Source organism: Bubalus bubalis, chromosome 14, assembly GCF_019923935.1.
Source record: "Bubalus bubalis isolate 160015118507 breed Murrah chromosome 14, NDDB_SH_1, whole genome shotgun sequence".
Classification (NCBI taxonomy): Eukaryota; Metazoa; Chordata; class Mammalia; order Artiodactyla; family Bovidae; genus Bubalus; species Bubalus bubalis.
In genome coordinates, this window is record NC_059170.1 from 16,520,550 (window position 1) to 16,591,832 (window position 71,283).

The window sequence follows — 71,283 nt, forward strand, 5'->3', positions numbered from 1 at the left end:
GTCGGGAAGATCCCATGGGGAAGGAAATGACAACCCACTCCAGTACTTTGCCTGGAGAATTCCATGGACAGAGGAGCGGGACAGACTGCAGTCCATGGACTTGCAAAGAGTTGGACATGACTGTGTGAATAGCTTTCACTTTCACTTACTTGCTGGCACTGCAACACGATCCGGGCTTATCTTGTGTATTCCTATCCCAGTCCTGGAAGAATCCATTTCTCCAAAGAGCCCTGGTTCTTTTATTGGAGAATGGCATTAGAAACCAAGATGTGGATATGAGGTGTGCTCATTGCTACTGGGGTGTTTTTGCTTCAAACCCTCTCAGCTGATGGAGCAAGGAAATACATGTATATAGGCTAACTTCTATGTATACACATATCCATAAAGATTTCTATCTATATCTATCAATCTACCAACTACCTATATCTATATCTATATTAAGGTTAAGTATGAGTTCATCCTGTCTCCAGCTCTAAACTATTACCACCTGGATCATTCTAGTCCCTTGCTGGTCTGTAACTTCTCATTCCAATAGTGAGAAACCTGCACCATTCTTCTTTTGATGATCAAATTGTCTGAACTCTGACTAGTTGAATTCCCTTTAAGTTGGCTCCTTTCACTTGACTTCACCATTCTTTGAGGGCTTTCTTGCTTCCTGACACGAGACATTTCAGGTTCACCTCGCACTTTCTCTGAACAACCCAGGAATCAGCCATTTCTCTAGGGATGTGAGTCTCTTTTACTGGGGAATGGTATTTAGGAACAAAGATCTGGGTACTAGTTGTGCTAATTCTATGGGGTTGTTATGGTTCCTTAGTCTACTCAATGGGCAGAGCTAGAGAATATATGCATGTGTATGTGTGTGAAGCATGAGCTCACACTGATGTCTCCAGCTGAACTCATAGCTGCAGATCCTTCTTCTGTGCTATGTTTTTAATTTTCATTTCCCGTAGTGAGAACCCAGGTTCCCAAGTCATTAATGTATTTATTTATTTCTTCAATCAGACAACAGAAATAGTAGTTTCAGAATTATAGCACCAATACTTTTGCCAAGTATGGTTAATTTAAGTTCAAGACTTCTTTGTGGTTCTCTTTATTCTTAGAATATATCCTATTAAGAGGCTAGGAGTCAGAGTCCTGTGGCCAAACTTACTTAAATTAATTGTTTTCTTTGTGTGGTTATATTATAAACTTGACATGCAATTAAGCTCATTTTCCCCCCTTTGTTTTCGAGTTTAGGATTTAAGTTTTCATCTTTTAATTTATGTTATTTTTGAAAATGTAAAATGTTTACATGGTTAAAAAGTCAAAACTGTATAAAAATATACTCAGAGAAATCTTGCTGCTGCTGCTAAGTCGCTTCAGTCATGTCCGACTCTGTGTGACCCCATAGGCGGCAGCCCATCAGGCTCCCCCGTCCCTGGGATTCTCCAGGCAAGAACACTGGAGTGGGTTGCCATTTCCTTCTCCAATGCATGAAAGCGAAAAGTGAAAGTGAAGTCGCTCAGTCGTGTCCGAACTCTTAGCGACCCCATGGACTGCAGCCTACCAGGCTCCTCTGTCCATGGGATTTTCCAGGCAAGAGTACTGGAGTGGGGTGCCATTGCCTTCTCCGAGAGAAATCTTACTCCCATCTTTTTCTTCTCTACTGCATTACTGCCAGTTCCTTATGAGAAACTGTTTTTAATAAGTTTCTGATTTATCCTTCTTCGGTTTCTTTTGCATAATCAAATAAATAAGTGTATGTAGAATAAATAATTAAAAATTTTTCTTACATGAAAGGTAGCATACTATGCACAATCCTCTACATTTTGTTTAACAATGTATGTTTTAAATCACTCCATGCAGGTTCATCGAGTTCTTCCTCCTAGCTTTTATGGCAGCATAACAATCATTGCGTGTCTGTGCATGTGTGCCCAGCTGTGTCTGACTTTTTGCAACCCCGTGGACTGTAGCCTGTCAGGATCCTCTGTCCATGGAATTTTCTAGGCAAGAATACTGAAACAGGTTGCCATTTCCTACTCTAGGGCATCTTCCTGAACCCAGATTGACCCCTGGGTTCTTATGCATTGGCAGGTGGATTCATTACCACTGCACCACCTGGGAGGCCCCAAACATTCATTAAATAGAAACAAAGTTCATTTTGTTATTACAAATAACAATGAATGATCTTTTATGGAGATTTTAAAATATTTGTGTAATTATGTCTTTACGATAAACCCTAGAAGAATCCTGAGTCAGAGGGTACAGCCTATGTCATTCTTCTAGATATTCTAGATATTAATAAATTCCCACCAATGATGTGTGTGGGCTCCAAAGCTATCAGCATGTGTCGTCAAGCTTTTGAACTTTCGCCTAATTGATGGATGAGAAATGGCACTTCAGGGCAGTCTGATCCGCGTTAAAACTTAGTTCCATCTGTATATACATTTCCCCGGAAGTGCTGGGTTATTTCAAACAACCTCGGTAGACTGGACTTCAGGGTTGTCCCAACCACAAGTTTGGTTGGTGCCTGTGGCTCCCATCACGCCTGGGGGCCAGTGGGATCTCCACAGAGAATCGCAGCTCCTCACCCCCCATCTCTGGTTCCCCGAGGCCACTGACCCTCCTCCCCTCAGCCCCACACTGGGCAAGGCAGCAACTGCTTCCTCCACACAAAGAAGACTCTGAGTGAGGAGGATGACTTGGCCGCTGAGAAATGTTGAAGTCTTGACCTCCTCTACAGCTCAGAGGGCCAGCTGGGGCTGAGAAACGATGAAGGCAGGACCTCAGGGTGCGAAGGACTGGGCTGGGACTGCTCTTTGAGGACGCTGGATTGGAGACACAGGCACCTAATCTCCCTAGAATGCTTGACACAGCCTCTTACTTACCTCTTAGACCTAAGGCTCTTCCACTCCATCCTCTCCTACCTGACTGCCTGTGGACACGCCTAAAACTTAGAGGTGACCATGTGTGTGCTAAGTTGCTTCAGTCGTGTCCGACTCTCTGCAACTCTATGGACTGTAGCCCGCCAGGCTCCTCTGTCCATGGAATTCTCCAGGCAAAATACAGGAGTGGATTGCCACGCCCTCCTCCAGGGGATCTTCCCGAGCCAGGGATCAAACCCAGGTCCCCTGTGTTGGCAGGTGGGTTCTGGTTCTTTACCACTGGTATCACCTGGGAAGCCCATGGGGTGTACCATGAGGTGACCATGGTACTCCTGTATTACAAACTTTTTTGGTTTTCTAGTTCAGATCTGATCTCTACTCGCCTTCTGAATGAAATCTCCCTCTCTACCTATGGATGTCAAGGTGGAAGCTACAATGTCTTTTATGAGCTAGTCTCAGAAGTCACACATATAACTTCCTCTACATTTGATTCTTTCCAGGTGAGTCTAGATCCAGCACACACTAAAAGGGGCTCCACTTTGGGAAGGGAGGAGTGTCAAGAAATTTGTGAGTATGTTTTAGAATCACCATGCTATCCATCCACCTAGCCACTGAGCACCTGTTACACACCTGGCCTTGTGAGCAACTCACGGTCTAGAACCTTGAAAAGAGTGTCATCTGGATCATGAGTGCAAACTCAGTCGTCCCCAGGGTCCAGGAAATAGCGTGAACAAGTGAACCAAATGGGGACTTGGGAGAGCTGGCTACCCTTGATGAAGGGAGAGATTGCTGGCCAGCTTCAGAAGCTTATGTAAAGCCTCCTTCTTTTTAGACATTGACAACAAATTCAGTTGTTGTTGTTTAAGAAACTTTCTGTCTGTCTGGTTTGGTCCGTATGCTGCTAGTTTGCAGCCACACTGAATTTCTCAGTGTTCTTCTCAAACATTCATTTATTCATTCACAAACTCCTGTATGCACGGGGCCCCTCTCACACATTAAAGAAATGACCTGCAATCAGCCCCTGCACACCCCTTTTTCTTGGCCTGGAGTACCTTCTCAACTTTCTCCCTACATTGAACTCCTATTCCTCCTTCACAACCCAGGTGCCAGTGCCCCTCCTCTGGGAAACCTCCTGGACTCCACCTCTAGTGGGTGTTACTGGTTCTCTCCTGTAGGCTTCTAGTATATTTTCATCCACAGCTCCATTATAGAACTTTTTTGCTTCTTTCGCCAGAGAGTGAGCTCCTGAGGGTTGAGTGAAAAGACAGGTGCTGCTGAGCAGAAGGGGGAAGATCACCTGGGGCTACTGGGCAGGGCTCCCCAGAGGAGGTGGTCCTGGGAGGATGAACAGGACTTGCAGAAAGGGGATCCCCTGGTGAGGGCAAGAAGATGAGCAAAACCACAGAGGCAGGAAGGTGTGGGTCTTGCCTGAGGCTGGCAGAGGCCCAGCTCCTTCCTCCTTGGACCTCCCTGCAGCTGGCGGGCTCTTGGCTGCCTCCCCAGATGGTGAGAGGTGAGGTCTGCAGGCCCCAAGAAGCTCCAAGTAGCCGGCGAAGGGGAGACGGCTGGAACAAGAAACCCAACTCCTAGATGAGTCATCTGTGGAGTCAGTCCTACAATAACACGAGAGGGAGGGCTGGACTAGGAGGGAAAGGGAGGAGGCAGGGGGCTAAGGGATGGACTGAGGGAAGCAGGAAGGTCCTTAGTGTCCCCGCCTTAGGGTCTCCAGCCCCAGGTTCCCCTGGGAACTTGGCTGCTGGTTTCCACTGCCCATGGAGCTAGACTCTTCTCTAGCTCTCTGCAGCCTCCTTGCTGGTGGGTCTTCCTGCAACCCCTGCCTTCTTTTTGCTGTATCCTCCATCCTGTAGCTAGGAAAATCTTGGGAAAAAATCTGATCACATTACTCCCTCTATAATTCCCTCCATGGCTTTTCATGGCTCTATGGAGACAATTCCCATTCTCTGTGACCAGCAGACCTTGCCCACCTCTCCCACTTCTGGTCACGTCCCTGCCCCTTCACTCTGTCTCTAATGTGTCTCCAATCCACTCTCCTGCCGCAGGACTTTTGCATGTGCTGTTCCCGCTGACTGTAATGCTCCTCCCTGACTTCTTTCACTACTTCATCCTTCCTCTCTTGTCAGATCTCAGCTTAAGCCTTCAGGGCAGCCCTCCCAGACTTAGAATCCACTGGGTTCTTTTGATATGGATTCCTGTTTCCTTTGAACAACTGTACCTGCACATGTACGGTGCATTCATTACTAAGATGTGATCTCTTACCATACTATGAGCTACACAAGGGCAGGGACTGCCTGTTGTGTTCATCCCGCCACCCCAGCACACACATTGTCCCTGGAATAGAGCGGGTGATCAATCAGTGCATCTCAGAACCGCTATCCCCTGCAGGACATGACAAATGCACATGGGTGTTGCCTCACAGCAGTCAGAGAAGGAAGCCAAAGCAGAAGTTATTGGTTCCACTGTACAGTTGAGAAAAACTGAGGATCATAGAATTTAGACAAACCCTCATGACCCTTCAGGGAGGTAGTGGAAAGGCAGGAACTTGAACCCAGGGCCCTTACTCATATATCACGGGCTCCCCTACCATGAAGCAGTTTTTTTTTTTTTTTTTTAATATTGATTAACTGACTGATTGATTTGGCTGCTTCAGGTCTTAGTTGCGGCATGCAGGATCTTTTGTTGCGGTGCACGGGTTCTCTAGTTGTGGCTTGCAGACTTAGTTGCTCTGTGGCATGTGGATTTTAGCTCCCTGACCAGGGATTGAACCTGCATCCCCAGCATTGCAGGCAGATTCTTAACCCCTGGACCACCAGGAAAGTCTCCATGAAGAAGTTTTAAGAGCAGACCTGGTAGTTGTCCTGGCTGGGCAGTGTGACGCTGCGTGAGTCAACCCCTCTCAGAGTGGATCTCCCTGCTGTAAATTAGGACAATTAAACAAGTGAAGTTTTAAGTCTCAGGGCCACTGAGACATTTTGTTCTCATAGATTTCTTTCCCTGTCCTTGCCACCAGATTGTGGGCATCCTGGGAGAAGGTGGGACAGGGTCTGGGGTACATGTGTGTCCACAGGAGTCCTCCGCTCTGATCCCAAGAACTGGTATCAGAGAGTTCAGTTAAACATCATATCTCCCCCCTGTAAGAAGAGAAGGTCATTGAGGGAGAAAACAATGTCTTTTTTCTTCCTAGTGTTTATGAAGTGGGCAATGATCATCAAAGCTTTTGTTGACTTAACCTGTGTTTCCATCTCCCTCCTTCTGGTTTCTTTGAGAAGTTCTCCCCACTCCATGCAGTCCTGGTAGACCTGTCCTCAAGTGTTCCCACTGAGGGGTGAGCATAGAATCTGTTCTGGCCAATCAGAATAGCCTTATTACTCTGGCCATAGTGATTGGTTCAGGAATAGACATGTGACCTAAGCAAAGCCAATCAGGGTCTTCCTTAGAGATAGTAGCATATAGAGGCAGGGGGAAAATGTTGTCATTGTACTAGGACTGCTGAGCTGAGACCATGTAACCCTGAAGTTCCAGGTCCAGGGAAACCTTCTTCCCTGGCCATGGGAGAGAAACCACCTGGAGAATGATGACAGAGCTCTGGCACCAGTTCTCGCTTTTAAGACTCTAAAGTCCCTTTTCTCACTTAAGCCAGGTTGAGCTGAACTTCTGTCATTTACAATCACGAGTCTTTTATGGGTCAGGTCAATTTCATCCAGGCGAGGCCGGGGGTGATGTTCTGTGTGCCCTTCAGCCTCCCTGTCCCGAGTCACTCTTGGCCCCCAGCCCTCACAAGCATTTCTGTGCCACCCGCTACAGACACCACCAGAGGAGAGGAGCAAACCACTCCTTTTCAACCCAGGCTTTTCCAGTTCAGTGCTGTGTTAGTTGCAGCCTCTGAGAAACAGAAACCAAAGACAGAGTTAGAAGTGCAAGAGATTCACTGGGGGTGATGCCTGTAAGGATAAAGGGAAGAGGGAGCCGGGAGAGATGAGGACTGTGCCGCAGGTCCAACAACTACAAAGGAAACGAGGAGGAAAGGAGGGCTGGGCAGAAAGAATTTCAGTCTGTGGCACAGCACTGAGGAAGTCTCACCCAGCCCAGTGGGGAGCTCTGGCATGGGAACTGTTTAGAGAAGAGTCCCACATCAGGCAGAAGGGGTGAGCCCTTGTGCAGTATGCTTGGCCAGGGGCTGCCCAGGAAGCACGTGGCCTTGACAACAAGCGGTATCCTGAGTCATCCAGGGCTCATGGAACTTCCTCCAACAGGCTCTTGCTTGAAGGGAGATGTAAGGGGCACACTCCATGGCTGGTACAATGCCTCAATACATACTCATTTTATTTTTTAAATAATTTTTAAACAATTCTAATTAATTGATTATTAAAACATTTTCTGGCTGTGCTGGATCTTCATTGCTGCCCTTAGGCTTTCTCTAGTTGTGGCGAGTGCGGGCTCCTCTTGGTTGTGGTGCACGGGCTTCTCATTGTGGTGGCTTCTCTTGCTGTGGAGCAGGGGCTCTAGGGTGCATGGGATTCAGGAGCTGCGGCTTGCAGTCTCTAGAGCATGGGCTCAGTAGTTGTAGCACACAAGCTTAGTTGCTCTGTGGCATGTGGAATCTTCCTGGACCAGGGATCAAACCCATGTCCTCTGCATTGGCAGGTGGATTCTTATCCACTGTACAGGTAAATCCCCTACTTGTTTTAATAAAGATGTATAGGGGGCAAGATTCAAACCCAGGCCTTCTGCATCCAGAGTCTGTGTCTTTTCCAGTGTCAGTCTTCCTTATACATGAGGGACCACAGGTGGTAAATAAGCTTCATCTCTAATGCCAGCTTATATTGATTGGAAGCAGTTACCAGGTTGTTGGAAGCAACAACCTGGATCTGTGTTGAAGAGAATTCTGAGGCTGCTTCTAGGTTCAGCAGGAAGTTCCATGATAGATTCATGATGTCTGTGGTGGGTAGGAAGGGGGTGAATATATGCACGTGTGCCAAGTACTTCTGCTGATAGTAGGAACAAATAAATATTTACTGAATAAATAAATTCTGAATCCCATGACTTTTTAAAAAAAAATTAGGCAAGTGAGACTGCTCCCTGATGAGATGTCCTGGCACCTGGCCCTGGGAATCTCAGAAACATAGATAGAGCTGCCGTTTGCTGGAGACCTATTACATGCCAGGCACTGTGTGAAGTCCTCTCGATGCATCAGCTCATTGGATTCTCACAAAAGTCTCATGAGGAAAAGATTATAGCCTGTGCTTTATGCTGTGGATACTGTGGCCTCAATCTGTGCAAGGCTGCACAGCACATCAGAGCAGATCCCATTTGCACATCCCTCCCCGGTTCACTCTACTCCACTGTGTGTAAGATGGTGATGGATTTTGTTATTTCTCCAAATTTAGTGGAGCAATTGGAGCAAGATTCAGTTATTCATTTACCAAAAAGAGAGGAAATGAATACTTGAACAGTTCTTGGAAAATCCTCTGGAAAGTTCCTGGGAGATGAACCAAATCCAATGGAGCATTTAAGCCCGTGTATTTAGAGGTTGATTTCACAACCATTGGTCCCTAACATAAACAACACCATTTTAGTGTTGAAATATATTAATTCTGCCATGTACCAGAGACAGTGCAAAGCACCTTACACTCATTAACTTATTTAATCCCCACCACAGCTCTGTGCGGAAGTAAATATTATTCTCTCTGGCTTACAGAGGATAAAGCTGAGGCACAGGAAGGTGAACTTGCTTGAGGTCACACACAACATGAGACCAAGGTGGTACGGGTATGTGTGTGTACATTTATGGTTGCATGTGGAATTTAACCATAAAATAGAAAGTATTTTTGGAAGAATATGGGATGGGAATAAAGTTGCCAAGGATGTCAGTGGAGCCAAGCAATGGACTTTATAAAGAGCATACTGTGGTTTATATGCCATTTCAGATCCCTTCCCACCCTTTGTATGCAACTTAATTTTCTTTTGGGTGACCAATTGATCTGAGATGTTTGAGGTTGGTGGGACCTTGGGCACGTGGCCCAATGAGAATCTCTCTTTTAAGTCAAGGAGAGATACACAAAACTGTCAAGGAGAGATACACAGCTTGGGATTCATTGTGGTAGCAAAAAGGAGCTAGTTTATACCATTATTTCTAGAAATGGACAGCCTTGTCCAATTTTGGCTTCCCATGTAGGGCAGTGGTAAAGAATCCACCTACCAAAGCAGGAGATGCAAGAGACACAGGTTTGATCTCTGGGTCGAGAAGATCCCCTGCAGTAGGTAATGGCTATTTATTCCAGTATTCTTGCCTGGAAAATCCCATGGACAGAGGAGCCTGGTGGTCTACAGTCCATGGGGTCACAAAGAATTGGACACAATTGAGCATGTCCAATTTTGGTTTCCTCAGTTAACTCCTATCCAACTTTGAACAAACTGCATAACCTCTCATTATCTCAGGTTTTTTTCACCTGTAAAATGAGGACAATAATAGAATTTACATCGTAATTCTTACACACTTTCCACCTGACACACGGAAAGCTCTACTTTGGTGTTTGTCTGTTTTGATGTAATTCCATCGGTCATCAAGAGTTTACAACTCATTCCTGCCAGGACCATCCCAGTTACCTTGTATGTTTCAGAGGATGGACCCTAGCCTTCTCACTGATTCTGTGAGCACCCCATACTCCACTAATCCTTCATTTTTTTTGCCTAACTCATAATCAGTCTCCGTTGCCTGCAAATCCTGAACACTAGATGTCATGTCAATTCTGTTTCCCTGCAAAGCTGGAACTCTAGAACCTCCAACCTACGATCCCCTCAACTTCCAGCAGGATCCTGCCACCTGACATCAACAAGTCTGTTCTCTCCAAAGCTCGAGTCTGGAGTAATGATACCAAAACCATCCAGACCGGCTCCTTCGGGTTGGAGAGGATTTGATTGCTGAATACATACCATCAAGAGATCCCCTGGGCTGGAGCTATTAGAAATAGGGGATTCTTAGTCCTGAATTAACAACGAACAAACAGAAGTCCAGGGATGTAAAGAGACTTGTAAAAGTTATACAAACAAGATGAGATGGCTCCTAGCTTGGGTACTTTCTGCAAAAAGACTGGTTGACTTATGTGGGTTGGGAGATGGGCTGTGAATGCTGCTTGGACTTTGAACTTAAACCCTTACTACTATACTTGTCCGTTTTCATTTCTTTGCTTAGTCCCAACTTCTTTAAGCTTAATATTACCTCAGGGCCTTTATACATGCTGTTCCTTTTGCCTGGAACTCTGATTCTCCCACTCCATCCCCACTCTTCACCTAATTTCTTCCCCTCTTTCAGATCTAGGCTTCTCTCCCCCTTCCTAAACCACCAGCTCTAGGCTGATCCCCCTACTGTGCCCAGCATTAACATTTGTCTGTTTCCTTCTTAGGAGTTCACACACTCAGGTATTACTTTTTTGTGTTTTATGCCTGTCTTTCGCACTAGATTGTACATTACCCAAGGACAGGGGCTCTGTCTTGTTATGGCTCAGTGCATGGTACAATGTTTGATAAAGGAGTGGATGAATCCCAGAGTCACCCAACAAGAATAACTAGCTATCATCTAGTTTCCCAGTCTCCCTCCAAAACTGAAGCGTAGCTGGGAACAGTGGTTTGACCACAGTCACAAAACCGGTCACTATTTGAGAGAAGTAAGACTAGTACTCACAGCCGCTGTCTCCTCTAAGCCTTGAGTTGGGTGGTCCTGGTGAAGCATGGGTGGGCTTCACAGGGGAAAGGCGTTGGGACATATGCTTAATTCTTGCCACCAAATCTAAGAGGCAGGTACTATCGTCACCACTGTCAGATCATCACTACCACCAGCATCATCCCCATCTTACAGATGAGGAAACTGATTTACCAGAGTTCCTGACTTGCTGGAATCCCCCAGCTGGCAAGTAGACGAGGCTCACTTCACCGAGCATAAGGACTGCGCCAGCGCCTCGTTCTGTCAGTCTGTACAATGGGCGCTTCCTGGGGTGGGCGGGGTGCAAGATGACTGAGGCAGGAGCTCGGAGGCGGGAGGAGTGAGGAACAGGGCCAGATCAAATTCCCCTTGGCAGCCCGCGGCCCTGGGCCGGGAGGGGGGCGTCTGGTTCTCATCACAGGCGGCGGCGGGCGGGGCGGGGGCAAGGCGCCGGCTCCGAGGGGCCGCCGTCGGCCGCCGGGTCCCACGCGGGGAGCAGCCCCCGCCCCGCCCGTCCCGCCCCTGCGGCCGCCCTCGGTGGTGGCCCGGCCCTCCCCGCCCGCGGCTCTCCCCTTCTGTCTGTCTCCAGTCTCAATCACCGTGCGTCTCTCCTGTACGCCCTCTGTCTCTCTGCCCGAATCCCCGGCTCCCCTCGCAGATGAGGCGGCGTCGGCCCGCTCAGCCAGCTCCAGGGCTAGGCGGAGGGTCTGAGGCCGCATCCGACAGACGGAGGCACCGACTCGCGGACCGGACCCTCTGAGAGTCACCCGGGAGAGGAGCAGCCGTCGCCGCCGCTTGTACCCCGTCACCATGGTAACGCCTGCCAAGGCCTGGACCACCTTGCTCTATCCCCTGTTGATGGGCACAGCCCTAGAGGGGGTGTCCAAGGCAGACTCCTTTTACGTTGAGACCACCTTCAGTTCCTGGCCAGGGGTCTGTGCTTAACTGCCCCCACCAGCAGGGGTGGGGTGGAGGGTGCAGGAACCCATCTCTGGCGATGGCTTCCTCCCTCCTCTCTGGACCTGCTTCTGTCCTTGTGTGAAGTGGATGCATTAAGATTGGATGTTTGGTAAACTCTGATCCTGCACCATCCCACTGCACAGACCAGAGCTGAAACCTAGCTCTGAGCCTTGGACAAACTTGGGGTGGTGTTACATTTCAGACCTGAGGCTGAGGGTCAGATATGTGCTTTGTTGTCACCGTGTTTGGATGGGGAAAGGGCTCAAGTCCCCTCTTAGCCCAGTCGGGCGCCCCAGGGCAAGGTGGGTTAGGGTACCGAGGGGAGAGGAGGGACTTGTTCACCCAGGCTTGGCGTGGTGCTGCTGCTTTGGACTCAGAGAAGCAAAGTCAGGTCTGCCCATTGGTCCAAGAGGAAGTGCTCCCATGGGAACTGGGTGGGGAGGTAGGCCTAGGGCAGTGGGAGAGAGAGAAGGGAGGGTTATACCCCCATGCCATGTCTTTCGGAGCTGGCACCTTGAGGAGGCTGGGGTGCTGTGTGTGTGTGTTTGTGCCAATATCTGGAAACAGAATGAAAGAAAAGCTTGTTTTCAAGGAATCTCAGCCCAGTTTCAGCCAGGAGCCCTGGGCCGGTTCACAGAAGTGGCAGAGATTTGGAAAAGGGCTCCGGGTACAGGCCACAACTTTAATCCCTGACTGTGATGAACGAGGTTGAATCTGTGTCAGTTGAATTTGTGCACATGCAGACTTCTATACAGACAGGTTCACACATACACACATAGAGCATCCAAACATTCTCACACCGCTGAACACACATGCCCTCTCGAACCCGAGCCTTGTATGCCTGCTCTCCCAGGTTGCTAGAATACGAGCATAATCACCTGCATATACACCACAGACATACTGTAAAACCAGACTCCTAAATCCACATACCACAGGGCAGGTGTACACACACGGCGCTCTTGGAGCTGTTTGACAATAGTCATCATAAGTTAATGGCTCTTCACCTCTCACCACAGGCAGGGCTCTGAGCTGGGCAACTCAACATACAGGAGATCATGTAACTCACACCTCCTCTAACAGTAAACCTGCTGTATCTCCACCCCACAGATGGAGACCCAAAGCTCTGGGAACTTAAGTGACTGCCCAGGGTCACTCTATCAGAAAGTAGCAATTAGGAAACCCTGAATTCTGAACTTGCACTGGGTGGTCTTGGCCACCCCAGAGCCACTTCTTCTGGTTTCAGACTTAATGCAGTTATTTGTTTTAGAATCCAGATGCCCTGCTGAGCCGCACACACCTCAGATCAAGGCTCAGACACTGAGTGGCTCCTCTCAAAGGGTGAACAATTCTTTCCTGAATGGGAGTGAGGGATGGATTTTTCTCTTATCTCTGTCTTTAAATATTAAAGGTTGCCACTTGCCCATCTTTTCTGGAGTCAGAGTACTCTAGCCGCTCTGACTTTGGTTTCGAGTTTTCATATTTCATGCTCTCTTCTGCCACAGGGCCTTTGCACAACTGTTCCTGCCAGGTGGAACACCTTCCTCTAAATGAACTCCTATTCATCCTGTATGTCTCCACCCGATGTCACCTCCTCAGGAAAGTCTTTCCTGATTCCTCTGCCTTTCACTCTAGCATGCTATGTATCTCTACTTTGTGGCACCCAACACAGCTGTAATGTTTGCGGGGTGATTTGATTAATGGCTATTTAGTGTTCTGGGCAGCCCAAGGTCACAGCATCTTATGACAAGGGCTTAGGGCTTATCTAGTCCCACATTTCTGAAATTTCCATATCATTATAATAATTTTTGCATAACTACTTACTAGATAAGGTATAAAGAAATTATAAAATGTACTACTTATTATTTACTTAATATTTTCTTGAAATCAACTACTTTGTAAGTTTAAAAATATATTTAAATAGGAAATCTTATGCCCATGAAAAATCAGTATTCATTGTCATTAATAGAAAGTAACTGTACAAATAAATGCAATGAAAGTGAATATATATTAGAAACTTGTGGCTGGATCAAGTTGGATGTAAATGATTCTAAGCCCAGGACTATTTTCTTTCTCTTAAAAGAAATAGTAGCTAAGTGTCTGAGAGGTGTTCCTGGTATATTGGCACTGAGCTTTCTCTTTGGTCTCATAAAGAGGACTGGGAGAGAATTAGAATAACTTTCTTACTGTGATTTCACATCAAGTTCATGTCCTCCCCCAATCATCCCATGGGCCACCTGTGATCCCATCCCATGCTTTGAAAAATGCTGGTTGAGTCCAATTCAATTCACTCAACATTGCGAAGTACCTATCTTTGCAATGGTGGGTGGTCCTCCAAAGCACCTACTGTGTGCCAGGCCCTGTATAAGGATCAGGGCCTGGAGATGAGTCAGCCCTGGTCCCTGCCTGGGGGGCTTGCAGTCACTGGGGAAGGCAGACCACTCCCTGGGAATTCTGTGCTGAATGATGAGAAGTGGAGTCCATCACTTTGCCTGGAAGCACACATATCATGAAAAAATTAAAGTTACGGGTCAGGGGAGTTCTTTGGTGGTCCAGTGGTTAGTACTCAGGGCTTTCAGTGCCCTGGGTTCAATCATTGGTCAAGGAACTAAGATTTCCACAAGTGGACAAAAAAAAAAAAAAAGATGCAGGTGGAGCAGGGCTCTGAAGGAAGAGCTCACCCAGTCTGGGGAGGAGCTCGTGGGAGTTTAGGATGTGCTTCCCAAAGTGGGGACCCCACAAAGGGTCCTGGAAGGGGAGACTTCAATGGCACTTAGATGAACATTTCTCATTTTACAGCTTTTCATCTTAATGAGTGTTGCTGCTGCTGCTAAGTCACTTCAGTCGTGTCCGACTCTGTGCGACCCCATAGACAGCAGCCCACCAGGCTCCCTCGTCCCTGGGATTCTCCAGGCAAGAAGCAGGAACACATGATAATAAATACAAATAAATTCAAGTTGAGAATGAATTGACAGAAAGATGAATAGGAAGCACTGAACTGGCCAAAATGTTTGGGAAAACCCAAACAAACTTTTTGGCCAACCCCATAAATAATGGATATTAAAGAAACAATAAATTAGGCTAGGTGAACAGTAAGAAAAACTCATGAATGAGACACATGGGTCATTGGGAAGCCCTGAGCTAGGGTGTATTGTGTATTAGACATAGGAAGGGGATTCTGGGGAGATTAATGGGCCACTAATGCCAGGCTTGGAGAAGGAAATGGCAACCCACTCCAGTATTCTTGCCTGGAGAATCCCATGGAGGGAGGAGTCTGGTAGGCTACAGTCCACGGGGTTGCAAAGAGTCGGACACGACTGAGCTACTTCACTCACTCAATGCCAGGCTGAGCTGCTCAGGCATTGGGGAGCCTCTCAAGATAGTTGAGCAGTGGAAGGTACAGTTGGGTCTGTGTGTTAGAAAGACCATCGTGGCCAAAGGGGAGCCTAGCCAGGTGGCAGGGAGCCTGAGGAAGAGGCAGAAGAACTGGTAGTTATGTGGGCAGGTTTATATGCTGGCTCTACCATTGACTTGGGCTCAGTTTCTTAATCTGTAAAATGGGAATAAATATACCCATCCCATAGAATTGTTGAGAAGATGAGATAAAAGAATGTATGGAAATTTTTTAGCATAAGACATGCCACAGAAGACTTGCTCAGTAGGAAGAAGCCCTAGTTATAATAGTTATTAACCTTATGTGGTTTGGGTGGGAGATGAACCCCAGGGCAGAGACAAAAGGGCCAGGAGGGAAAGGAACAAACACAGAACTAAGGCCCAGAGAGGTGAACCAAATTGCTGAAGTTCACACAGATGATACACAACAAAGCTAGACTTGAACATGGGTCTGCTGACTCCCACTTGCTTTTTAGTTCACTGCATCTGAGTTGTTTTTCCAGTTTCTAAAAGTTTTTTTTTTTTTTTTTAATAAGGAGCCAATTCTCACTCATACTTCCACCCACACAAAACTAAAAAGGATTCAAAGCAGGAGAAGCTTTAGATGGATGTGAGCAATAACTTCCTGGCACCCAGAGCAACAGAACACTGGTTAGATTTTCCTGCCTGGAGGAGTTCAAGGGGTGGGTCCCAGGTAGTTGAGCTTGGTGGTCACAGCTTGATACCCACCAGGCTGCATCAGGCTCATAGATGTATTTGGTTTGGCCAAACTTTAAAATATTGGGAGGTTTTACTAAAATGTCAGTGGACCTGGCAATGCTGGGCAAAGGCAGCACTGGGCTGGAGCTGAGGAAATGGGGCATGTGCCCCAGGAGCCACAGCTCCCTACTGCTTCCCTGATTCTGAGGCCCACCATAAGGGGTCACTCGCCAAAGGGCTAGAGGGGTTATTTTCTCACACAGAGACCAATTCTGTCTTCCATGTCAACTCTCAGGCCTCTGTAGGCATTTGCATCTGTGGCTGCTGGTTTAGACCTTCCCTGGACCTGAGTAAGAAAATGGATGAGACAGACCTTTATAAACTTTCTCACTACCTGTGGGCTAACTGATCTCACTGGGGAACCACATCCCAGCTCCAATCCTTCCTGGACCTGATTATACCTTGAATTCTAGAAAGGCCCCACTTGGAATGGCCTTGGAGATAGATAAGCCCAATGCCTCCATTTTACAGATGGGGAAACTGAAGCCAAGATGACTCGGTCAGTCAACGGTGCAATCTCATCTTCCCTTGGCATTTCTGCCGCAGAGGAGAGTAGGGGTTGAAGGTCGTAGCCTGAGGATACTGCTTACCTCAACTTTCCTCCACCCTCTCTTTTCCCAAGCTTGGAGGTGTCGATACTAGGTGATGCTAAAATCTGTGCCTGTTGGAGCAAATGAGTAAAGCTGGACCTTTAAGAGTTCAGCCCACCTCTCAAAAGGCCCAGCTAACCACATCTGGTGAGACCATTTAAAAAGGGAACCAGACTTAAAAACACACACATACACAATCACACTTTTATATCCCCACCCCCCAATTATAAAATCTCTACAGGCTGGTTACAGAGTGTTCGGAAAATCCAGCGACTGAGGAGGAAAATTAAAACTGCGATTTACAAGCCCCTGCCCCTCACAGCCCTCAGGGGTAACTACAGTTAACACTTTATTTCATGGCCTCTCAGCTTACACACATTTTTACACAGTGGAGATCACACTGCATGGGAATTTTTCTTTAAAAAAATTCCAATAGTCACAAGAATACTTACCGCTGGAATAGGAGAGTGGTCTGGGTGGGGGCCTCTTTCTTGCGGGGAGGGGCATGGAAATCTTGACCTTTCGATTCGGGTAGTGGTTCCAGGGGTATGTACAGAGCTAAAAATGCGTCAACCTGTGCCTTTTATGTTGTGTTAGTCGTTCAGTCATTTCTTACTCTTTGCGCCCCAGCAGGCTCCTTTGTCCATGGAATTCTCCAGACAAGCATACTGGAGTGGGTTGCCATTCCCTTCTCCAGGGGATCTTCCCAACTGAGGAATCGAACCCAGATCTCCTTCATTGTGGGCAGATTCTTTACTGTCAGAGCCAGCAGGGAAGCCCGTGCACTTTCTATTTGCTTATTTACTTGATAAAGACAAGACTTAAGATTACAATAATAATAGAGGCTCTTTGCAAAGACATTGATCAGAAATTTACAAACACCCATACTCCCCGCTCCTCTTATGCCCAGACAAGATTGCCGGGAACAGACACTCTTCTCTGTCCTTTGGCATCATACAAGGTACCATGGGTCATTCCAGAAGGTCTGTGAGCATCGTACAGGTGCCAGCCTTGCGGGCCGATCTGGCCAGCCCCATCGGTATTTCCATTTCTGGCACTGGGTCATAGGGGAGGGGGCTGGAGGGCTACAGACGGGCTCTGGGCTGTGCCACCCTCTTCTTTCTCAGCTTCAGGCTATCTCCTGCCTCAGATTCTGTCGAGGAGCAGTTAAAGGTGCAGCCAGGCTGTGCTCACAGGGGAGGAATGGAAACATGTTGATTAAGTTTCACGGAAATCATTTTGAGGGGCCCACGTCTAGCCGACGGTGTTTGGGTTCCTGTGGTCCCAGGCTGGGCTGCTCGGTTGATTTTGAGTGGAGAGTGGCCAATTTTCCTCTCTGCAGCCGCCTGGGCCCCGTCACTGTGTGCTTCCCCCAATACTTGGACAGCTTATGAGCCCCTGGGGTTCAGGCCTGTAGCAGGTAGTGCTCTGGCCAAGAGCTCAGAGTCATGTTAACTTGGAACATTCTTCCTTTTTACTGGCTGCTCCATATATGGTTAGAGTGTGCGGCCAGCTGAGGCAATGTGTAAAAGCCAAGGCCTCCCAGGCTACAAGCCTCTGACCGTGAGAGGTAAACAGAGTCTTTAGGCCCCACTCGAAACAGGGCAGGACAGACAGCTGGGAAGGGCGCCCCCAAGTCTGGTGGCTGTTGGGGGCCCCAAGGCAGACTCCCAGTGATGAGGCAGAGGGTGGATTTGACCCTCCCAGACCTGGGTTGGATCCTGGCTTTTTCTCCCCTTCTCTGTGACCTTGGGCCAGATCAACCTCAGTTTCTTTATCTGCAAAATGGGATCTTCCTATTTTGCCCCTAGGATGGTTGTGTGTGGCCAAGCAATGTGAGTAGAGAGTGTGGTTCACAGTAGGTGCCTGGAAACTGTTGTTAGTATGGGGGTGACCCTTGTGGATTCGGGAAGGGACCAGATGTCTTCATACAGAGGCCAGGACTTGAGCTTTGTTCGACAGAATGAGTAAAAATAAATAACAATTAATAACAGTAACAACAACAGCAACAACTTTTACTTTTCTTATGACTTCCTACATCTCTTATCTCCTTCTATGTCCAGAATAGTCATCTGAGCAAGACAGGCAGGGGACTAGAATTCATGTTTACAGATGGGGAACTGAGGCTCATCATTTTTTCCCCCCAGACATTGGGATGCAGACTGTAGTTGAGTCACAGGTGGTCCCAGAGTGAAACTAAGTAACGTGGAATAGTGTGGTTAGAGTCTGTCTCTTTCAAACTCTCCTCTGATCTGAGCACCCAGGGAGTAAGCCTCCCTCTGTGAAAAGATGTCTTTAACACCTTTCTAGAGTGTGGTGATCTCCTTTGGGAAGAAAGAGATGTCCTGACCTTTAGGAAGTCACCAAATGTCCCTAGAATTTAATGGCAGTATTTCTTTTCATTGTTTACTGTTTGTTTTCAATATTTTTTAAAAATATAGTTGACTTGCAATGTTATGTTAATTTCTGCTGTGCAGCAGGGTGATTCAGTTATACATATATACACACTTCTTATTATTTTCCATTATGATTTACCAGAGGATATTTTTTAAAGCAAACACTGCTTTCTTAGAAGTTTATTTACTATTTTTATTTTTGGTTGTGCTGAGTCTTTGTTGCTGTGCACAGCCTTTCTCTAGTTGTGTAAGCAGGGAAGGGGCTCCTGTTTGGCTGTGGCTTCTCACTGTCGTGGCCTCTCTTCTCTACTTCGTGTTCTCGTGGCTACGGGCTACGGGCTTCAGTATTGCTGCATGCGGGCTCAGGAGTTGAGGTGCAGGGGCTTACTTGCCTCATGGCATGTGGGATCTTCCTGGACCAGAGATTGAACCCATGTCTTCTGGGTTGGCAGGTGGATTCTTAACCACTGGACCACCAGGAAGTCCTACCATAGGCTACTGAATATAGGTCTCTCTGCTATACAGCAGGACCTTGCTGTTTATCCACTACCTTTTGTTTTTTTTTTAATTAAATTTTACTGAAGTATAGTTGCTTTGCAAATCCATTACTCTTTCTTTTAAAAATAGTTTATTTTTATGGAAATTGAATAGTAAAAATAGATTTTATATAATAAATGTGTAATTATTTTATAGTTATATATTAAATTATTTGCATAAATATACACTTACGGAGGGGCTTCTCCAATGGTTCAGTTGTAAAGAATCTACCTGCAATGCAGGAGACATGGGTTTGAGGTCTCAATCCCTGGGTTGAGAAGATTCCCTGGAGGAGGGCATGGCAACCCACTCCGGGAGTCTTGCCTGGACAATCACATGGACAGAGGAGCATGGCAGGCTACAGTCCATAGGTCACAAAGAGCTGGACATGACCGAAGCAACTGAGCACACAGTTACATGAGATATACATATATATAGCTATTATAATAATACATGCGAATATACTTATGAATAAATATAAACGAATATATATTTCAATACATTAAAAAAATAAGTATCAGTTCAGCTGCTCAGTCGTGTCCGACTCTTTGCAACCCCATGAATCGCAGCACGCCAGGCCTCCCTGTCCATCACCAACTCCCGGAGTTTACCCAAACTTATGTCCCTCAAGTCGGTGGTGCCATCCAGCCATCTCATCCTCTGTCGTCCCCTTCTCCTCCTGCCCCCAATCCCTCACATCAATAAAATAATATAAAAACTACCCAATGCATCTTTGGTTTATTTTTGGAGTTACATTCTAGTTAGGCCAATTTATATTGATTTTTCCATTTAAAGTAGTGATATAATAATAATTGTAACCTGACTACAAAAAAAGCAGTGATGGCTGTTGTTTAAAGCACTTACTAAGTGCTAGACTTTGGCAGAGAATCTACATGTACTCTCTCACTTAACCTGTCTCAACTCTTTAACGCAGGTAGGATGATAGTCTCCAGCTTTAAAGATGAGGAAATTGAAGCAAAGAGAGTTAAGTAACTTGCCAGGTCACATGACCAATAAATGGCAGAGCCAGACAAACCAACAAAGTTCCAACACAGCTGAAAATAATAAATAAATGAATTTTTTAAAAAGATGCAATTATGTATGTATGTTTTTAAGAAGTAATAAGTGGAGGGACTTCCCTGGCGGTCCAGTGGTTAAGCCTTTACGCTTCCATGGCAGGGAGTGTGCGTTCCTTCCCTTGTCTGGGAACTAGGATCCTGAAGCGTGACCAAGAGATTAAAAAAAAAAAGTGAGTGGATTTGAAGAAAAGTAGTAAATGATGATAGTACAAAAGGCATTAAAAAGAAAAGGTATTCAGATATGCTAACATTCATGAAGGTGACAATAAATGATTAAATTTCCAAAAACAAAACAAAATATAGCTAGCCCAACTCCATGTGCCCACGAGGAACGAGGCCCAGCAAGGGAAGTGCCTACTCCAGGCAGCACAGCGGAGTAGGACCTAGGAGAGGGGAGGGATGGGTGGCGGCCTGACTTAGGGTGTCTGTGTGTTCATGGGTGTCAGACAGGGTCCCCCAACTTCCTGTCCCCACTGCTGGTCTCAGGATTAGATGGCCAGGGAGGAGAGGTGGTATTGGGATTACTGGGTGTTGGCCAGGGGAGGCATTGAGAGAGGTCACCAGGCCAGATGAGCTTTTCCTTGTTCTTCGAAATCAAACCCCATCCCCATGCTAGTGTGAAAATAGCCCCTCCTGGGCTTGTGCACTGCTGTGTGTGGGTGTGTGTCCCCTCTGAGCTTCCTGATGTCGTGCCAGGATCCTCTTTCCTTCAGAATGGGGGCTGTAGACATTCTTTCATTCGTTCTACAGAGAGCAGTAGAGGGCCTCCCTTGCGCTCAGCTCTGTGGGTGCTGGGGACCCAGCAGTGGCCCTGACACTTGTCTAAATGCCCTGGGCTAGCATCCCTTGCTTTATAGCCTCCTGGCATTGGAATCTTTCTGGGATGGAGAAATGCATTCTTCCTTCTCCTCAAAGTCTCTATTTTATTTCCCTATCTCCAGGGACCTCATTTAGAAAAATGATTTTTCTGCCCTAGATAGGCCTTCTTTATGTTGCAGTCTTATTTATTCTCATTTTCCTTTACATCCCTCAGCAACAGATGGCTCATAACAGGCACCCAATCTGGGGCAACCAGAAGGGCTTTAATCAGGCTTTTTAAGAGCTGAAAATCACAACCCATGGATCCTATTACCATACCTGGTTGGGAACCTCTGGCCTTGTCCCACTTGCCCATTTTACAGGTGGAAAAGCTGTGATTCAGAGAGGGACACTTTTTTCATCCCTCCACATTTACTAAGCGCCCGTTTTATGCCAGGAACGAAGACCCTAGATGAATAGGAGCCAGTGCTGGCTGTGTTAGTTTCTGTTGCTGCTGAAATAAAGGACCACAAGTCTAGTAGCTTACAGCAACATGAATTTGTTCTCTTGCATCTCTACAGATCAGCAGGTCCAACTCATTGGGCTCACATCAAGGTGTTGATGGGCTGCATTCTTTTCTGGAGACTCTCAGCGAGAATCTGTTCGCCTTTCCCAGACTCTTGGAGCCGCCCACATTCCTTGGCTCTGCCTCCATTTTCAAAGCCAGCAGCTGTCCTCTCTCGGATGCTTCTTCCACGGTCACATTTCCTCCTGAAATGTGCCTCTTCTGCATTCTCTTCTACTTTTGAGGATGCTTGTTACTGATTGGGTCCACTTGAATAATCCAAAATAATCTCCCTATTTTAAATCCAGCTGATTAGCAACTTTTATTCCATCTGCAATTTTAGTTCCTCTTTGCCACGTAAGGGGATTTAGTGACAGGTTCCACAGATTAGAATGTGGGCATTTGGGGGCGGGGGGCATTATTCTGAATACAACTCCTGTCCTCAGGGAGCCTGGGGTCCACCAAGGGAGACAAAATCAGTGTGGCATTCGCCATGGAAGCTGAGAAAAGGGGACACTTGACCCAGCTGGGATGGGAGCGGGAAGTCAGAGAAAGTCTGGAAGAGATGATGGACCGGCTGGGATGTTGCATATGAGAAGGAGTTAGTTTAGTGAGCATGGAGGTGGGCGGCATCCCTGGAAGAAGGAACAGCATGTGCGAAGCCTGAAAGTGAGAAAGAGAGTGCTGTGTCCTTGTGGCAGAAGCCTGGGGAGAATAGTGAGGCTGGAGGCCAGGCTAGCTGCTTTCTGAAGCCAGTGAGAAACCTGTGAGCAGGTTTTGAGCAGGAGACTTGTAAGGCCAGGTTTGCATTTTAAAAAAAAATTATTTATTTGGCTGTGCTGGGTCTTAATCGTGGCACATGGGATCTTCGATCATCATTGTGGCATGCAAGATCGTTGGTGGTGGTGCTGGTCGCTCAGACGTGTCCGGCTGTTTACAACCCCATGGACTGTAGCCCCCCAGGCTCCTCTGTCCATGGAATTCTGCAGGCAAGAATACTGCAGTAGGTTGCCATGCCCTTCTCCAGGGGATCTTCCTGATCCAGGGATCCAACCCAGGTCTCCCACATTACAGGCAGATTCTTTACTGTTTGAGCTACCTGGGAAGCGAGATTGTTAGTTGCGGCATGTAGGATCCAGTTCTCCGATCAAGAATCAAACCCATGCCCCTTGCATTGGGAGTGTGGAATCTTAGCCACTGGACCACCAGGAAAATCCCCCAGGTTTGCATTTAAAGAAGATCACCCTGGGGTTCTGTTGGAGAAATGGCTGGGAGGAGACTAGAGATGGGAAACCAGTGACGATGTGATTCAGTAGAAGAAGTGATGGGGACCTGGATCAAGGCAAGGAAGGGGAACAGAGCAAAGGGAGTGGGTTGGTGAGCTGTTGGAGATGAGAAGACTATAGGATACAGTTGACAGTTGCCTGTGGGCAGGAGAGGCAGGAGGAAGGGGCAAGATGATGAGCAGATTTCTGGTTTAGGAGTCTGACTGGATGAGGGGGCCAATCACTAAGGTAGGGTTGTGGAGAAGGAGTAGGCTTAGGAGGGTATGTGTTGATGGTCTGTTCCCAAGAAACACCTAGGGAAGGCATCCTTGATATATGAACATGGGCGCTTGTATCAATTATACCAACTTGTATCAGTTGGTTATAGCTGTGTAACCAACCACCCCAAACAAGTAGTATAAAACAGCAACCACTTATTATCACTCATGTGTCCACATATAGCTAGGGCTTGCCTGATCCAGGCTGGGCTTTGCTGGTGGCTCACCTTCAAACTGCAGGTCTGCAGGTCAGCTAAGTGGCCAGATTTGGGATTGCTGACCACCCCTTTCCTTCTGGCCCTGACCTGAATGCCTTCCCTTATTCTTCTACTCTACCTTGGAAGGGCAGATGACAACCAAGCAAAGAACTGCAGGAGGTGAGGGAATCAGGATGTCTTAAGGAGGAGCATTCTAGGCAGAGGCAACAGCCAGTGCAAAGGCCCTGAGGTGAGATTTTGCCTAGTGTTTGAAGAACAGGAAGAAAAGCAGTGTGGCTGGAGGGGGTGTGTGAGTGGGAAGGGGTAGCAGAGGAAGTCAGAGTTAGCCAGGACCTTAGTCATATGGGGCCAGGAAGGTCCTGGGAAGTGGCCACTACTCTTCTTATTATTGCTGCTATCACCTTTCATCCTCTTCTCCTGTCCCCCACAGGACCCCCCATCCCTGGATGCAGCCATCCAGCATGCCCTGGCGGGCCTCTATCCCCCTTTTGAGGCAACAGCACCTACCATCCTGGGTCAGGTGTTCCGTCTCCTGGATTCTGACTTCCAGGGCGATGGACTGAACTTCCTCCTGGATTTCCTGATCCCTGCCAAGCGCCTGTGTGAACAAGTGCGTGAAGCAGCCTGTGTAAGTTGAAAGGGATCTGGGGACAGGGTACAAGCTCTCCCAGAAGGGCTGGAGGTGAGCAGAGAAGGAAATGGGCTGGTGTGTGTCTTGTTGAAGAGCATGAACTGAGGATGTGGGATGGTTTTCGGGTGCTAAGCCCCATAGTTGGACAGGAAGGTCCCTTAGGCCTTTACCCTCTGACATCTAGGAGTCAATCACATTTGCACTTTAAATAACAAGGAGGGAGGCCTGGGTAAAGCATCCGTGTGGATTCTCTTGCCCCTGGGAATTGATACTGTGGATATCATCTGGCTATCTTGACTGAAGTGGGAAAGCTTCAGTGGAAATAGTAGAGAATGTCCAAGACCTTCCTTGGAGCCCTTGTGGCATCAGAACTCTTACTTTCCTCCCTGGATGATGAATGAACGAAAACCAACTTTGATCGATTAATAGGGACTGCCTAGAGCACCTGGTTGGAGAAGGCAGTGGGACCCCACTCCAGTACTCTTGCCTGGAAAATCCTGTGGACGGCGGAGCCTGGTAGGCTGCAGTCCATGGGGTCGCTAAGAGTCGGACACGACTGAGCGACTTCCCTTTAACTTTCCACTTTCACGCATTGGAGAAGGAAATGGAAACCCACTCCAGTACTCTTGCCTGGAGAATCCCAGGGACAGGGGAGCCTGGTGGGCTTCCATCTATGGGGTCGCACAGAGTCAGACACAACTGAAGCGACTTAGCAGCAGCAGCAGCAGAGCACCTGGTTGGCTCAGTAAGAAGGAATTCTATGAGTGGTTAATTATGTCTTCCATGTTTAAGGATGCAATAGAGATACTAGTGCTTGTCTGACTCTTTGTGACCCCATGGACTGTAGCCTGCCAGGCTCCTCTATCCATGGGATTCTCCAGTCAAGAATACTGGAGTGAGTTGTCATTTCCTCCTCCAGGAGATCTTCCTGACCTAGGAATCGAACCCATGCCTCCTGCACTGGCAGGCAGATTCTTTGCTACTAAGCCACCTGGAAAGTCAATGAGACTCCTTCAAACCCAGATCTCAGGGAGCCCTCTCCTGAGGCAAAGTGGAAAGAAAAGTGTTTTAGGCAGAACTCATTGGCTGCAAATGACAAATCCTTACTTAGGTCAGGACAAGGTGATCCCGGCATGAGTCTGAGGTGATCCACTAATCAGACCCCTTCAGGACTCTGTTTCTTGTCTCTGCTTCTCCTGCTTGTCAGGATCATTCTTACAAACTAGGTGTTTCCTCAAGGGTGGAGCCCAGGGCAGCACCAGGATCAAACCCTACTCTGAAGAAGAAAATGAACTCTGCCCCATCAGTTGCAGATAGAAAATCACAAGGGAGGATCCTGATTGGCTGGGCTTGAGTCTTGCATCCGTGCTTGGACCAGTCATTGAGACAAGGGGAATGAGGTACCAGGATTGGCCAGGTTTGGATTCTGTGTCTATCCTTGGACCAATTATTGCAGCCAGAGGAATGGATATGAGGACTTTGCAGACTTGAATCGTATACCTCCCTCTGTGCTCAGAGGGTGGAGATTGTTTTAAGAAAAGGGTGGGGAGAGGCCTTTGGAGACGAAAAGCTTCATGGAACTTACCCACATCCTTCAGAGTTGCTGATTCTGCTCTGCCCTTCTGTTATTCAATGCCTACCCCTAACTGCTCTAGCCTCAAAATTGCTAAGAGCATCTTAGGTCCTACTAGCCTTTCCTGAGTTGCTCATATCTGTCAGGGACCTGGCATATCAGGAACAGAAATAAATGAAGGAATTATGTGCATCATTTCAGTGATAGAAAAAAATCGAATGCAGCAGCTAAAAGTTCAGGCTTAGGAGGCTAGAATAAGAGATGGTTGGAACTGGAAGGAAATAGGTCATTTCATTCTAGGTGCTTAGCACGGTGCCTAGCACATAGAAATAGCTCCATACACATTCACTGTTCTTGGACGAGAAGAAAGTGTCTCGCTGAAACATTGCAGCCAATTGCCACATATCCATGTTGACATTATTTAAGCTGTATCCTTCCCATCCTTCCCTTGTGGCTCAGTAGTAAAGAATCCGCCTGCCAATGTAGGAGACACAGGTTCGATCCCTGTGTCGGGAATCTCTCTTGGAGGAAGAAAAGGCAACCCACTCCAGTATTCTTGCCTGAAAAATCCCATGGGCAGAGGAGCCTGGTGGGCTACAATCCATGGGTTGCAAAAAGTCGAATACGACTGAGCCACTGAGCACGCACACAATGGCTCCCCATCTTTATTTCTTCTCCCTAACAAGCTATACATCTACCAGCTTCTTTTATTTGGCCATTAAAAACTGAACTTGCACTGTTCCTTTCCCCATTTCTTCTAGAGGCAAAAATCACAATAGTTAGATTTTTTATATTTTAAATTATGGACACCTTTAATTGTAATTATAGGTGAATTTGTGTCACCACGGAGCAGGGAGTGGTGGCATGGAATTAATGTATGCCCCCAGGGGTCAGGTGCCCAAGGTTCAAATCCAGCCTCCATCACTGTGAAGTTGGGGGATCCGTGTCCCCCCTCTGAACTTCAGTTTCCTCATGAGGAAAGCAGGCATGTTAATAACACAGGATGTATGTACCTCGCTGAGATGATACACACAGCTTAGCACAGAACTTGGCATGAGGAAATTGCTCAGTAGCTGCTGGCTGTTACTTTACCACTGTCTCCTTTCTCCCTGTGAACTAAGAATGCTCCGGCCTCAAAGTCTTTCTTTGTAACCACCAGCACCCAGACAGACAGCCACAATCAATGAAGCCTAGGGAGACTGGAGACAAACATATGGCTGATTCTAAATGTGAACACAAGTCCTCCTTTTGCTGCTTTTCAGCTGTGTGATGACGAGGCTTTTTTTTTTTACTATCTCTCTGAGCCTCGATTTTCTCATCTGTAAAGTGGGAATGATAGTTCCTGAACTGCCTGCACTCCTGAAATACTGTGAGTCAAATAAGATGATCATAACAGTCATTTCTATGGTGATTTGCTATTTGCAAAATACCACTCGGCTGTTTCATCTCATTCACTGAGAAGTGGCGGGAGGGGGAAAGATGCTGTAAACAGCAGAGGACTATATGAAGAGGGTGAAATAACGCACAGACTTGTGGTTTATGGATAGAAAGTTTCTTGGAGACAGCCAAATCTGTCGTGTAACTGAAATGAACTGGCTTATCAACAAGGCAGGTACAGGTATGGTCAGATCTCATCATTCCCCCAATTCATAATTCCAGAAAACACCTGCTTGATTCACAGGAAGTTCAGTGTCATTCTCTAAAAGTCTCCCATACACTCATCCAAATTACATGAGATTATTGGAGCTTATTCGATCTGCGGGAATCAGACTCTTTCCCAAAAGTCAGGAAGAGAAAGACCTGTTTTCAGTTTGGCGGAGCTGTTGTTTCTGTTGATGCCACTTGGTGTCACTGTTGAACACTGGGCCCGCACAGCGCCAACTAAGTGACTGAGCATGCACGAACATCTACTCATTATATTTTATGCATTTTTTTTTTAAAAACATTCATGTATTTATGATCTCACTTAATCCTCGTACCAACCCAATAATACCAATGTGTGTATTGGTATCTGAGCTCAGTCACTCAGTTGTGTCTGATTCTTTGTGACTCCCTGGATTGCAGCTAGCCAAGCTCCTCCATCCATGAGATTTTTCCAGGCAAGAGTGCCTGAGTGGGTTGCCATTTCCTCCTCCAGGGGATCTTCCTGACCCGGGAATTGAACCTGCATCTCCTGCATTGGCAGGGGAATTCTTTACCACATGGGAAAGTCCTAATAATACCAATACGTATCATTATTCCTATTTGCAAATAGGGAAGCTGAGGCTCAAAGAAATTATGTCATTTGCACAAGTTAGCAATTCAGACCTTGGAACCCATGTCTCCCTGGCCCTAAAGTGGAGGGTTCAACTTGAACTGGGTTGAGAGGAGTTTTGATAGTTGGAAAGGAGAAGGCAGCCAGCAGGACAATCCTCATGGAAAAGGCTCTTGCTAACTGGTGCCTGGCACTCAGAGCTTTTCTCCCTTGGCCCAGTAGGTGAGCAAGTATTGGTATTTTCAAAGTCAGGGCCAGGACTAGGGGGAGCAAGAGGCATGGAGGGCCCAATGTTTAAGGAGGCACTCCTCTCGGGGCTGTGTGACTTGCAGGATGCTGAGAGCGGGGCCTCCTTGGATGCTGTGTCCTAGGCACCTTTCTTGCCTCACCTGAGTCCTCGACCTGTTCAATGTTCCTTCTGGGAGAGGGAAGGAAGAAACCCGTGGGCGGGGCTTTCAGAGCCCGATTCTCTGATGCTGTCTCCTCCTCTTTGCAGGCCCCCTACTCACACCGCCTCTTCCTGCACGAGGGCTGGCCGCTGTGCCTGCGGGATGAGGTTGTGGTCCACCTGGCACCCCTGAATCCCCTCTTACTGCGCCAAGGTGACTTCTACCTCCAAGTCGAGCCCCGGGAGGAGCAGTCCGTCTGCCTCACGATCAAGTGCCTCTCTGTGGACCTCCGCACAGTGGACACGAAGCCTGTCGCTGAGTCGTCCTATCCTTTGCTTTTCACCCAAGCCTGGCTGGAGGCCATCAACAGTGACTCTGAGGGCAGTCCCCTACACAACTGCCTGGTAGCTTCAGAAGATGGCATGGCCCCTGTGCCCTGGACCAAGATAACCAGCCCAGAGTTTGTGGATGACAGACCCCCAGCAGTGCATCTCCTCTCCCCAGCCTGGGGGTCCCTTCAGTTAGAGGCACTGGATTTGAGCAGCTCTCAAGAGCTGCACCAGGCCAACTGCCCAGACAGGCAGGTGCTGCTTGTCCGGAGTTTGGGCAAGGGCAGGACACACAGGAACAAGTACCCAGGACTCATCAAGGTGGAGCAAGCTGGACCTGGGGAGGTGGGCTTCAGGGTGGACAGTGTGGCCAGCCAGGACCTGGAGGGAGAGTATGTGGCTCTTCTGGACTTTTCCCAAGAGAGCAGAGAAGGGTCTCCCAGTAAAGAGGTGGCGACGCCCAATGGGTGTCCTTTGGGGGCACCAGAAGAGCTATCTGGAACCAAGGAAATCCCTTTCTCTCAAAGGATGCTTCTTCTGTCAGGGGCCAATGGAGAGCCTTCCTTGGAAAAATGGGCTTGTGAGAAGCCTGAAAGCTTGGGGGAGAAACCCTGTGTTTGGGGCTTGAGGAGAAAGGCTAATGATAAAGTCCCTACCCAAGACTCAGAACACCAGCCCCGAGAGCCATACCTCAGCATCTTTGTAAACCCACTGCATTGTGCGTCTGGCCTCGGGACAGGTGGCTCAGAAGAGCCACCCGCCTCCAAGACACAGGGCATTCAGGGAAACTCAGAGAACATGGTCCAGCTCAAGCCAGGACCAAAACAAGCATCCTCTCCCCGGCTCTGCCCAGCTTCTCCTCTTGATGCTCCAGCCTCCAAAACCAAGATGGAAGAGAGGACCAAACAGGACAATAGGAGACTTGCCAAACCTGTGACCAACCCTGGTCGAAACACTTCCTCTTCCGGGTCGCCCACTCCTGGGCTCAAATTCTCATTCTTAAAGGGGCAGAGGCAAGCCCCTGTGGCCCCAGAGAAAGCCTCACTCCAGCATGATGGGCCCTGGAAAGTCTTGTGTTCACTCTACTCACCCAAACCCAACCGAGCCAAGTGCTTAGGGAAAGGTAAGATGCCTGCATGCTCAGCTGGAGAGGGCTGTTCTCTGGATGTGATCAGGTGACAAGGTGGTGTAGGATGTCAGGGATGAGATTCATCTGGGCTGGGTCCATCTCAGGGGCTTAGAGCATGGGGTGGCATGTCAAGAAGCTTAAGGTCTCTTGAGCCTGTAATTGAGCAAGATTCTGTGGTTGTGTTGAGACAGCCTAAGTCTATACCCCAGCTTGGCCATAAACTGTGGGTGACCATGATCAATGACTTAACCTCTGTAAGGCCAGGTCTCCCTGTCTGTGCAGTGAGGATCTCGTCTGCCTCCTCGAGTTGTTTTGAGGTTCAAAGACAACACCAGTAGTAAGGAGCTCAGCACAATGCCTGCCACATAGGAGATTGATATTGTAAGCGCTTATCGTTAGGCAGAATGTGAGAAAACATTTTCCCTGGGAAAATCCATCTTCTGCAATATTCTTTGTTGTTTATCTGCAGCTGGAACAACTCAGACTGAAACATCTGGCCTAGACGCTGACTCAGACCCAGTGACTGAGGAAAAGGCTGACTTCCCAGAAGCTTCTGCCGGCCCTCCAGAAAAAAGCCCCGCTCTGGACGAGGACCCCCCAGGACTTGAGCCCAGGATTGGGGCCCTGAGCGTCGAGATATTCCATTCCAGGATAGCATGCCTGCCAGGTCCTCAGGGGCTGTAGGGGCGAGTGGAGGTGAAGGGGAGGGAGCGGTGGGGGTGGGGATGGGGTGGCTGAGAATCTTCAGATGTTGGTGGGTGTGGGGGAGCAGGGAAGGTCCTAGATGCCTGTGTTCTGGACCAGGCCTCCCTGGGACTCAGATTCTTCATCTTTTCAATGAAGGAGGTTAAAGCAGTTTCTAGGTATTCATTCATCCATCTATCCATTCCTCCCTCCCTCCCTCCATCTATCCATCTGTCTTACTTCCAGTGAGGCCATCAAGGTGAATGTCTTAGGTCAGGTTCCCTAGAAGCAAAGCTTAAGACAGGGATCCTTGGGGTGGTGATTTATTTTCCTGAAGGTTGCTTTCAGGGGAAGGGGAGTGAGGGAGGCAGGGCAAGGCAGGGGAGAAGCTAAGCCAGGATATGACCTGATTCTCTGAGGGTGGGGCAGCTCTGGAGCATGAATTACATCACAGAGATTGTTCTATCTTAAGGTCCAGGGGCTGACCTGTTGTACACCTGGATCTGTGAGTCAGCAGCAGCAGGCTGGTCCTGGGATGAGGATGCAAGTGAACCCGTGACCTGGTTCAGCGGAGGGCAATTCTTCAGACAAGGGGACATCTCTGGGCCAATTTACAGCCTGTAACTACAGCCTCTGGGGGATGAGTGCTCTGACCTGATAATGGGGGTCTGATTGGGGTGTCAACGTCATCCAGTACTGAGAGTGTTATCACTCTTGTTTAACATTTTTTCATCTTTGCAATAAAGATTTATTGAGCACCTACTGTGTGTCAGACCCTGGGCTTGGCACTGAGGCTTCAGCAGAGAACCAAGCCTGCTCTCAGGAAGCATATTCTGGGAGTAAATTCAACAGGTTATTACAGTAGATTATTATAATTCACTGTAAAATGTGACTATGTGGCATTACAGGGGACTTTGGGAGGAGTGATGAGGCCCCTGGGGTGCTTGGGGTAGAGGAGAGGTCAGGCAAGACTTCCTGAAGGAAGTAATGTGAAACTCAGTTCTGTAGTATGAGTAGGTGTTATCTGTGTAAAACGGTGGGGATGGTGTTCCAGGCAGAGAGAACAGCATGTGCAGAGTTCTCCAAGCAAGAGAAACCACTGTGCTTTCTGGGAACTGACTGTCCTGCAAGTCTGTTTTATTTCACAGACATCTAAATTTCTGCAGACGTATCCGGGGGGACACCGATCTGTCATTTTGTTTTGTTTTCCTTTTTAAAAATATTTACTTATTTATTTGGCTGCCTCGAGTCTTCGTTCTGGCATGTGGGTTCTTTGTTGTGGGCAACTCTCTAGCTGCAGCACGTGGGCTCAGTAGTTGCAGTGCTGGGGTTTAGTTGCCCATGGCATGTGGGATCTTAGTTCCCCAACCAGGGATCAAGCCCCTGTCCCCTGCATTGGAAGGCGGATTCTTAACCATTGGACCACCAGGGCAGTCCCTGCTCTGTCATTTTAAAACTCCTGGAGGACATTGTCTGTCTTCTTGGTCATCTTTGTTGAAGCTCAAGCTGTTTGTTCCTATATTCATGCTAAGTTGCTTCAGTCGTGTCTGACTCTTTGCGACCCCATGGACTGCAGCCTGCCAGGCCCCTCCGTCCATGGAATTCTCCAGGCAAGAATACTGGAGTGGGTTGCCATGCCCTCCTCCAGGGGATCTTCCCTACCTAGGGATTGAACCTGCGTCTCTTATGTTTCCTGCATTGGCAGATGGGTTCTTTACCACTAGCACCATCTAGGAAGCCCTGTCCCCATGTTAATTGTTCACAAAGTCTCACAATCCTTCTGTGTTCTAGATGGTTGTACCTGTGTGTAAGGCAACACTTGCGAAGGTGGTTAAGGTTGTTGAAGGCTTCATGAGCTACAAAGGGTCTCCCACACTTCCACACCGTGGAGGGTTGTACCTGCACGGAATCGACCGTGCTCACTGAAGGGTGGCCTTGAGTGAGGTGACTCTGGGGGTCAGGGCTGTGAGTCCAGAGTGCAGGACAGGCCCAGTTTCCAGTGGCCAGGGCCTCCTTCCCCCTGCTAGACTTCCCTTCCCCACAGTGTAGACAGACTGTGCTGACCCCCTGGGCCTCAGACTCTTGACCCTTGTGGGGAGCGTGGGGTACACTGTCTGGATTCCTGGAACAGGAAACAGTCTGCGGAGAACTCATGGTTAGATGTCTGCAAGAATAAATAGTGGGACTTCCCTTGCGGTCCAAACTCTGCATGCAGGGGGCACTGGTTCAATCCCTGGTCAGGGAAGATCCCACATGCCGCGTGGTATGGCCAAAAAAAAAAAAAGAGTAAATAGTGAGCTGTCAGCTGTGGAATGCACACTCACCACACGGGGGCTGAGTGAGGACAGAGATAACGGCTGTTACAACTGCTCTTTATGAGGCCCTTGTCTTGTGTTAAATGTTTCTCAGGAACTATTTCATTTAGCCTTTGAAATAGCCTAATCCGCTCAGTATTGTATTCTCCCCATTTAACAGATGAGGAAACTGAGGCTCAGAGACACACTGACTTGTCTAAGGACTCAGAACAAGTCAGTGCAGAACTGGAACTTCAATTCCTGTCTGTGTGACCCCAAAGCTCATTCCGTGAGCTCTATTCTGCCCAAGGTGCCCCAGGCAAGGGGTGCCCAGAGGAGGGTGAGGCTGCCTCCGCATGGAGGATGGTTTTGGGGATGACTTTTCTGAAGAAGTAGTTTTTGAACTGGGTCTTGAGGGATGAATGGGAGTTCAGATGGAGAAGAGAAAGGGCATTCCAGACAGAGGGACCAGTACAGGCAAAGCCTAGAGGCCACAGAGCAGGTTCCTATAGAAGGGGCTCCACCAAAGCGCTCACTGCTCATGTGTGTGCTTTCTCTTCCAGGCGGTCGGGACAGGGCGGGGCGGCCCCTGCTCCTGGTGTCGACCACCAAGGGCCCCTGGGAGGCGCCGTGGTGCACGGCCTCGGAGGTCACCAAGCTGTTTTCTTACCTGTGCACCATCCCCAGGTAAGGGGCTGGGCCAGCCTGACCACCCCATGCCCCCTCGGCCCCTCAGTCCAGAGCCCAGCACCAGGTACCATATGAAGAGACGTCACATCCTCTTGGTCCTGAGCCAGATGATGGGAAGAAAGCAGGACAGACCGAAAGAGCAGGATAGTCCCTGACACTGGGGTGTTCCCAGGCTGGCGGGGGAGATGGATGGTGTGCAAGGAACCAGCCACGGACCAGCAGCTCTCAGGAGTGTTAGCGTGGTGAAGAAAACAGGGATATTGTAGATCAGTGCGGTTCTCAAACTCAACAGGCATCAGAACCATCTGGAGGCCTGTTAAAACAGATGGTTGGGCCCCACCTCCAGAGTTTCTGGTTCAGTTGACTGGTCTGCATAAGACCTGACGATGTGTATTTCTAATAAATTTCCTGGTGATACTGATGTGGGTGGGATGCAAAAACATTTTGAGAGCCTCTGTTGTAAAATGAAGGGCGAGGGGCGGTTAGTTTCAACTGAGAAATCAGGGAAGGCTTCCCCGAGGAAGTGATAATTGAGTTGGTGATGGACAGGGAAGCCTGGCATGCTGCAGTCCATAGGGTCGCAAAGAGTCAGACTGAGAGACTGAACTGAACTGATCTGAATTATAAATATTCGTTGAACAAATGAAGGGAAGGGTGAATGGGTGAAGGAATGAATAAGTGAGAGAGCAAAAGAATGAGTGAGTGATGAGGCTCACTCATCACTGATGATGAGTGATGATCAGGCTTATTTCTACCACCGCCCCTTCCCTCCACCTCCCATAAGACTTCAGGTTGGACTGCCTGGGGAAGAGATTCCATCTTTCCTGAGTTGCAGCGCCCAGGCAGGGGTGGGTGGGGAGGGACTCATGGGACCCTTTGGAACCTCCTCCTCCAACTCCACCCCATGGGAGCCAACGCTGCCACCTGCTGGCCACTGAGATTTTTCTACCCTTTGTCCAAAGAGGAGTGGTTTTTCTGGTCTGAAGGGGAGATGGAATCCACCCCCGCGCCCCACCAATCTGCTGTGTGACCTGGGAGTGGTAACTTTGCCTCTCTGAAATGCCCCCTGAAAAAGAGAGATGACCAAGTGGGCTGTGAGGACCAAGCATGATCACAAAAAGGGAAGTGAGGTGCAGTGTGAACTGCGCATTTGTTTTTCAGTCGCTCACTTGTGTCCGAGTCTTTTCGACCCCGTGGACTGCAGCACGCCAGACTTTCCTGTCCTTCACCATCTCCCAGAATTTGCTCAAATTCATGTCCATTGAGTTGGTGATGCCATCCAACCATCCCATCCTCTGTCATCCCCTTCTCCTCCTGCCTTCAACCTTTCCCAGTATAAAGGTCTTTTCTAATGAGTCGGCTCTTCGCATCAGGTGGCCAGAGCACTGGCGCTTCAGCTTCAGCATCAGTGCTTCTAGTGAATATTCAGGACTGATTTCCTTTAGGATTGCACCTGGGGATTTCCTTTAGCACTGCGCATGGGGTTTTCATATGCTGGGCTTGGCTCTCCATTCCTGTTGTGAATCACCATTGCTGGGCACCTGCCCTGAGACAGGCTTCGTGCTGGGCCATGCTGGGGACCCTGATCTCCTATATTGGGCCTTGACCTCTATGGGTGTCCAGGTTGGCAGTGGAGGCAGGGGTGGAAATGAACTTCCCTCCCTGTATGGGCACAGCCAGAAGCAGGTGAGGACATGAAGTCAGAGCCCTGGCCTCACCTCCAAGAGCCTCCTCTCACTGTGTGCTATGTCACTGCCCAGCACCTCAGTTTCCCCTCTCACGACAGTGATAACAGCAGACATTGACATCCCTGTTTCTAATCCATCAGTCCTCATCACAGCCCCTGGAAGCCTACACTATCATTAGCCCCATTTACAGCTGGGAAACTGACTTCCAGAGAGGTGAAACAACATGCCCAGGTGACTGCCACAGCTCCACATCCCACACTGGCCACCTCTGGCTTTGGTCTGTGACTTGGGTGGTTGTAAGGCTTGAAGGCAGTTGGGGGTTACTTTCCCAGTCTGATGGAATGGCCAGGGTACTTGGAACCACAGACTGCCTGGCTCCACCCCCTACCCACTGGACACATTTCTTGGAGGACGAGCAGGGGTGGAAGTGAAGCATCCTTACTGACAATTGAAACTGTTTGGAAAATCCCAAGGTAATCACTGAAAAGAGCACTGTGAACCGCTGAGGGTGTTTGGGCTGCAAGTAACAAACTCCAACTCAAAATGTCTTATCTGATATGGAAATGTAGCAGTCTTTGTCTCTGCCTTATAGCTCTTTGTAAGAACATTTTAATGGAGAAAATGTCTTTCCCAGAAGTCCCCAACAAACATCTCTTCACATCTCATTGGCCAGAAAATGTCACATGGTCCCTATCTAAACTGATCATTGGCCAGGGGAATTGGGTCAGCTGTTGGCCTCAACCAATCAGAATCCAGGCCCTGGGGGAGGAAGGGATGTGGTTATAGGAAGAAAGTTGGATTCTTGAACAAAAGGAGCCTTCTCCCTCAACAAAAGGGGTGAATGAAGGTTGGGTGACTCACCTACTGCAACTGGGTTAGTAGCATATAGTTTATGATTATTAGGGTGTCTGAGAGAGCTGTGTGAGGTACTGTAGGAGGCCTGAAGAGGGAGCAATATTCTCTGCCTGGAGAAGAATCATGGAGGGCTCCCTGGAAGTGGTGTGTGTTGGGGGCTTGGGGAGGCACTGGAAATTTGTCTTGTAGGATGAAGAGTTCAGTAGTATCCAGGTTTCTAGCAGCCAGTTTCCCTCACCTTCCACTGGGTCCTTCCCCTTCGAGGGCCCTGATTCAACCAATAAGACTGCCAATTCTGTTTACCACCCACAGGCCTGAAGATAAAACTAAGGGGTTGGCAGTTGTGATTGATGCTAGGAAACAGCCCCCACATCCCGGTCTGGTCAGTGCCCTGCAGGCCACCCAGGTGAGTGGAAGTGGACAGCCTCAGCCTACCAAGTTTTAGAAGCACTGGAGGCCTTTGGATATTCACAGATCCTGGGGATGCTCAGAGCTAGGACTGGGACCCCAGGCAGGGAACCTTAGTTGTAGATAATAGAAACCCCAGCCCAGGGGATTTCCCTGGTGGTCCAGTGGGTAAGACTCTGTATTTCCGCTGCAGGGGGCTTGGGTTCGTTTCCTGTTTGGGGAACTAAGATCCCACATGCCGTGCAGCGAAAGAAACCCCAACCCAAACATGCTTAAAGACAAAGGTCATTCATTGGTTGATGTGACTCAGTCTGGAAATTAAATCCAGCCTCAAGTATGACTTGATTTGGGGGCTCAGATATTGTCCCCAGGATCTGGTTTCTCTCCCCATTTCTGGCTCCATTCCTCCGGGAGAGTGCCATTATCAGCCAGGTCCCACTCTTTTGGCTGTGTGGTCCCCACCGTCTCTAATTTCATATGATCTGTCATTTAAATCCAAAAGAAAAGAGCAATTCTTTTCCCAGAAGTCCCAGCAAAAGCTTTCTTGAGGAACTTCTTAGCCCCCATTGGCTCAGGTGTCCATCCATCAGTCAGCCTCTGTGGTCAGGGCACTGTGGTACACTGATTGGCTGAGGTTTAGCTCACGTACATCTCACCAGCTGAGAATGGGCAGGGAGGAGATTCGTAACTCACCAGTACAGGCAGCAGCATAAATGGAACTTTGGGATAAGCTCACCTTGTGGTCTGACCTCCACCCCATCTCCTCCTATTTTTCCCTTTACGGATAGGGAAACTGAGACCCAGAGGGGGCGGGGCACCCAGAAAGTTTGCAACCCAGCTTGAACCTGCTGTTCCCTTGACTTCCGATGACTCCCAATAAATCATTTGACTCATCCTCCAAATAAGGATCCCAGCCCTCCCTTCCATGTGGATCCCAGGCATGCGGAACCCTTACCCCTGTCCCCGTGGCCCATTTGCCCGCATCTTAGAGGGGAGGCTCGGTGAGGGCCTAGGCAGATCAGCTCTGAAATGGTTCTCTCTGACAGGCGCTGGTCCCAGCCTCCATCCGTGCCATGCTCTTCCTGGGGGAGAAGGAGGCAGCTCTCCAGCTGGAGGCATTACCTGACATCCAGGTAAGGGGAAGGCAGCATCGGTTGAGGTGCAGAGGAGTTGGGCTTGCGCTGAGCTGGGGTGAAGAATGGTGGCCCTGGAATAATAGAGTGCAAGTCAATTAGATATGAGGCCTGGATGCTACAAGGCTCCTGCCCAGCCCCCATGGTGTGCAAGTGTGCTCAGTCACGTCTGATTCTGACCTCATGGACTGTAGCCTGTCAGGCTCCTCTGTCCATGGAATTCTCCAGGCAAGAATACTGGAATGGGTTGCCATTTCCTCCTCCAGGGGATCTTCCCGACTCAGGGATTGAACCTGTGTGCCCTACATTGGCAGGCAGATTCTTTACCACTCAACCACCAGGGGTGCCTACAGATTTCTTGGGGAGTCACTGGTTCCCCAAGTACTGATTAAGTGGTTCTGGGTTGGGCCTGGGATTCTGCATTCTAGCATGTTCTTAAAGTGCTGCTGGGACTGCTGGTCCGTGGAGCACACTTGAAAAACCAGGGATGAAAAATGGGCTCCAGAACTCCACAGAATTCTCCCCATCCCAAGCTTAGGTATCTGGAGCTGTTTATACTATAAACCTCAAGCTTCACTACCTGGGAGAAGCAGTCAACTAGTCCCTGCTCCACATCTTAGCGGGTACTGTTAGGATTTGGCGACTTTTCTCAACATCCCCAAGAACATCTTCATGGGTCTCCAGAAAATGGTACAGGACTGCAGAGGAGTTGCACGACAAGGGTCAGCTTTAATCGGTTTGTGTGATTGCCTGGACAACTGTGCTGGAAAGAGCCCAGCTCAGAGGGAAGGAGTGCCATGATTGATTAATGATGTCTGCCTCCATCACAGGCTAGGAGAGTGGCAGTATGAGCGCTGTTTATTTGCTATTCCTTACACAGGGTCTGGTTCTCAACTTTGATTTATCAGAGTTTCCAGAGAAAATTCTTTGCCCAGAAAGCAACTCTTAAAGCCAGGGACAGTCTTACCCATGGGAGGTGGAGAAATGCTGGGGCATGGATCTGGGCAGGACCTTCTCATACATTGGTCTCTACATTGAGTTCCTTCTTCAGAATGACGTGTTTTTTTTTTTGTTTTTTGTTTTTTGTTTTGGTCTGCAGGTAGAAGTGCTGACCTCACTGAAGGCCCTGAGCCACCACGTGGACCCCAGCCAGCTCCCTACGGCCTTGGAAGGCCCCTTCCCCTACTGTCATGGCGAGTGGGTGCAATTCTTCCAGGTGTCTATCATCACAGCCTTTACCCCACACCCTCATCCCTTCTCTTTCTCCATTCTCTATCCCGTTCCATGGATCCACCTGAGCTTATCTGGTTCAAAAACAGTCATTCAACAAACGCTGATAATGAGGGTGCAGAGTGGAGTGAAGAAGAGCTCAGGCTCTGGGGCCTGAAGGCCTGGCTGCCACCCCCAGCTCTACTGTGTGATCTTGGGGAAGTTATACGCCTTCTCTGAGCCCTTTTCCTCAATGACAGAATGGGGGTTAGGAAGAGTACCTCCTCCTGGGGCTAGTGTGAGACTTGAGTTAAGGTGGGTAAAGAGCTTAGAAGAAAGGGTGTCTGCCACATGCTAAGTGAGTGATACCCGCAAATACATTTATAGGCATCTGTTTTGTGGATGCACACATCTCAGGGAACTCGGGGTCTGGTGGGGGAGGCAGGCATGCTCCCTCCTGTAAGAGAGAGGAAGTAAGGAAACTGCCAAGGGTCTGCTGCTTTCCCATGTGACCTCAGTCCCTACTCACCCCAACCCTGCAAGGGGGCATCTCATGCCTGGTTTAGCACATGAGGATGCACAGGATGGGCACGACTTCTGCAACAACACAAAGGTGCTTATGGGCTTAAGCCACTCAAGGACCAGTGCTGAGAGCCAGCCCTGGGCTTTCTCTAGCCCAGGGCAGCTCGACTTCAGCACTATTCCTACTTGGAGCTGGATAATTCATGTTGGGGGTGAGCTGTTTGCACACTGTCACACGATTAGTACCAGCCCTGGACCCTACCCACTCTGATGATAACTTCCTCCAAATGATGACAACCAAAAATGTCTCCAGACATCGCCCTGTGTCCCTTGGCATGGGAGACCATCCCCACAGAGAACCACCGGTCTCTAGTCTCATATGGCCGTTTGCTTGCTTGCTTTTGGCCTGCGCTCTTCTTTTTAATTGGATCTATTTTCAAACAGACCATACGTTCAAAATTCAATTAGTACAGAAGGGTATAAACTGAAAAATCTCTTACCCTACTCGTCCCACAGGCTCCCAGTTCCCCTCTCCAGAGATCTCCAGTTCATCCAGGGGCTTTTAAACTATATTTTTGCTTTAATGCCTTCCCTTTAAATAGAATCTTACCTATAGATCCAGCCTATAGAGGCTTCCCCGGTCGTTCAAATGGTAAAGAATCTGCCTGTAGTGCAGGAGACCTGGGTTCGATCACTGGGTCAGGAATATCCCCTGGAGAAAGGAATGGCAGCCCGCTTCAGTATTCTTGCCTGGAGAATCCCAAAGAGAGAGGAGCCTGGTGGGCTACAGTCCATGGGGTCGCAAAGAGTTGTACACGACTGAGCAATTAGCATTTTCACTTTCATAAAGCTGATAATGAAGATAATTAAGGATGCTATTCTAAGTGCCTGGCACAAATAAGCCCATTTAGTCTTCACACAAGTCTCTAAGGCAGGAACTACTGTGCTCCCATTTTACAGAGGAAGTGGAGGCACAGAGAGGTTAAGAAACTTGCCCAAGACCTCACAGCTAGCAAGTGGTAAAGCCAGGCTGAAGTGGGACCCAGAGAGGATGGCCTCCAACCCTGCCATCTACACCCCTCCTACTGTTCCCTTCCCCACCATATCCCCAGTGGCCTGGGAGTAGGTCAGACCTGTCCTCTGTCTTTTCACCTCTCATTTCCATCATGAGTGGTTCTCAAACTGTGTCCCTGGACCAGTAGCATCAGCCTCACCTGGGAACCTGTTAGAAATGCACACTCTCATGACCCACCGCAGAGAAACTAAACCAGAAACTTGGTAGGAGGGCTCAACAGCCTGGATTTTTTAAAAAATAATTCTCTTGATATGGACCATTTTAAGATTCTTTATTGAATTTGTTACAGTATTTCTTCTAGTTTACGTTCCGGTTTTTTGGCCAAGAGGCATGTAGAATCTTAGCTCCCCGACCAAGGATCAGACAGACCTGCATCCCCCACATTGGAAGGCGAAGTCTTAACCACTGGCCCACCAGGGAAGTCCTGCAGCCTGGATTTTAACTGGCTTTCCAGGCGATTCTGATAAAGCTAATGTTTGAGAACCACCAGCCTGCATGTCCTCCTGGTGGGTGGAGGGGAGCGGCGTCCTCTTTGAAGGCTGACACCCCCACTCTGGGCCTCCGGCGTCCTCTTTGAAGGCTGACACCCCCACTCTGGGCCTCCTGTCCTGCAGAAGCTGGATCCTTTCCTTGTTGACCTTCGCCAGGCCTCCTGCCTGCTAAAGGCTTCCATCAAGGAGTTCGAGAAGGGTGAGCCCCCTGGAGGGGTACAGGTGAGCCAGGGGCCAGAAGTGGGGAAACCACAACACACCCCCGATTCCATGGACTAGGGGCTCAGTGAAGGGGCTTTGTTTTCATTCATTCATTCAGCTGATGTTTATTGGGCAGTTAATATGTGTCACGCCCTGGAGACCCAGCCTGGGGCAGATCAACTTGTCCCTGCCTTCATGGGTGTGCATGGCCTGCACACTCCATGGCCTGCAGTGTGAGAGGTCATTAAAAAAAAAGTAGACAGAAATGGACATGTCACTACAAGTGATGCTAAAGGCTATGAAAGTAAGATTGAGAATAATGGGGAAGAAGGGTATTAAAGCTGAGCCTTGAAGGATGAGATGGAACCCTGGGAACAGGAACGGGACTGTGCTCCAGGTAGAGGGCAATCATGTTCAAAGGCCCTGAGGCGGGGCTGTGCTTGGTATATTTGAACAAGAAGGCCAGTGTGGAACAAAGTAAGGGAAAGGGAGGAGACCTTCTGGGTCCACAGCTGTATCAGGGAGAAGCTGGGTTGGGATTTGATTCTAAATGGGAAGGGAAGCCGCTGGAGAGTTCTAAGCAGCAGTGGGATGATCATATGGGCCCTTTGAGATCTATCTGGTTGCCATACAGAGAACAGTCTGCAGGGGGAGCCAGGGTGCTATGGGGAAATCAGCAGAGCCCTGGGATGGGTGTCCCAGTAAGAGATGATGGTGCTTGGACCAGTGAGGTTGCCATGGTGATGAGAGGAAGGTTGGTTTGAGGAGATGTTTTAGAGATAGAAAGGATGGACTTTCCGTAAGACCTTGAATGCCCAACTGGGGGAGTCAGGTAGGATCAGGGTGTGGGGAGCCCTGGAAGGTTATAGAAGGAGAGTGGGAATTGAGCCTTAGGCTACTTCCCAACCCTGGCAGGAGGCCTCCAGGTGTCTGAGCAAGTCCAAGGAGCTGATGGAGGCAGTGCTAAGGGACCCAGGCCTGATGAGCCTCCAGCGGGAAGGCGGAGCCACCCTGGCCAGGCTGAGACAGGAGGGCAGCAGGCTGAACTTCAACCCGGACGTCAGGTACAGGCACCAGGCTTTTCCTCCCCAACCACATTATGTTCCCTGGGCTGGGACTCAGAGCTGGGGCCTCTTTGCTGAGGGGTCACATAGGGTGGGCTCCGAGGATGTACAGGACGGGGTGTTTGCAGTGCCCATATTCCGAGCTGAGGCTTGTACCTCGGCAAGTCCCTTCTCTGTGGTCTTCCTAAGCCCAGACATTGGAGGACAAGCTCCCCCGCTTCCGGTCACCATCATAGACCAAGCACTATCTCTGACCTAAACCCTGGAATGAGTGCCTTCAAGAGCTTGTCTCTTATTCCTCATAAGATTACATGAGGCCTGCCTCCTCCTATTTGGCTGATGGATGCTGAGGCTGAGCGAAGAGAAGTAAGAGCCAGGCCACGTGAGCACTAACCCCCGAACTGCCCTGCCTGCCCTGGCAGGGGCCTGAGAGAACTTCATGGTGTGTTAAGGTCCAGAACCAGAGAGCAAACAGTGCACATTCCTAGAAAGTACCAATTTTCTTAAAGTTAGGGATGGGGTGGGGTGCAAATCAGCAATTAAATCAGCCAGCAATTGTAAAAATTTTGTCTCTGTTAGAAGGAGCACAATTACAAAGTTTGCATAAGCTTCCAAGAACGTTTTGTTTATTTAACCAACCTCAAACAGCACTTAGTATGAGCACAGCATTGTTCTAAGGGCCTCGAGAATGTTAACGTGTTTAATTCCCACCCACAAAGTGGATCCTAGTACCGTCCTCATTTTACAGTGGAAGAGCCTGGAGCTCTGAGAGAGGATAAATGACTTGCCAAGGTCACACAGCCAGGACATGAACCCAGGCAGCCTGACCCAGAGTCTTGAACACACCACCCTGAGCTGCGCCCACAGACAGATTCATGCAGATGCGAGCGCTGGGCAGCGGCTCCTGGAGGTGCCCTGTCCCTCACATGGCCTGGTGGGGCTGGCACTGCCTTTCCCAGCACGCCCCTGCCTGCCTGTTTGAGCTCCGGGGCCCCTTTGGTTCGCCATAGGCCTGTCCAGATCGCTGGCCACCAGCAGCTCCACCAGGGGGCACTGTGGTCCCATGTGAGCCACTCTGCGCGTTGGTTCTGCAGCTCCTGCCTGTCCCCCAACTTCCTCCCTCCCTTTGCCAGACAGCCTGGCATTTTCCATCCTGTTCACTCACCCGGGGCGTTCACCCATTCCGTGGAAGGGCAGTGACCCGTGGGAAGCTGCGGTCAGATGAGGCTCCCTCCAGGAAAATGGACTCTCCTTCCCTCTCCTTTTTTACCTTTTCCTTCCAAAGGATCGCTAGGGCAGAGGAGGGCGCAACCACCTTGTGAGGTGGGTTCTGTTACCCTACTTGTTATAGCTGAAGAAACGGAGACCAGAAAGGGTGAGGAATTTGCATAAGCTCCTATTACTGGAAGGTAGCAGGCCTGGGGTGTGAACCCAGATCTGTCCACCTCGGTTCCTACCTTCCTAGGGAAAGACAGGGTCATTTGCTTTCCTGCTGTGGCCTCTGGTCCTCCCAGTCCCACGGAAGGCCGAGGCTGAGACCCAGAGAGGTGTGGGGACCCACCCAAGGTTACACAGCAAGTCAGCAGCTGAAGCACCCAGGCCAAGGCCACAGTGTTGGAGGGAGTTAGGGAGGCAGGTCTATGCTGGGCAGGAGTGCAGGGAGTGGGGGGCAAGGGATCAACATCTTGGGTTTTCGCTCACCCTCCGTGGCCTCCCAGGAGCCATCTGGCAGAAGCTGCCGCCCTGTACAGCCTTGTGGATGAGCAGCTGCACGTCCTGGCCACTGTGTCCAACCACCTCCTGAGAAGGCTGGAGCTCCGTGTCCGTCTGGGCCGCCTGGAAGCTGCCATCCACCAGGTGAGAGAGGGGAAGGAGGAGACTGGCCCAGGAACCTGAGGGTGGAGGTGGGGCTCCTGCCGCTCCAGGCCCCGCCCCAGCCAGGCGTTTTGCTCTGGTATAAAGATACCAGGTTGGCACTTCTTGGAGAGCCAGGTAGGGGTTCTTGGAGCACACGACATGCACTCCATAAGTGTGCTTGGTGGCTGAGGACATAACTCGAGATGCTACATTTTTTATATATGTATATAATTTTGTATATTTATTTATTTCTGGCTGTGCTAGGTCTTCATTGCTGTGCGGGTTTTTCTCTAGTTGTGGTGAGCGGGAGCTACTCTCTAGTTACGACGCACCGGCGTCTCGTGATGGTGGCTTCTCTTGTTGCTGGCTCTAGGTTTGCCGGGCTCAGTAGCTGCAACTCCTGGGCTCTAAAGCACAGGCTCATTAGTCGTCGTGCACAGGCTTTATTGCTCCGAAGCACGTGGGATCTTCCCCAACCAGGGATCAAACCTGTGTCTCCTGCATTGGCAGGCAGGTTCTTTACTGGTGAGCCATCAGGGAAGCCCCCCAGAAGCTGCATTTCTTAAATACCAGCTTTGTCCCAAGCCCTGGGCTGGAGCCTTTGTGACCATCACCACTTTTCAGCCTCATCCCTTACTAGCGACACAGGGAAGACTTTAGGATTTTGCCTACTTGCTGATGAGGAAACGGGGTCTGGGAGACGTTATGTCGCCTGCCGCTGTCGTACACCTGGGGATCTGATCCTGGAGCCCACACCGGGCACCATCCTGTCCAACTGCCGGTGCCTAGAGCCACCACATCCCTGCATGCTCGGGGTCGTGGAGCACAGGGTGCCCGGAGCCAGACGGCCTGGGTTCCAGTACCGGCTCCAGCGCTTAGTAGTGGTGTGATCTAGACAAGGTACTTAACTATTCAGTGCCTAGATTTCCTCATCTGTTAAATGGGGGATGAAATTAGTGGCCACACGGGGCTTTGTGAGGATAAAGTAGGTGAGTTTGTGCCCTTTAAGACACCCCAGAATACGAACAGGACTCATGGGATCGAGAGCCATTTTACCCCATCTGTCCCTCATTGAATCCTCATGTCTCCAGAATTGGGGTGGGGGGTGTTTCAGGCCAGGTCAGTGGGCCCCCAAATGACTGAGGACAAGACCTCAGCCTCTCACGAAAGTGGGAGGCTGGCCAAGGGGTGTTTCCTCAGCAGTCCCTCACATCCAAACCTCCCTCCCTGCTCCAGGTCAGCCACTGGATGGAGCAGGAAGGAAGCCGGTGCCTGCAGGTGCTGACCCCCAAGGACGGAAGCTTAGAGACAGTGGAGAAAGCCCACGCAGAGTTCGAGGACTTCTTCCTTCAGGCTGCGGTGTGTTCCTGAGACTGAGGGATGGGATGGGAGCAGATGGAGAGGACCAGGGCAGGGTGGGGGTGGCACTGCTGGGAAAAAGTGTGAGGGTGGGGAAGTACTAGCAAGCTGCTTGAGACAGTGAGGGAAGCAGCTTGGATCACAAAGGGCTCGGCTTAGATATTGTCTCCTCCAGGAAGCCTTCCCTGACTACCAAGTCCAAAGATGACCGGTCTCAGAATCCCTGATGGATTTCTTAAAATACAGATTCCAGAGTCCCACTCTAGCCCTACTAAATCAGCCTGGGAGGCGGGGGGAGTCTGCCTCCTCGATGTGCTGGGCCCTGGGGCCCAGGGCAGTTCAGCCCCTGTTTTAACCCCCAGGGAATTTCCAGGCCATGTTTTTTTTTTTTTTTTTTTTTGGAGGGTGGGTTGGAGGGGCAACAGGGAAATAGTCAGAAGGGGAACACCGTGATGACATAGATAAGAAGCCTCTAACTCAGACTCTGGGGTCAGGGAATTTTTCCAGAAGAAGGTGACAGTAAGTAGAGTCTCAGTGGGCAAAGTAACCCTGGGTTCCCATTTTATAGATGAGGAAACTGAGACTCAGGAAGTCTCATATCTTGGTAGAGAGGCTGGAGCTGAGTGGACACCCTCCCCTCCCCGCTCAGGCCCAGTACCGCCGCGGCCTGGAACTGTGCAAGCAGGCGGCCCAGCTGGCAGCGGCAGCCAGGGCTGGAGAGGCAGGAGGGACCGAGCTCCCGGAGCTGGCAGCCTTTGCCTTCACCCAGCGGGCCTTCCAGGCGAAGCTGACCCACTTCTACATGGCGGCTGAGCGGCAACGCACAGACCTGGAGACACTGCTCCACCTGCACCACTTCTGCAAGAAGGTGAGCCTTCCAGTGTAGGCCTCCCACCCCTGCCCGCCAGCACCTGGGAGGAAGGGTGGGGGCAGGAGTGGCCAGACGCAGCGCTAGGCTCTCTTCATTCCACAGTCATTTCCATAGGAAAGAGAGTTAGCTGCATTTTCTGAAAGGGAAGCAAGGTTTGCAAGATGAAGTTACCCTCCTAAACCAGGTCCAGCTGATCTCTGAACCCGGTTTGTCCCACTACACAGGAGCCTCCCAGGGACACAAACTCTCAGAGGACCCTCGGAAAACATCTGCTTCTTAAGTGATGGGTTTAGGGGCACGTTATTGTCGTTCAGTTGCTCAGTCGTGTCAGAATCTTTGTGACCTCATGGACTGCAGCACGCCAGGCCTCCCTGTCCTTCACCATCTCCCAGAGTTTGCTCAAACTCATGTCCATCGAGTCGGTGATGCCATCCAACCACCTCATCCTCTACGCCCCCTTGTCCTCCTGCCCTCGATCTTTCCCAGCATCAGGGTCTTTTCCAGTCAGTCGGCTCTTTGCATCAGGTGGTCAAAGTATTGGAGCTTCAGCTTTGGCATCAGTCCTTCCAATGAATATTCAGGGTTGATTTCCTTTAGCATTGACTGGTTTGATTTCTTTACTATCCAAGGGACTCTCAAAAGTCTTCTCCAGCACCACAGTTCAAAAGCATCAATTCTTCAGCGTTCAGCCTTCTTTATGGTCCAACTCTCACATCCATACATGACCACTGGAAAAACCATAGCTTTGACTATATGGACCTTTGTCAGCAAAGTGATATCTCTGTTTTTTAATATGCTGTCTAGGTTTGTCATTGCTTTTTGGAGCCTGGGGATTTCTGAGAATCCGATCAGTCATAGACTTTCCCTCCGTATGTAGACCTTTGCAGGCAACTTCATGGGGTGAGAACCAGGCTGAGAACCTTGATCTCGTGCCACCTCTCTGTTGCAGAGCTGGGGCAACAGGAGGAAGAGGGGTAATGCCTCGTGGGTTAAGGATATCTGGAAGCTTCTCTCCTCTGTTTACTAAATTTAGCCAGTTTCAGCCCCATCAACCTTCTCTGGAGAAAGCAAACTAGCTCCAGCACTGAGGCCTTCGCACTGGCTGTTCTCTCAGGCTGGAAAACTTTTCCCCTTGACGGGCTGGCTCCTTGCCTTTGGTAAGTCTCAGCTTGTATGTCCCTTCCTCACAGAGGTCCTGCCTGAGCCCCCAGCTCCTGCCCCACCCGCCCCGTTCTCTCTCATCACCCTGTGCTGATGACTTCATGGGGCTCTTTGCAATCAGCTTATCCTGTGGCTCCATCACCTGCTCGCCTCGCCCTTATCTGTCACTGTGAGCTGGGCTCCCCCAGCAGGGACCAGGTCCGACTGGGTCCTGGTTCTATCACGGTGCCCAGGGCAGGGTTAGCACCCAGAGGAGGCTCAGTAATTGGTTGTGTGAATGGAGGAAGAGTGAGGAGTCTGGTGGAGGGAGAAGGGCTGGGGGGCATGCTGGAGCCCAGAGTCTTTCGGAGGTCATACAAGACAGGAGGGGATGGCCTTAACCTTCATTCCCACCTGGCCTGTCTCTCGGCGTTCAGCCTGGGTGTTCAGCCCTGTTCTCCTCTCTGGCTTTGAATTTTAATCCGCACAATAAGCAGTGGGGCAAGATGGTTTCTGAGGTGCTGTCCACCTCTGTCTGGCTTGGCCTGGAATATCTGGTCCCAGACAGACAGACAGCCGGACGGCTCAGTGCTGGGCTCAGCCCCAGATGGAGAGCGTGCGGGCGGCAGCTTTGGCACTAAATAATAATAACACGATTGTACCGCTAAGGGAGATTTATGGAGCCCTTTCCCAGCCATGAGCTCAGTGTGCTTCCGCGAATATGAAGCCATTTATCTACAGACAAGTTCCTTTAATCCGCGGAAGGATGGTTTCCTCAGAGAAAATGGTTCTCCAGTCCCCACCGCCTAACGACTCGCTGTCGGCTTCTAAATTAATGGAGAGAAAGATTATGTTTTTCACAAGCTGCTGGAAATGTGTTGGCTCCTTTGCGGCCTGCAGACATTTTATGGGTGACGTGGGGACAGGCAGAATCCCCAAAGGGGGCCTGACCTGAGTGAAGGGGCTTCCAGGCCAGGTCTGGCTGACAGTCTCCCTGTGGAACTGCAAGGGTGTGGCCCCACCTGGGCCAGTTTCTCCTGTTCAAGGAGGTGCTTGCAAGATACCCTCTTGAGGCGGGACAGTTGAATTCAGATCCCAGCTTCTCCCTGACCTGAGGCAAGTGACTTCACGTCTCTGAGCCTCAGTTTCCTCCTCTGTAAAATGGGCCACTGGTTCAGTGAGATCCTACATGAGATGCACAGAGGCTGGCAGATGGTCAGTGGTTCAATCAATATCAGCCAGTCTCCTCCCTCAGCACCACTTATAAGGGATTCATACCCTCCGAGAATCCACATTTTTCAGCTCCCCAATTTTCATGATTAGTTACCACAGCCTCCACTTTACAGAGGGGGAATCTGAGCCCTAGAGAGGGTTGAGTCCTTACTGGTCCCTAAGTCTGGAAGATTGTGCCTAAAGATCTCAGGGGTGCTGGGGATTGTTTCTGGTGGGTCCTTGGGGAAGAAAGAGGAGTATTGTTATCAGCAGCAGCAGCAGAGAGAACCACAGCCATGCTGGGTGGGGAGGGGCCTAACATGGATTGGGCATTTTTATTCTCTCTAGCTAGATTCATTCTTGAAGCCTCCTCTCTGCTCAGAGGGAGTACATCCCTATCCTCACGGAAACCCCACCTCCCTCTTTTCTTGTCTCCCAGGTGACCTGGTTCCACATGGACTGTCAGGACCTGATGGCCCAGCTCAGGCTGGGCAAGGCCCAGAGGACCAGCCCTGGGGACCAGCGCCGTCTCCACCGCTACCTGCAGCGCCTGGCATCCGAGTTTCCTGCCGAGAAGCTCACAGCCATGGGGCTGCAGGTGGCCTCACTGAGCCGGGAGGGCCTGGGCCGGGACCTGTGGGACGAGGCCCAGGCGAGACACGAGGACATCCAGATGCTCCTGAAGAAGGCGCTGGCCCACTGTCCGTGCCCAGCGGGTTCCCCGGCCCACCCCACGTGCCCGGAACTCAGGGGGGTGGCCGCCAAGGACCAGGGCCTGAATGGGGAAGTCACTTCCAAGGGCAGATGGGACCTGCCCCTCCAGGACTCACTGGGTTCAGATCGTTCGCCCAAATCCCGTTGGCCTCCGTGGGCCCCCAGGCGCGGACAGAACAGAAATTTCCAAGCGGCCCCTCCGACCCAGGAAGCTGGCCAGGCTGTTGAGGCTGATGAAGGCAGAACCCCCCATGGGCCCTTGGACCCCACTCCTGAGCGTTTCCTCACCACCCTCTTCTCCTGGCAGCGACTCCCCAGGCAGACTCAGATCCCCCAGTCTGCCGGGGACAGCTTCTCCTCAGAGGGGACAGGCTCACAGACGTCTCTGGAAGACTCGCCCCACACGAGTCCCCCTGCTTCCCTCTAGCTGGGAGTTCCCGTCAATCACACCAGGCTCCTGAGGGCGGGGTGTGGGGAGTGCCTAGGGTGGAGCCCAGCAACAGATGGGGAACCCAGGACGATCCCTCAGAACGTGGCTACTGAGTTTGGCCCATGCTTGGAGGATGAGAGCCCGGCGCCTGCTCCTGGCCCCAGGTAGCTCCGGGAAGCCCGACTCTCACATTCAGAATAGTGAGAGCGCAGGGCAGGGCAGGACATGGGGGAGCGTGGCATTGGCTCCAAAACCCCAGAGGCTCGTCATGGAAAGAGCTGATGGTACATACCTTTCCAGAGGTCTCTGACCTAGGCGGGCCAGATGCCCACCTGGAGTTCTGGGGTGTGCCAGCTTCCCCTTGGAACACGAGGGGCAGAGCTGCCCTCATGATGGAACCCAGGGTGGGGAGATAGGGGAGTGGTTTCTTGTCTTAGGGGCCCACAAGGAAACAAACCCTACACAAGGATTTGAGTGCACATTTCTTTGGCTTTGATCCCAGGAACTACTGGCAAAGGAGCAGGGGGAGTGAGTCTGGGAAGGGAATAAAGGGTATACTGTCAAGGGAATTATCGCGTGTAATTTATTCGCTGGTACCGCTGGCCTCAAGCAAAAAGAATCACCTGCTGGAGGCCAGTTAGTGCACAAAAGAGGGGTAGGGAGGTGGACTGTTTGCCGCGTCTCTGTCACTTGGCTCCTCCAACTGATACGAACATCAGTCTGAAGTTCAAGGAACCCCAGAGAGGACCCCTTCCTTCTCCTGTATCTCTGTCTTCTTCCCCTCCCCAGCACAGGTCCTCAGACCCTACCGTCCACTCTCCCCACCCCCAAGCCCCACCTCTCTCTAGGCACAGCCTCTGGTGTCCAGTGCCATCAGGTTTTGCTGTGGTAGGGAGCCACGTCCCCAGCCAGCAGGTGGTGCGAGGAGACAGTGGGAAAAGACCCAAGAGGCTCTGAGATCAGAGCATCCAGAAGAAAGTGAGCCTTTCACAATGCCTGGAGTGACCCCAGCTGGCGCCTCCCCTGAATTTCATTATCCCAAGAGTGTGCGCCTGTCTGTCCTAGGATGCCTCACCAAGGTGGCCTCTGGTAGCTTAGCCCTGGAATTTTCCTGGCTCTGGGATGAGGGTGGGGTACATGTCCTCCCACAAGATGAGGCTCTAGAAGGAGCTGGGGAGGCAGGACCAGAGAACAAACAGGGTTTCTCAAGAGCCATCTCAGTAGAGAGAGCCACACAAACCTCAATGCCCAAAACGTCTTTGGGCATCTTCCGGGACTCAGGATTCCGTCAAGAGTGGTCTGAGGCCTCTCTGCCTGAGAACCACAAGCAGAGCTGTTCAAAGGCAGTTTCCTAGGGGATTCCACCCCAGATAATCAAAACCAGACCCGTGGGGCGGGGTGGCTGGAACTTGCATTTGTAACCAACTGCTCAGGCAACACAGTGAAGTGTGGGTGTTGTTGGGAGACACCTGGGGCTGAGACCTGAGCCGGTGCCCCCACCCCAACCCCAAGCCAGCTTTGATCTTTCATTCCAATCTCCTGCCTTCTGTCTAGACAGCCCTGAGGATGCAGGAGGCATTTGATTGCCCATCTCCATCCATGCCTGTTGCCTCAGAGGGGGACTGAAGGCTCTTAAAATGCTGTTGCCATAGCAACAGCATCCAGCCAGTGGGGACCACAGGCAGGGAGCCAGGGTACCTGGGGTGTAAGGATGAAAACTGAGTTCTGAGAGGCTACAGCTACTGCTAGGGCTGAGGGGGGCTGAGGAGGGGTATGGATAATCCAGGAAACCTTGGGAGGGAGGGTCTCCAAAGCCATCTCGTACATCCCTCTGTCTCCAAAAAGAACCGAACCCCAACAACGTGTTTATTCACAGCAGCCCAAAGGAGAGAAAGGGGTGCAGAAATGAAATATAGTAATTAATAATAGTAGGGCTTTCTGGTGGCTTGGTAGTAAAGAATCTGCCAGGCAATGCAAGAGACACAGGTTCGATCCCTGGTCTGGGAGGATCCCACATGCCAAGATGTAGCTAAACCGGTACACCATAACTATTGAGCCTGTGCTCTAGAGCCCGGGAACTGCAACCACCAAGCCCTCGTGCTATAGGTACTGAAGTCCGTGTGTCCTAGAGCCCATGATCAGCAACAAGAGAAGCCACCACAATGAGAAGCCCAAGGGCCACAATTAGAGAAAATCCTGCATGCAACAACAAAGACTCCAGCACAGCTAAAAAATAAATAAAAATTTTAAAGATGATTAATAATAATATTAATAGTTAACATTTACTCTGTTTTCTTTGTGCCTGGCTTGGTGCTAAGCCCTTTAAAAGCTTTGCCGGCCTTGTTGAATTTTTCACAACAATCCTACGAAGCTGGTATTGATTTCACCCCATTTTACTGAGGAGGAAACTGAGACTCAGAGAGGTTTGGTGATGCCTTGCCCAGTGTCACACAGCAAGTGGCAAAACTGGGACTCGACACAGCACTGATGCTTCAGACTCATCTTCAGACAAGCTGGGCTGGTTGCTAATTCTGCAGTGACCATGGGCTTTGTCTCTTTAGCAGTCCTGCTGTGCCCGGACACTGCCATGCAGCCAGGGGCTTTGGCTGGGTGGGACTTGGCCCTTTAGGTGGCACTTTCTCTGGTCTCCAAAAGCATCCAAGGCAGCGTGGCTTGGTGGTCCATCACATGGATGGACTGGGTTCCTGCCCAGGCTCCATAAATCACAAGCTGTGAGTCTTTAGCCAGATTATGCCACCTTTCTGTGCTTTGATGTCCTCATCCTTAAAATGAGAATCACAAGACCTCAGAGGCTTGCTGTGAGTATTAAATGAGTTACTATGTGGAAGGTCCTTAGAAAGGCTCCTTAGTAAGTGCTCATTAAGTGATATGTAGTGTTATACTCTGGCACCAAGCAAGCCCAGCCCCTGATTTCATTACCGTACAAATCAGGGAAGAAATTCCTCCAGAGGACGTCAACGGATTCCCAAAGAGTCTTTTGCTCTCTGAATCATGTGGATTCCCTGATTAGTATTCTGGATCCCCAGCTGTCTCCTGAAAGCCAAAGAGAGCTGATTGATTGACTTTGCCCTGATCTGCCCATAGAGGAGGCATGGTATGCCCCTCCACCCCAAAAGATTCTCTACTAATCCTCAAATTCTGTTCTGAGGCTGAGGAGGAGCAATATCTCTCTGATGGCTCTCTTAAGAAAGTTTGCAGCCTGTTCTGGTGGGAAGAAAATGGGGCTGAGGAGGAACCCCAAGTCTGCCAGTGACATGACTGTGATTATCCCAGTGTGATGGGAAACTCGTTGCAAGCTCCAGGAGTGGTGGGCAAGGGCTGGTAGAAGGAGCACAGCCTGGGAGTCAGGGACCTCACGTGACCCTTCCGCCCTGCTGCCTGTTGGCTGCCTTCATGACCCCAGGCAGGTTGCTTCCCCTTTTTGGTCCTCAGTTTACCCCATCTGTCCCATTGGGTCACTGAATGGATAAGGATCTTTCTCGTCTTTGGATCAGAGAGCCCAGCCTTTGAATTCAGGCTTAACTGGTGACTCTGAGTGGATGGCTGCCTCTCAGGTTTCCCCATCTGTCCAGTGGGTGTGTCAAGCCTGCTGGGCCAGGATAATAAGATCGCGGGATCCTTGAGCTCCACATTACGTCTTTTCCTCCCCAGAGGGCTGAGAAATCCAGACTGTGAAGTCTGAGAAATCCCCTGGGCAGTGGCTGGAGGCACAGGTTGGACTGAGCCCAAATAGAAGTTCAGGCACTTTACAGTTTACAATGTGGTGGGGGTTTTTTGGGTTTTTTTGTCTATCCATTTCTGCATCCGATATTCCCTACCACCCTGAGTGCATGAAATTCACACTCTAGTATGTTTCCATTTTACGGATGAGAAGACTGGAGAGGAGAGGCAACTGGCCCAAGGTCACACAGCAAGGGAAAGAAGGACCAGAGAAGGGGAACCACAGAATTTGGATTGAGCTCTGGTGCATGCCCACTCCAGGACAGCAGATGTGAGCCACTCTGAGGTGGGCACCCCACATCCTCAGGTCTTCAAGTTACCCACATCAGACCAAGACAGGGCAGCTGGCAGCACAGGCCGCCCTCCGGGTACAGCAATGTTCTGTTCTCTGTGAGCTGCGAACTGGCTTTCAGCCCAGGACAAACCCATCAGGCCCAAAACCCCATCCTCTCCCAGCTGCAAAATAGCTCTCTGAGGCCAGAACCAGTGGGCTCCCTGGAGAATAAACAAGTCCTCTGGCCAGGTAACAGGACCCCCGGATCCCAACCCCTGTGGTCTGGGGCATGACGGGGATTTGGGTGAACCACTGCACTCCCTCAGGCCTTATTGTCTCCATCTGTGAAATGGGGGGATTGGTCAAGACCAGAGATGGCAAGGGGGCGTCATCTGGCCTGTGGAACCCTCCTAAGTCTGCCTCCTTCTCTGAGTACCATCCATGCAGGCACCCTGGCTGGAAACCACAAGTTGTCCTTGAACTGCCCCAGAGTCCCCAGATCCACCCTCCTCATCTCTCTCTAATCTACTTCTTTCTCTTTCCATCCTCCCATCCTCATCCCAGCCTTTATCTTCTTTCCCCTGGACAGTTGTAACAGTATCCTCAATGGTCCTCCTGCAGCCTCTTGGGCCGTTTGATCTGCCCTCTGCACAGAAGTTAGAGGGACCTTTGCAAAATGTCCCTCTAAGGGCTTCCCTAGTAGCTCAGACGGTAAAGCGTCTGTCTGCATTGCAGGAGACCCAGGTTTGATCCCTAGGTTGGGAAGATCCCCTGAAGAAGGAAATGGCAGGCCACTCCATTATTCTTGCCTGGAAAATCCCATGGACCATGGAGCCTGGTAGGCTACTGTCCATGGGGTCGCAAAGAGTTGGACACGACTGAGCGACTTCACTTTCTTGCAAAATGTAAACTAACGCTAGTCCCCACTTAACACAGCCCAGCAGCATCCCATGGCACTCCAGGTAACCCCCACTCTGCCCATCGCTGTGATCTACAAAGTTCTGTGTGGTCAGGCCTCTGCCCGTCACTCTAGCCTCACCTCACTACCCTATCTCCATGCTCTCTGAGTTCCAATAGTACTACCTTCTTCTTAGTTCCTGAGCTGTTCCAAGCTCTTTCAAGTTCCCCTGGAAGCAGACCTGGCAACAAGGACTAAGATACTGGTGATTTGCTGAAGAGGAGATCATGAAATCATGGAAAGGGGAAATAGGATAGAGAAGGGAAGCACGCCAAGGTACAATTTCAGATCTAGCCTCAGCCTCTGCCTAATCACATGGAGATGGCTGGAGGGTATTTTCCCACTGCAGGCCTCTGCAAAAGCCTGCTGCACAAAGGCCCAGGAACCCTAGAGCAGTGCTTGCTTGGAGGGTTATAAGTGTGGGCCCATAGAAGATAATATTCTGTATTACAATACATAGCAAGTTCTCACCACTAAATTATATTTTTTAAAGTTCAACTGAAAAATAGGTAAAGGAGGGACTTCCCTGGTGGCCCAGTGGCTAACACTCTGAGCTCCCAATGCAGGGGGCCTGGGGTCTGATCCGTGGTCAGGGCACTAGCACATGCCACAACTATGACCTAGTGAGGCCAAATAAATAAATTAAAATATTAGAAAAATGGGTAAAGGATCTGAGTAAGTGTTTCTCTAGATAAGATACACAAAATTACAATAAGGGCATGAAAGAATTCTCAACATCATTAGTCATCGAGGAAATGCAAATCAAAACCACAATGAGATATCATTTTACATTTACTAGGCTGGCTAGAATTTAAAAGTCCAATAATGTTGGCTGGATGTGGAGAAATTGGAACCTTCATACATTGCTGGTGGAAAATGTGAAATAATGCAGATGCTTCGGGGAAAGATCTTTAAATAGTTAAACATCAAGTTATCATATGACCCAGCAATTTCCTTCCTAGGAATTATACACCCAAAAGAAATGAAATCATATGTCCACACAAAAATTTCTACATGAAGGTTTAGAGCAGAATTATTCATCATTGTTAAAAGGCAGAAGCAATCCAAATATTGGTCAACCTACAAATGGATAAACAAAATATAGTACATTAATACCATGAGATATTATTCAGCCATAAAAAGGAATGAAGTCACTTCCCAACTTATTCTATGAAGCAAGTGTTATCTTGATAATGAAGCCAGATAAATATATCACAGGAAAAGAAAATTACAGATCAATATTACCTTATGAATATAGATACAAAAATCCTCAACAAGATACTAGCAAACCAAAGAATATAGCACATTAAAAGAATTATACAGTGTGATCAAGTGGGATTTATCCCAGGAATGCAAGGGTAGTTAAAGATAAAAGAAAATCAATCAATACAATATACCACCTCAACAGAATAAAGGGAGAAAAAGCATGATCATCTCAATTGTCTCAGAAAAGACATTTGACAAAATCCATCAGCCTTTCATGATTAAAAACAAAATAAAATAAAAACAAGAACAAAAAGAAAAAATATTACTCCGAAAATAAAAGGGAACTTATTCAACATGATAAATGAAATTCATGAAAACCCAACAACTAAGATCAAATCAGTGGTGAAAGACTGAAAGCTCTCTCCCTAAGGTCAGGAGCAAAACAGGATGCCTGTTTTTACCACTGCTATTCAATATTGTACTGGCAGTTCTGGACAAGAAAACTAGATAAGAAAAACATATAAAAGAAATTCAATTAGACCGTAAAAAGAGCAATTAACCCTCCAAAAGAAAAAAAAAGGCTTCCAAACTGAAAAGAGATGAGTAAAATTGTTTTTATTCACAGATGACATGATTCTGTGTATAGGAAATACCAAATAATCCACAAGAAAGCTACTAGAGCTAATAAATAAATTTAGCGAAGTTGTGGGTTACAAGATCAACACACAAAGCTCTATGTTTCTACACACCAGCAATGAGCAATCTGAGAAGGAAATTAAGAAAGCAATTTCATTTCCAAAAGCATCTGAAAGAATAAAACACTTAGAAATAAATTTAGCCAAGGAGATGAAAGACATCATATGCATGGGTAGGAAGGCTTAACATTGTTAAAATGTGAATACTATCCAAAGGGATCTGCAGATTCAACATAATCCCTATCAAAATTCCAACAGCCTTTTTTTGGGCAGAAACAGAAAAACTGATCCTCAAATTGATGTAAAATAGCAAGTGGCCCCCGAGTAGACAAAACAACTTGAAAAAGAAGAACAAGCTAGGGGGACTCTCAGTTTCCAATTTCAAAACTTACTACAAACCTACAGTAATCAAAAGAGTGTAGTACTACCATAAGGATGGACATCTAGACAGAGGGAATCAAAATAAATCCATACATCTACAGTCAATTGCTTTTCAGCAAGGCTGCCAAGTCCATTCAATGGGGAAAGAATGAGCTCTTAAACAAATGGTGCTGGAATAACAGAATTTCTTCTTGTAAAAGAATGAAATTGAACCTCTTCATTTGCATAAGCTTCACAGCATATACAAAAATGAACTCAAAATGGATCAACAACCTAGACTGTAAGGGATAAAGCTATAAAACTCTTAGGAGAAAACATAAGGGTAGATCTTCATGAGCTTGGATTTGACAATGAGTTCTTAGCTATGACACCAAAGGCATGAGCAGTAAAAGTAAAAGTTGATACATTGGATTTCATAAAAATAAAAAACTGTACATCAAAGCATATTATCAAAAAAATGAAAAGACAACCTACAGAATGGGAGAAAATATTTGCAAATCTTATATATGATGAGGGTTTAATATCCAGAATATATACACTCTTACAACTCAGCAAGAAAAAGGCAAGTAACCCAATTTAAAAATAGGTAAAGAACTTGAATGAGACATTGCCCCAAAGAAGATATATAAATGGCTAACAGGTACATAAAAAGATGCTCAACATAATTAGTCATTAGGGAAATGCAAGTCAAAACTGCAAACAGATACCACCTCACACTACCAAGATGAATATAACTGGAAAAGCAGAAAATGAATATTGGTGAGGATGTAGAGAAATTGTAACACTTGTACATTGCTGGTGGGAATGCAAAATGGTGCAGCCCCTGTGGAAAACATTTTGGTGGTTCCTCAAAAAGGTAAATATAGAATGACTCAGCAATTCCACTCCTAGGTATATATCCAAAAGAATTGAAAACAGGGACTCAAACAGGTACTTGTACACCAATGGTCACAGCAGCATCATTCATAATAGCCAAAAGGTGGAAATGATCCAAGTGCCCATCAAAATGTGGTATATATGTACAATGGAATAGTATCCATCTGTAAAAAGAATGTTCTGATACATGCTACAGTATGGATGATCTTTGAAAACATTTTGCTAAATGGAACAAATCAGGAAAAAAAAGAACCAATATGGCATGATTTCATGAAATACCTAAAGTAGGCAAATTCACAGAGACATAAAATAGGTTAGAGTTTATCAGGGGCTGGGAGGAGGGAGGAATAAAGAATTATTGTTTAATGGGTCCAGAACTGGCAAATCTATAGAAACAGAAAGTAGATTAGTGGTTGCTTAGGATTGGGAGTGTGGGGTGAGAGGATATGAATCCTTAAAGAGCAAAGTTTTTTGGGTTTTTTTGAGGTCATAAAAATGTTCTGAAATTAACTATGATAATGGTTGCAGGTATCTGTGAATATACTAAAAACTATTGATTCGTATACTTTAAATGGGTGAATGGCATAGTATGTGAACTATATCTCAATAAAGTATTTTTTCCTCTAAACAATAAAACAAAAAAGCAGACAGAAGCCAAAGGAGGGATGCAGAGAAACAAACAATGATCATAGGAAATCTGGATGTAGCACTGACAGTTTCTGCTTACAATCTATTTCTTGTCTCAAGGCCTGGAATGTTCTTCCCCTATCTTTTCAATTTACTAAGCCTTCTTTATCCTTCAGATATCAGCAACAGGGTCAGACTTTCTTGGCTACTCTTAAGGAGTCAAAATCCCCCTTTATGCAGACCATGTTGTTCTTCTTCATATCACTAATCTCAATTGCTGTTTTGCAATATTTTATTAATGCTCGTATCCCCCACTAAACTCGTGTGAGTTTCACAAGAACAGGAACTGAACCTGCCTGCTCAATGTACCCTAGGCACAGGGAAGAAAATCAACAAAATGTGTTAGATGAATGAATACCAACTCTGATTGATTAGTAGGGACTGCCTAGAGCACCTGGTTCTCTCAGTTAGAAGGACTTCTATGATTGATTAATGATGTCTGCCATGGATGAGTATGTGACCGAGATACTAGTGTTTGGGGCTCCTGCTTAGTCATCTGACTCTGCGTCCTCATGAACTGTAGCCCACCAGGCTCCTCCATCCATGGAATTTTCCAGACAAGAATACCGATGTGGATTGCCATTTCCTACTCCAAGAGCTCTTTTGGCCCCAGGGATTGAACCCGCATCTCCTGTGTCTGCTGCCTTAGCAGGTAGATTCTTTACCACTGATGCGCCCCCAAATTGCCATCCCTGAGCTACAAAGGGCCATCCCTCAGGGTCTCCCATCAGAGGGCGCTCTAGAAACAGTCTCATCTCCCTCAGCTCCCAGGAGAGTGCAGTTGTCATCCCAGCTGGCCTTGATAATCAATCACACAACCGTGTGATGCCATTAGGATTTGTCACTGAATCACATCCAGGTGCGCCGGGCAGGAGCAAGCGGCCTCATTTGCATCTCATCTGCATGGAAATTTGCATACGCCTCCACAGCTCTGCTCCTTGCAATTTTCAAGTTAAAATGTCATTATCACTCCTGTGAAGCCTGTTAGTTCTTGATTTCATTTTCCCTGTTCCTCTACCCAGACTCCCTCCTAAGCCTCAGACATTCAAGCCTGGGCTGGGAGAAGAAAATAGGTTTGAGCTTTGGTTCTGTTGCTGATTCACTTGTGATTTCCCTCCCCAGGCCATGTCTGTGCCACTCCTATGGGAGCTGCCTATGGGAGCTGCCCTTTAAACAGTCACACGAGGGCTACAAATTTAGCCACTAGGACTGTCCCTGCTAAGCCTCCAATTCCCCACCTCTAAAAGCCTTTGACCTTGCTGTGCCCTCCTCCTGGAAAAGCCTTCTCCCTTGTCTTCAGGGTGAATGTCCAGGATCCCACTCTTTCAGTTCAGTTCAGTGCAGTCGCTCAGTCATGTCCGGCTCTTTGTGACCCCATGAATCACAGCACGCCAGGCCTCCCTGTCCATCACTAATTCCCGGAGTTCACTCAGACTCATGTCCATCGAGTCAGTGATGCCATCCAGCCATCTCATCCTCTGTCGTCCCCTTCTCCTCCTGCCCCCAATCCCTCCCAGCATCAGAGTCTTTTCCAATGAGTCATCTCTTCGCATGAGGTGGTCAAAGTACTGGAGTTTCAGCTTTGGCATCATTCCTTCCAAAGAAATCCCAGGGCTGATCTCCTTCAGAATGGACTGGTTGGATCTCCTTGCAGTCCAAGGGACTCTCAAGCGTCTTCTCCAACACCACAGTTCAAAAGCATCAATTCTTCGGCACTCCTCCTTGTTCACAGTCCAACTCTCACATCCATACATGACCACTGGAAAAACCATAGCCTTGACTAGACAGACCTTTGTTGGCAAAGTGATGTCTCTGCTTTTGAATATGCTGTCTAGGTTGGTCATAACTTTCCTTCCAAGGAGTAAGCATCTTTTAATTTCATGGCTGCAGTCACCATCTGCAGTGATTTTGGAGCCCAAAAAAATAAAGTCTGACACTGTTTCCACTGTTTCCCCATCCATTTCCCATGAAGTGATGGGACCGGATGCCATAATCTTCGTTTTCTGAATGTTGAGCTTTAAGCCAACTTTTTCACTCCCCACTTTCACTTTCATCAAGAGGCTTTTTAGTTTCTCTTCACTTTCTGCCATAAGGGTGGTGTCATCTGCATATCTGAGGTTATTGATATTTCTCCCGGCAATCTTGATTCCAGTTTGTGTTTCTTCCAGTCCAGCGTTTCTCATGATGTACTCTGCATATAAGTTAAATAAACAGGATGACAATATACAGCCTTGACGTGCTCCTTGTCCTGTTTGGAACCAGTCTGTTGTTCCATGTCCAGTTCTAATTGTTGCTTCCTGACCTGCATACAGATTTCTCAAGAGGCAGGTCAGGTGGTCTGGTATTCCCATCTCTTTCAGAATTGTCCACAGTTTCTTGTGATCCACACAGTCAAAGGCTTTGGCATAGTCAATAAAGCAGAAATAGATGTTTTTCTGGAACTCTCTTGCTTTTCGATGATCCAGCGGATGTTGGCAATTTGATCTCTGGTTCCTCTGCCTTTTCTAAAACCAGCTTGAACATCAGGAAGTTCACGGTTCATATATTGCTGAAGCCTGGCATGGAGAATTTTGAGCATTACTTTACTAGCATGTGAGATGAGTGCAATTGTGCAGTAGTTTGAGCATTCTTTGGCATTGCCTTTCTTTGGGATCGGAATGAAAACTGACCTTTCCCACCCTTTTGTTCTCAGTTTATATTGTGCTGCAGCCCCTCAGTCATAAACTGATTGGCTGAAAAGATAGACATGTGACCCAAACTCACCCATAAGATTCCTTTCCCAGGATTTGGATTTGGGACTCAGAGATGCTAGGCAGTTTCTGAACTGAGTATATGTAAACTTGAGTTCAGAGGGCACTTGTGTCCAGCTGTATCCACAGAAAGCAGAGAAGTAGTTCTGGGGAAGGAGGGGGAGACCAAAGCTGATGGGCCCAGAGCCAGCCTCAAGAGACCCAGAGTCAGCAAAGAACAAGGCTCCCAATCCAGTCCCCACCCCCAAGCGCCACCCCTGAGGCCGGGCTGCCCTGCTCGCTACTGGTTCCACCCTGTGTCTCTTTTCATGCTTCAGCAAGCTCTATGGACTTGTATTTCTTGCGACCCAGAGGAAACAATAAGGAGATGAAATGGAAGCTTGAGGACCCCAAAAGGAACTTTTGAGGGAAAAAAATTTGATACTTGACCTCTCAAAAAGAACACGGAAGCTGTTGCGAAGATAGAAAGCAGAACTTAAAATTAACTTTCTTTTTTGATGTTTATACTGAGAAAAGGGGGCATCATAAGTTCTTTAGAAACAGGAGCTATGACTTTCTCTTTCTTTAAAAAAAAATTGTATTGAGGTATAGTTGACTTACAATATTATGTTTCAGGTATACAACATAGCAGTTCACAATTTTTTAAGACTATGCTCCATTTACGGTTATTTTAAAATATTGGCTATATTCCCTGTGCTGCATAGTGTATCCTTGTAGCTTATTTATTTTATACACTACAGTTTGTACCTCTTAATCTCCTACCCTTATCTTGCCTCTCCCCACTTTCCTCTCCTCACTGGTAACTGCTCGTTCTCTGTATCAGAGTCTATTTCTTTTTTTGTTATATTTGGTTGTATTTTTTAGATTCCACTTATCAGTAATGTCATACAGTATTTATCTTCTGTCTGACTTAATTCACTTAGCATAATACCCTCCAAGTCAATCCATGATGTTGCAAATGGCAAGATTTCATTTTTAATGGCTGAGTAGTAGTCCATAATATATACATATTTGTATGCATGTATATATATAGACGACATTTTCTTTCTCCATTCATGTGTTAATGGATACTTACATTGCTTTCCTAGCTTTCCAATTGTAAATAATGCTACTGTGCACACTGGGGTGAATGTATGTTTTTAAATTAATCTTTTCTTTTTTTTTTAAGAAATAGGAGCTATGACCTTAATCTTCCAAAAAGCTTGGATCATCACCCTGCCCAGAGTGCCCTTCCTCTTTCAGGAAGCCCACCCACATGACCCCAACCAAATCAGAAAGGCTCTCCTAAAAAAAAAAAAAAAAAAGAAAGAAAGGCTCTCCTACATCTCTGAACCTCTCAGTCCTCAGTTTACCTTCATGCTGAGCACTCATTCCCTTAATCTGACCTTCATTCCCTTGGGACTGTGTATAACCAGAGGGCTCCATCTGAGGCCTGAAGGTCTGCCCCTCTCAGTACCTGACACTGTTTGTTACTGCTAATAAAAACTAATGCCAAATGACAATGGCCTTTTATTTACTGAACATTTATTCTGTGCCAGATTTGTTGCAGGTGATTTGCCTGAGTTATTGCATCATTACAGCAGGTACATCAATTTTATAAAAGATAAAATTAAGGAAATCAACCCTAAATATTCATTGGAAGGACTGATGCTGAAGCTGAAGCTCCAATACTTTGGCCATCTCATGCGAAGAACTGACTCATTGGAAAAGACCCTGATGCTGGGAAAGATTAAGGGCAGGAGGAGAAGGGGGCAACAGAGGACGAGATGGTTGAATGGCATCACTGACTCAATGAACATGAGTTTGAGCAAACTCAGGGAGATAGTGATGAACAGAGAAGCCTGGTGAGCTGCAGTTCATGAGGTCTCAAGAGTCGGACATGACTTAGCAACTGAAAAACAAATGGTCAGAGAGGTTAGGTAATACATAATAGCTCACACAGCCCCTAACTGGTCAAATCAGGATGTGAACCCAGGAAGTCTCACTTCAGAATATGGGCTCTGAACCTCTCCACGTAGATTTGAATTTCCCTAGGGATGCCTGGAGAAGGCAATGGCACCCCACTCCAGTATTCTTGCCTGGAAAATCCCATGGATGGAGGAGCCTGGTGGGCTGCAGTCCATGGGGTTGCTAAGAGTCGGACACGACTGAGCGACTTCACTTTTCATTTTCATGCATTGGAGAAGGAAATGGCAACACACTCCAGTGTTCTTGCCTGGAGAATCCCAGGGACAGGGGAGCCTGATGGGCTGCCGTCTATGGGGTTGCAGAGTTGGACACGACTGAAACGACTTAGCAGCAGCAGCAGGGATGCCCCATGACTTGAAGAGTTCTCAAAAATGTACCTGCTCCAGAAGCCTTCTGCCCTAGCTTGTGGCTGATGCCTCTGTGTCTGACATTTATGCTTCTAATACTTTGAGTTAAGTAATGATCCAACCATAGGGTAGCCAGACATTTGCCTGGGACAGTCTCAATTAGTTCCTACTGTCCCCACATAATTATTAATAGCTCTCCAAAGTGTTCCCATTTGGCCAATAAATTACATGGTCACCCTACCCACCTGGTGTATTTCAGTGAAGAACAATGCCTCCCTAAGAACAGGGGGTGGGGATGGGCAGGTCTGGTGCCCCTCTCACTGTTGGAGAACAAGGCTGGGGCAGGGAGGTGGAGGCCAGGGGAGCCTCAAGGCCACTGGGATGTGGGGATGAGTCATGGGACTGTCCGTCCAGCTGAAGTCTGGGCTTGTCCCCATTCCTCTATCATTCCCACGCATCCCATTCACCCTGGGGAAGGAGCCGTGGGCAGGATGTCAGCTAGGGTCCAGCTGCAATTTCTGCTCTCCACCCTCAACTCCCCCCCAGAAAAGGGGTGACCTGGTTTCTCCTCTGGAACTCAGTTTGCCCATCTCTTCTAATGGGAGCACTTACCCTGGTTCTAATGGCCAGGAAGCTGGAATAGGATAACTGGGGATGAGATGCCTGTAAGGAACACCTGCTTTCACACACACCCCCACCCTGTGAACTCCTGTGGACATAGCCACATCTGGCTGGGACTCTTGGGATTTCCAGCTGCAAATGACCTGAGACAGGAAGCTTCAGTGAGCCTGAGCAAGGGCTGGGATTATCTCAGCATCCCCAGTACTCTCAGGGAGGGTCACTTCCCTCCCCCTAAATGTGCACTTGAGCATTTAGTGTTTCATCTCACTCAATCATTTATTTCCTGTAAGTTATTTCCTCCTCTGGAAAGAGAGGATAACAGTAAGAGTCCATAGCCTTCAGGGCTGTCATAGGGTTGAAGGAGATGTATGTAATTCTCAGCCTTGGAGGCCCATGTATGGGAGGTAGCATCATTATTAATGACCTATTTACAAGGGATTCTGAACCCCAAGAAGCCTCTGCTGGGCTACCTCCATGGAAGGAGATGGGGCCTCAGATTAAGTCCCAGCTCGGCCTTTGGTGAGATGCCAGGAAAGTCACTCCCTTCTGTAAGCCCTGGATTCTCCTCCAGTTGCTAGGGAAAGTATTAGATGGTAGAGGAGGTGGAAGTCTGGAATCATCTGGATCAGGGAGCCAACGCTAATCTACCTGAATGCTGGCCTGCCTCTCATGTTTCCCCGCTGAATCTCAGCAGCCCTGAGCTCAGTGATTCTTGCTCTGAAATCTGCTCATGACCCTGTGCCCCTGGGGTACTCTGGACCTCTTACAGGGGGCCTATTTCTACCATCTGCTCTCCGAGAGGCCCTATTTTCTGGGTCCAGGCCAGGATATCCCAGCTCCAGCCTTCAACCCTCAACACATCACCACGTCCTGTGGCTCAAGGAAGGATTTTGCAGCTGGTTTCGTCTCAACGTTTCCCCATCTGCTTGGCCAACCATCCTGCAAAGCTGGGATCACTGGGGCTGTTGTGTGGGTGGGGGTTTTCTTCTTGTTTCCTTCATTGTTTGTAGGAAAAAGGCTTAGCCACTCTGTTAATATGTTTCCACTGCAGGAAGGGCCCCAAGATTAGCTCTGCAAGGAGATCCAAGACTGAGCATGAGCCGGATTCAACCAGAAAGGTCATGATTGGGTCTGAGGGAGGGATCCCAGCAGTGTGGGCTCCAGGGACAGTGCCGACGCCGCCTTGACCCAGGGGATCCCAGGCCCAGACCCCACTCTGGGGCCCTTACAACATGCGTGTGGGGCAGACTGCATTTCCCAAAGGCGGCTGTGACAGCCCCTACCATCTCACTTGCTTTTCTTACCACGTGACCCTGACTCTTCTATTGAGCACAGATCAGAAAAAATGCAAATCTAGGGACTTCCCTGGTGGTCTAGTAGTTAAGAACCTGCCTTCCGATGCAGGGGAAGCAGGTTTGATCCCTGGTTGGGGAACTAAGATCCCACCTGTCGGGACGCAACTAAGACAACGACCACAACTAGAGAAGTCAGCGAGGGCCACAGTTACTGAGCCTTTGTGGTCTAAAGCCTGTGCTCTGCAACAAAAAGCCAGGGCAGCCATTTTTAATGGATGCAGTGGGTCTATCGCTTAGGGTGCTTAGCCAATGGAAAGTACACACCAAGTACTTTCATTAAAGCAGAAGCACTTGTGACAAGTAAGGGGACAAGGAGTTAGCTCTCAAAGTATTATCTCCCAAACAGCAAGATTAGGGAACTTTTAAGCTAAGGCTGCAAGCGTATTCATGGAAAGGCAAGTGTGACCTTCCACACAGGTGGAGTTTGAGACCCGCTTGCGCGGTATGACAACATGCTCAAACACACACTGCATGTTCAAAAAATGGTGGTAATCCCCACCCTTGGGCTGGAGATTTTAGCATTAGAATGATGCAAAGCTCACTCTAGGTTGTCAAAATCCAGGCAGTTAGTTGAATGAAGTCACCAGGGTCAGCAAAAGTCAGTATCATCATTCCTTAGGCTCCGGTTAGTCTGGTGGATGAGTGCTCAAGGGGGGTTGGAGCCTGCAACACAACTCAAAAATGTGCTTCAGGCTGATCTCTACCTTTGAAACAGAACCAGGAGTCTTTGTGATTGATTTTTTAAAATAATTTTATTTATTTATTTTGGGCTGTGCTGAGTCTTTATTGCTGCCTGGACTTTTCTCTAGTTGCAATGTGCAGGCTTCTCCTTGTGGTGGCTTCTCTTGTTTCAGAGGGTGGGCTCATGGGCTCAGTAGTTGTGGCTTCTGGGCTTTAGAGCACAGGCTTAATAGTGGTGGCCAACGGGCTTAGCTACTCTGAGGTATGTGGGATCTTCCTGGATCAGGGATAGAACCCGTGTCTTCTGCCCTGGCAGGCAGATTCTTTACCACTGAGTCACCAGGGAAACCCTATGATTGATTTTTTATCTTTGCTGAAGTTATTTCTTTTGCCTGATCACAGTTGTTTGTTCCTGCATTCTTTTTTTTTTTTTTTTTTTTTTGCAGAAGATCAGGTTCAATCTCTGGGTTAGGAAGATCCTCTGGAGAAGGAAATGGCAACGCACTCCAATGTTCTTGCTTGGGAAATCCCATGGATAGAGAAGCCTGGTGGGCTACAGTCCTTGGGGTCACGTAGAGTCAGACATGACTGAGCAACCAACACTAACTACTGAAACCTATTCTTTGTTTCCACGTGAAGACCTATAGGAGGCTATCGTTTACCTTTCTCACAATCATCAGTAAAGAGAACACAGAGGGGTTCTGAAATTCACACTCTGGTTCTTGAGTTTATTCAGGGCATATAACACTTTCTCTCTCTCTCTCTCTCTTTTTTTTTTTTTGGTAAGATTTTTTTTTAAAGTGGACCATTTTTAAAGTCGTTATTGGATTTGTTACAATATTGTTTTTGTTTTATGTTTTGTTTCGGGTTTTTTGGCCATGAGGTATGTGGGATCTTATCTCCCTGACCAGGGATCAAACTGGCACCCCCTGCATTGGAAGGCGAAGTTTTAACAATTGGATTGCCAAGGAAGTTCCTACACTTTCTCTTATTGCCTGCTATTCTGCTTCTGCAAAATATGACATAGTCTGGTTTAACCACATCCTTTCCTTATCACTGTACTTCCCTGGTGGCTCAGACGGTAAAGCGTCTGCCTACAATGCGGGAGACCTGGGTTCAGTCCCTGGGTTGGGAAGAGCTCCTGGAGAAGGAAATGGCAACCCACTCCAGTATTCTTGCCTGGAAAATCCCATGGACAGACAAGCCTGGTAAACAACAGTCCATGGGGTCGCAGAGTCGGACACGACTGAGCAACTTCACTTTCACTTTTCTTTATCACTGTCTTGCTAACATCTGGGAATGCAGCCACCAGGCTACAAGGCAGCCCCAAACTATCCAGCTAGAAGGGGACCACCAGGCGGGGCCCTATGTAGGGGTTTTGGTGACCGCCCCCACTGAGCTCCTAGCTGACAGTTGGCATCAGTCTCCAGACCTGTGAGTGAGGTTGCTTCCATGTGATTCCAGCCTCCAGCCACTGAATCACCCTCCAAGCACTTCCAGTTGATAACATGGGTCAGGACAAACTGTCCCTAATAGTGCCATGTCCAAATTCCTGGCCCACAGAACCAGGAAGTATCATAAAACACTTGTCTTCGACCACGAAGTTTTGGGTGGTTTGTGATGCTAAGATAGTACGGGAATACTGGCCCTGCTAGGGGTTGCCCCACCCAACATCCTGAGCCCTCCCCCATGGTGTGGGTCTCATCCCCCTTGCTGAACCTCACCCAGAACCTTTCCCAGAATATCCTGTCCTTATTCAGATGGAGAGATGGGTTCAGGAGGATCAGGGACTTGCCTAGGGTACCACAGACCTCAGTGGCTAGCTGCCCTGCTGCAGGGGAGCTCTGATTAAACCACATCTCTTAAAGCAACTGCAAAGGACAGCTGTGGGTTTGGCCCAATGTCTGTTTTTTGTAAATAAAGCTTTGTTATCACATAGCCATGCCCATTTATTTACATATCTCCTTTGGCCGCTTTAACCCGGCAAGGGCACAATTAAGTATGGCCCACAAAGCCTGAAACAGTTAGTAACTGGTCCTTTACTGAAAGTTCAGTTCAGTTCAGTTCAGTCGCTCAGTCGTGTCCGACTCTTTGGGACCCCATGAATCACAGCACGCCAGGTCTCCCTGTCCATCACCAACTCCCGGAGTTTACTCAAACTCATGTCCATCGAGTCGGTGATGCCATCCAGCCATCTCATCCTCTGTTGTCCCCTTCTCCTCCTGCCCTCAATCCCTCCCAGCTGACAGTTAGCCTTCCTTAAAGCCCTGAGAAAGCTGCTGCCCCTCCCAGAAACTCAAACCTCCCCAAGGGATGAAATGGAAAACTTTCAACTGAAAATTTAACCCCAAGAGACCTGGGTGCTAATCTCCTCCTCCTCTCCAGACCTTACTTTTTTCTTTAACAAAGGAGAGCAATTATCTGTTCCTGCCTCTGATAGGTGCAGGAAGGATGCAGGAAGTAAGGAAGGTAAAGACCCTCAGTCTATGAGCCTGTAGCCTACAAGCCTGTGAGCTCAGTCTTGTGAGCACCTCCCTTCCACCCAGACAAGTTTCTGGATGAAGGGGAGGGGCACGAATGGAGCTGGAGCCCCCAGAGAAATTAGTTCTTCTGGCCCCAGTGGCTTCACCTCATTTGTGATGTTAATTGCATAGATTTGCATAATGTGCTCACTGAATTGTTATTTTACTTGCACATTTAAATCATTTAATCATCTGTCTTCCTCCCCACCCCCCCCGTAATCTTGAAATGTCAAGATGAGGAGGGGGAGGTGAAAGAAAGACAGAGGAATTTGAGTCTCTAGGTTTCTCTTTCCCTGTGTCTCTGTCTCTCTTTCTTTCTCTCTGTCACATAAACATACATACACTCTCACCCTGACAAAGCGTACTCCCAAATGCAACTCTGATGTTTAACACTCTCCATCTCCATCACTGGACTCCCATCACACTACTTCTTGCTCTTCCTGATTCATCCCTGCCTTCGGACCTTGGCACGTGCCTTCTCCTCTGTGTGGTACCCTTTCTCCAGATAGCCACAGTTCCCACTCTTGCTTTATTCAGTTCTTGCCTCCTCAGGGAATTCTTCCTTGACCTCCTTGTCTTATTTAGTAGCTTCTATTCTTTTTGAATTTTTCTGCAAAGCACTTGTTAACCACTCGACATTGTGGTACATTTTTTTGTCAACTCATTTACAGAATGTGAACTTCACAAAGGCAAGGGTTTTGTTTTTCTTTTCCTGCTTGGTTTTTGTCTACTGCTGTCTCTTTAAATGCCTAGAACAGTGTCTGGCACATAGTAGGTACACAGTAAATATTTGTGAAATTCATGAATACACAGTGAAGGTTTAAAAGCCCTAAAAGGATAAGATGTGATGACTATACAGCCACAAGCTGTCCAAGGCACTGTCAACTCTGAGTCCAGGACCCAGGTTTGCTATCCCTGAGGTCAGGCTTTCTCCAGAAATGGAGCTGTTTCTGAAAGAGCCCTTGAAGCAATGACCCCAGGTCAGCATCCCCTGGAGACTGACATTTCCTGGGCAAACAAGCATAGCTGTCTAGGTCTGAGCCCAGGGAGTCTGAACTGGCAGCCTCTGGGGGAAATGGGCAGTTGTTTCACAACCCTAAGCGTCATATGTGGCAGAATTCAGCAGTCAAACTGATAAGCACAGAGGTCACAAGGAGGAAGGCGTGGGTCGCAGAGTGAGAGCTCATCGAGAGTCCTGAGAAAGCTGCTGTTCTCTCACTGCTCAGTGATGTTTTGAGCCAGGGATCAGAGCTGGAAATTCAAGCCTCCTCTGCACCATTGTGCAGATGAGGAAACTGAGGCTCAGCCCAGGGAACCAGCTTGTTCAAATGTCCTGAACAAGACCCATCTCCCAGGAGGAAAGGCTCTGATCCCACTGCCTGTATTGTGCCCCTTCCTCCTTCAGATCCTCCTTAGGCATCCCTTCCTCCAGGAAGCCCTCCTTGATACCCTTGGTTTAGGTCAAGTTCCTCTGTTCTCAGAGAGTAACACTCTCTCTTTTCCAGGTCCACATCTCTTCAGTGACAATCTGACATTTGCGTCCCCAGCCAGGCTCTAACCTCCAACAGGGCAGGGACCATGCAGGCTGTTCCAGTCATCCCTGTTGCCAGAGCCTAACACACAGTGGTTGTGTCACAGGGATTCGATGACTGTTGGTTGATTGAACGCACACAGCACGTGCAGAGGTGTGGACAGAGCAGGAGCATTTTGTAGGTGACAAGGAGCCCACAGGGACTGGCCCAGAGGCTGGGATGGTAGCTCAGAAACTCTCAGGATATGCTCTGCCCACATCCTCAGATCCCTTTTCTGCTTCCTGCACACCAGCTTCTGGTCCACGCTCATTTCCACAGCCATTACCTGGGTCTCTGTCCTGGGCTGCCTCAGGCTGCCAGAAGCCGCATTTCTTGTGTCTGGGAGGGAGTTGGAAGAAACTGACCAGCTTTCAACTTCCAATCTCTGCTGAGTGTCCTTGGTCCTGACCCTGGCATATGCACAGCATCTTCTTGTCCCTTGTCTGGGTCAGAGCAGGTGTCAGGGTACTCAGAGACAAAAGCATCAGGGATCTGCATGGTTTCCCCAAGCCTTACTTTAGGATGACTGGCTTTCTGGCTGTTATTTAAAGAAGCTGCACTCTCCCACTCCTCCAGGCCTTTGAACCTGCTGTTTTCCTATGCCTGTCCAGCACACTCCTACACATCCTTCAAAGCCCAGCTCCAATGTCACCTCCTGCTGGAAGCCTTCCCTGACCATGCTATTCCCCCAGGTAAGGTTTGGTGATTTCTCTGGGCACTGACTCAGAGTCTCCTGTTCCTGATCCAACATAGAGCTGGCCACATATGTGCCTTTTGGTAACTGCCTCTTTTCTAGTCTGCCTCCAGGAGAACTGGAACTGGTTTGCTCATCACTGAATCCCAAATGCCCAGCATAGGGTTTGGAATACAGTAGGTGGTCGAACAACTGTTTGGTAAATGAATGAATGAAGACATCAAGCCACTCCTGGATTTATCACGTAAGTATGTAGCTCAAAGGTCGGGATCAGCAGTGGATCCAACTGCTCATTGTGGGGTTTTCTGGTTTGGGGTTTCAGTTCATGTTGGTTT

General features: G+C 48.7%; 1 protein-coding gene across 1 annotated transcript; it reads left to right on the top strand.

Moving 5' to 3' along the window:
* Positions 1-11,113: 11,113 nt before the first annotated feature.
* On the top strand, positions 11,114-50,190 carry KIAA1755 (KIAA1755 ortholog). Its single transcript, XM_006051742.4, has 14 exons — positions 11,114-11,397; positions 23,850-24,047; positions 28,374-29,718; positions 30,194-30,391; positions 33,266-33,389; positions 36,248-36,341; positions 37,390-37,476; positions 38,576-38,692; positions 40,897-40,995; positions 41,890-42,038; positions 43,757-43,895; positions 45,132-45,254; positions 45,904-46,122; positions 48,917-50,190. The coding sequence occupies exons 1-14, from the start codon at positions 11,395-11,397 to the stop codon at positions 49,616-49,618; spliced, it is 3,597 nt and encodes a 1,198-aa protein (XP_006051804.4). The 5' UTR covers positions 11,114-11,394; the 3' UTR covers positions 49,619-50,190.
* Positions 50,191-71,283: the final 21,093 nt, after the last annotated feature.

Coding starts and splice junctions, on each gene's coding strand:
- KIAA1755 (XM_006051742.4), top strand. Junction 42,039..43,756: donor AACTTCAACCCGGACGTCAG/GTACAGGCACCA, acceptor GTGGCCTCCCAG/GAGCCATCTGGCAGAAGCTG. Junction 46,123..48,916: donor TGCACCACTTCTGCAAGAAG/GTGAGCCTTCCA, acceptor CTTGTCTCCCAG/GTGACCTGGTTCCACATGGA.